Source organism: Pagrus pagrus, assembly GCF_965226575.1.
Source record: "Pagrus pagrus genome assembly, chromosome: 19".
Taxonomy (NCBI): domain Eukaryota; kingdom Metazoa; phylum Chordata; class Actinopteri; order Spariformes; family Sparidae; genus Pagrus; species Pagrus pagrus.
The window spans coordinates 9715859-9787947 of NC_140203.1; the positions used below are offsets into that span (position 1 = coordinate 9715859).

The window sequence follows — 72089 nt, forward strand, 5'->3', positions numbered from 1 at the left end:
ACTTTTAGTCAGAACCACAGAAAATGTCAGGCTCAGCTTTACATTCGTAAAAAAGAGCAGCAGTCCAATGGCAAAATGTAAAGATATATAAGTGGAAATCACAAAGAAGTAACCTTGAAGAAAAGGTGGTACTTAACTGGCTATATAAATGTAGTCTAGAGATCCACATTAGTCTCCAGAATCGGTACATGATGGCCAACTAAAATATCTGAATCCAAATATAGTTGTGATAGAGTCTGTTTTTTGGGTAGTGGAATAAACTCCAGCGCAGTAGCTGCTGCTAAGATGGAAAGGTCAAGAGAGCGAGCTAAAACCACTTCGTAGCCCACAGATATTGATTTCTCCCACAGCAAAGTGTACTGTAGAAACATCTGGGGATGCTTCTGTGTGTTTTAACTTCACTTTGTTTTACACAATATCTGGCCTCTGCACCCCTCGGACCAAACTGAAGAGATTCTGCAGTACTCTCCTCTAGTTTGTTTGTGTGCTGATCAAACGCCACGCAGACGGAAGGGCACGAACAAACACAAAAAAAACCGAAGGTCTGAAAAACCCACTGTGTGAGCCATCAGACAGCTGACGGTACGAGACACGTCCACGAGGAGATACTCGAACACAGGATCTGCTGGCGCTTGAGTTGTCTAAGTATGTGGGAGAGCGTGTTTGAGTGTGTAAGCAGTTATCCTAACGCGAGTGTCCTCCCTCCTCGGCTTTGGTTCGTCATCAAGGCCAGCTGAGATGCAGCCTGCTTTTGTCTGGCTCAAACAATGGATGATACTGGCGTGAGTCACCCTCCACTCACTCACACACACACACACACACACACACACACACAAATCCATTCATCCATTAATGCCAGCAGGGAGAGCCGGCCAAGCTCAAGTCATGATATGTCGCCATGAAGCACGCGTGATTAAATTTACACCTGCGGTCTATAATAGAGTACAACTAACTATTATTTTCATCATTGATTAATCCAGCAGTTATTTTCTCATTGAAGTGATTCATTGTGTAGTCTATAAGATGTTGTAATACTTCACAAAGAAGATAACTGGGTTATAAAATATCTGTATTCAGGGACAATCCTGAATACATTAAGGATTAATGTTAGAAGTTAAAGAAACATCCACTCACTCAGTCTAAAATGATGTGATGTGAAGCTTAAGATGACAGAATTATACAATCTGCATCTTAAAGATAGAAAATGTAACATTCATGCGTAAAGATTTCTGGAGCTTCACAGAAAAACAGTGTTGCGGCATTCTTCTAACCAACTGAAGTGGATGGAGACGTGTTTTAAAATGTAAAAAGCAATTGAAAAAAAACATGAAATGTTTCCAGAGGAAACCCAAATTGATTTAAAAAACTCTCGATGCGCTGTAATGCTCGAGCACCCACTTCAGGCAGGGTAGCATGCTTACGCTGTTAGCTTAGAGTGTAAATAACGTCTTTTCAAATCAATTTCGGATCTTGGAGCTTCCAGAGACTTAGATTATGCCAGACGAGCATACCTTTTAAAAAATGTCCCCGTCTACTTCAGTTATTTAAAATGCTGTCCACAAAACATCGTACGACTTTCCATCAGCATGAGAGTCAGTAGATTCTGACTGAATTTACAATTTTTGAATGAACTCACCCTTTAAGTATATTGTTTAAAGAGGAATTGATATGGGTCTACGTTACTTACTGTTGTATATAATAAAGGAAAGGGAACAAATTGTCACATTTGAGATGCTGGCAGTCAATATGTGGCATTTTTGCTCAAAATGATTAATTGATTGTTAAAATAGTGTAATAATATATGTATATTAGTGTAATATTCTTTTGATTGAGTCCAAATCATTTTGATTTGAAACTTCAACACCAAAAACAGCCTCCTGTCTTTCATCCATCCGCCTAACAGTCTGTTCTCTCAGTCCCTGAGTCGCCTGTTCCCTCATTGTGTCGCTTTGCTCACAGGCGAACAACACCATGTTGTTGTAATGTGATCCGATTGTAAATTGGAGACAGACCTACTGTATCTTTACGTTTTCGGCTCTTGCAGCACAGTCAGCCAGCAAGACATTATCCCTCAGGGCTAACAAGCCTGTTCAACTGTCTGTTTTCACTGCACAGACACAAATTAACCGTGATGCTAATTGTCAGCCAGGGCCGGCTCTGTCTTTCTTCCACCATTTGCATTTAGCCCTCAATAGGCTCCTATATACTGTCCCAAGATTCATCCATCACTATATATATATCTATACGTTTCCTCACTTCATCTCCTCTTGCAAATTCACTTTGTGTCACCATTTCTTCCACTTGTTTTCTCCCTCTCTTCTCCGACTACAGCAGCATGAGTTGGTCTATTACTGTATAATCTCTCCCGTATTGTCCCTGTTTGTATTGTGTTCAAAAGAGGAGCTTACACATATTTTGATTCTAAATGAAACCATCATCATAAATCCATCTCTGTCAAAGACACAAGAGCTTGTCACGGTGTTGATGGCAAGTTTTAAAGTGTGTCTCACAATGTCAAACGCATTTAAATACTCATGACACATGGGATTATGTTGATTGATGTGGACCAGCGCTGAAGGACGTCCTGTAGGTTCTGGAGACGAGGCGAACCCCCGACACCGAGGGCTCCCGTTGGGACGCCCGCAGTTGGGGAGCCCCAGGCATGTGTCAGGGCTCACCAAAGGCAAATCACTGACCAAGGACGTGCTGCAACAGACACACACACACACACACACTGTTGTTCGAATACTGAAGCGTGGTCTTTTTAATGTGTGACGATGTAAAGGCGAAGACATGTAGATGAGGAGTTCCAGTGTGCACATGTATGAATTGTTAGTATAATGACCTACCGCGGTGCCGAGATTAGTTACGGCAGAGGAAACTACGTTTCCTTTTGTGATGTCTTCATGATACCACGCGAAAGAAAAAACACACCACAGTTTGTTCTGTCACATCTTTTTTTTTTTTTCCTGTTACTTTATTTTTCAGTTGCTTAGAAAAACAAACAAGAGCTCACAGATATTGCCAATCTACAGCTTGCCTGTGTGCCGACCCGGAGCTTCTTTTTTCTCTTTTTTCAAAATTCATTAGAGTATGCAAATGAAGGTGCGTCTCATTCAATCGTCGAGTGAGTCATGTGACCCGAGCAGAGGGGTCTAAGGGCACGCAGGGTGGGGGGGGGGCGGAGGCTCCAGTGCCACAGACGAGGAGAGGGGGGGGGGGATCCCCACCTGCCCCCATCTGCTGTGAGAGCGAGTCGCTCTTTGCATAATGGAAACTCACCGATGGGTTATTTTTTTCTCTCTTCTCATGAACTAAAACACAGTAATACCACACTTACACACTTGCCAGCAAGCTAGGTATCACAACAGTTTCAGATGTCTTGAAAACCCACCAGACGGGAAAATATATATATATAAATGAGCAAAATATAATTTAAATAGAAACCTAGACATAAAGACAAAAAAAACAGAACAATAAATCACTTCTTAAGCAGACACACAGTTACAGACGATTAGGCTGCACCTCCACAAACATTTGTGAGCTTTAAAAACCACCCTCCTCATCTAACTAATCTTCTGGGTTGTGTTTCTACCACACAGGATCTTAATTCTTGATGCAAGACAGAGAAAATAATATAAAAACACTTAAAACTGCCCACAAATCCAATGGGAAACTAAGTATGTGTAACTCCCAAACAATGAGCTAGTTCCTGATAAAAATGCATGGGAAGGCCAACTTCTAGCCACACAGCCACAGTTTGTCCTGTGTTGCACTATCCCCCCCGTTCCTATTTGAATGTGTTTAAATACTTGTAAATATACTGTATGCAGACTATATATAGAGCCCATTTACAAATGGTACATGATTGGCTTGGTACGTCAATATCATAGTTCACACGTTAGCTGGAATAAGGGTCACATATGACTAGCTAATGAGGTCATACAATAATCTTTTCATCATTGTCATCTTCAAATACACAGGTTAATAGTCCTCTTTTTTTTTTCTCCTCAAAAACAAAGCAAGATCAAATACAGTCGATATTAAACACTTGCAAAATGTCCACGGCAAAGAATGGCTTGAGTAGGAGAAATTTTGTCTCTCTGTGTGCCATGCTTGTTTTTTTGTTGTCACATCACTTTTTTTTTGTTTGTTTTTTTTTCCTTCAGCAACAGAACGATGTGAATAAGTCCAACTGTTCAGTCCTCTGCTGCCACAGGCCCCCGAAACAAGAGAGCTCCTAGAAAAATGGATAATTGACAAGGCCACCAGTCCATTGAAACATCCTAAAAATTCCTCACTATGCTCAACTCACATCTCTCACTACTGAGATCTTTAATATTAATCCTCAAGCACTGTTTCAATTTAAAACTTTTGCTTTTTTTCTTCTTTTTGAACTCTGAAGCAGATCTCCTCCAAACAGTGCAAAACAAATCAAACCTGTGCAATAAGGCCTACTACTATTACCTCAGACATACATTGTATCATAAAAACGAGACTTCAAAATGAAACGACAACAGTAAAAACACTAAATGATTAAAAAAATAATAATATAATATCATTGATGTGGTTAACAAAGCATGGACATGCACTGCTTAACAGAGGAGAAGAGACATTCCCCTGGAGGACAAAAACAAAAGAATTATCAGACAGCAGTTTTAATGCTTTTCTAATGCTGCCCCCCCACCTACCACCACCACCACCACCCACCCACCACCGCCGCAGTATTCCTACTGCTTCTGTTGGCGACACCGGGCCGAGCTCGGGGTGCCAGAGGGGGTGTGTTAGGAGTGTGTCGTCGTCTCACATGGGCTCAAGCAGCCATCTGCCACCCTACTCTAGCCAGCCTGATCCTTATCCTCAGTCCAGCCCGGCCCAGCAGGCCCGCTGTCTCATCTCCACAAAAAGGCTTCCTGCTGGGGGGTGTGGTGGTGGGGGAGCCGGGGGAAACAAAGGCAGGGAGGAGCTGTGGGAGCTGGGGAGCTCCACAGCTAAGGGCCCTTTGACCTGGTCCCTGGCCCGGCGGGGCAGACGGCCCAGACAGACAGCATCGTGTCTGCTCCCTGCCGCCTCCTCCTCCTCCTCCTCTCTCTTTTATCAGCCACACAGACCCCAGGGGCTGACGGAGAGACAGAAGAGGGGGAGGATGGTGGGCAAATGAACACAATGAAGAGACTGACACGGACTACCCTGACCCCCCTCCCTCCCTCCGTCCTCCATTCATCTTTGGGTACGGATCTCTCTATTCCCCATGGGCAGGCTGCTGCCCTCTCCTCCTCTCCCCTGTGTGACCCCACTCTTGTCTGTTCCCTCCTTTATCCCTCCGCCAGGCGAGCCCCCCACACTCTGTGTGGCCAAGCACGCCCCTACTGGCCATATATACGTTAGTGTTTCTCAATTGTGTGTCAGATTCTCATTGTTTGAATGCCACATGTAGTGTCAGAGCTAACCGTTTCTGGTTTGTTTGTGGCAGTGGAGAAATTATCGAAATGTACAGTTAAATAACCACGTAAAGCATGTTTTTATGTAGAGAGCGGCGTGATTATTAAATGTTTTGGTAAAACTCGAGGAAAATGTTCCTCTGGGTGTCGGGGGGGCTTGTCTCGTCTCCTCTCCTCTCCTCTCCTCTCCTCCTGCGGGGGAGCTGGCACCTAGGCAGTGGTGGTGAGCTTCTGGATGGTACGGTTGTAATATTGGGTGGTGAGAGCCTCCAGGGGGCTCCAGCGGTGAGCGTGCAGCTCGATGACCTCCATGAGGAGAGAGCGGGTCAGCTGGGACTCGGCCGGACAGAGCATCTTGTCCCTGACGGCCGCCAGGAGCTCCGTCATCATCTCGGGGAGCTGTTCTTCCAGGAGACGCCCCATGCTCTGCAACTAAAGGAGAGGAGAGGGAGGGAGGAGGTCAGAGAAGGGGTGTGTGTGTCTCTCACTGAGAGCAAAACACAACGTCTGGCACCTTGTTACTGTGGATACTGTCAGACAGCAGAGGTTCACACACCCTCTGGCCATAGAGCTGTGTGTGTGTGTGAGCCTGCTGGTAAGTAATCAGGACAAGCAAAGGATGTGGTTGTGTTTGTGAGCATCTGGGAACTGTTTGCCAAGCAGAGCTCACCTGTCTCTGCTCTGTCTCTCTCTCTCTTTTTTTTTTTTTTTTTTTTAATACATATTATCTCTGGCTTTCTGCTCCTGCAAAATGACCTGACCAGCTCTGTCTGATTTAATCCATAATTCCACTTAAATTCACCTGCACTGGTTTATTATTCATAACCCTCAGGAGACTGCTTTAGAATATCAAAGATGCGTGTTTTATGTTGTTATAAACAGTACATGCTGGAGAGCTCTGTGCATTTAAATACAACATGGGCTCTGAGGGTTTTATATGAGGGTATGTGTATATGTTTTACTGGATTTAATTTAGTTGACCTGCTCTTAGAGATTTTAAAAACGCAAGCATTGCAGGTATAATATGGAGGATACGGGCAGAATTTGAAAGTGGCTCCAAAAAGATTGGCCGCAGCATCAACTGTTGCTCTTTGCTGACTATCTTTGGCCGTAGCTAGCAACCGTTAGCTATTTAACTCGTGACTTAGTTAGCCGTGGAGCCAGTGAGTTTGTGACACTGAACTGGGACTGAAAGCAGCCTCCAAGACTGACGTAGGTCAGTTTGACAGCAGGGAGATACAGCACGGAGATGATTTACAGTAGCTCTGACCAAGACTATGATCAGGGACAACAAATATTGTTAATATTTCCGATTTGTTGTGCTGTAGATCCTGGTCTTTTATTTTGAAAAAATTAACCAAATGCCGATCTGCTGTCTGACTGCCTGTCTGGCTCGATCTGCTCTGTGCAGCTTGATGCGGCTGCAGCCCGCTTCGGTCAAAAATACAGAGCAGAGCATGACGACGCTCCTAGGAAACGTGCCGTGGCGCAGGCGGTAGAACCATGAGCATTGTCTCGAACAGTTGCCGTCAGCTTTAGCGATAATAATACGGCTGTAATGCGATTAAAACGTGCCATGTGGAATCCGGAGGTTACTCCACGAATTGAGGATTTTATTCAACCAAACCAGAGGTGATGGAGACACAATACACAGACATCTTTGACATCATGGCAACACTTGTTTCTTCGCACTCTGTTGGAAAATGTTCATTTTTTTATGTTTTCAACTAAAATTCTGGCCATATTTTACAATTTGCTCTTTAAGTGTGTGTGTATGTGTGGGGTTCATACCTCCATGGAGCAGCAGAGGACTGCGTCTTCCTTCACATCTGTGGACTCTAACAGCTACAAGACACAAGAACAGACACTGTGAACATACTGCAAAGCAAAAAGCTGCACAAAGTAAAATAAATCCTGAGAAATTCAAATGTAGAGACATAAAGAAGTCCAGCACAGCTAGCCTTGTAGATATATAAATATATGTATATTTGGATAAATGCCACATGGGTTGGGAAGAGATTTAGCAATTGCAAGTGTTTGTGTGTGTTAATCAGTTCACAAGAGAAGGGAGGAAAAAAAAAAAGAAAAAGACCTAATCCTGATTGTAAATATTTTCTACATTAACATTTTAAATCTTGGAAGTCAACACGCCAGGCTTTCATCCTGGCAAGCTAGCTAACCAGCACACATCAAGGCTTGCTGTATATCCCCATATACACACAGACACACACACTGTACACACACAGCGTGGCCAAAAACAAACCATGGAGCTGGTAAACATGCTAGCTGGCTTTTCTACCCGACGCTGGCCCCATGCACAGATGGGCATACAACTGGTACTTTCAAACAAAGCAGGGATGCACGGATGGCGACAAACGGAGTCAGACTGACACCATGTTGGACTATGAGCATGTGGTGTCAGATTTCAGCAGAGAGGAATTTGGTTGAATACTCCTTTTCCAGCTCCAAGGCTGTTTCCAAACTTTAAATGACCTGAAGCAGGTGAAGGAAGTAACAGGGAGTGTTGTTGCTGGAGTTATGTCTAATTAAACCTGCTGCACGATCAGCAAAATGAGTACACTGGGTACAGGCACACAGCTATGGAAAAGTTAGTGAGATCTTGAGGATCTCAGTGTGTTTAAAAGCGTGAATGTCATGTGAACTGAACAGGCAGAGTGACGAACCTACAGAGAATTATAACCCAAGTCTGCATCTCCCCTCGGCGCAACAGATTTGGAGGGTTTTACAGCTCATTGTTTAGCCGTCAATCAGCTGTTTTCAGTGAAAAGAAAATGTAAAAACACAACCTGCGACTAGCTGGTGAGCATTTAGCAGCTAACAAGCCAGATACGTCCATCAAGAGGTGGTAGAGACCAAAAACAGAGCAAAAAGAGGGTCACAGGTCTCTTTTCACAACGTTATGTAAGTTTATGCAGCTCAATCATCTAAAAAACATGTTTGATACTCTCTCAATTGTCACATTTCTACTAATGTAAAGCTGTAGACCTGATTTACCTGTTGGGACACAGACTAAAGAAAATGACAGCTTAAGTTTAACCAAACTTGCAGTTAGTCCGAGATGTCACTGTTGGGTAGACTTGATTTATCAAAGAACTTCTAGGTTGTGTGTTTGTTTCCCTGATTGTTTTTTTTATTTTGCAGTCTACACAGTTTTCAGTAAAATGCAACTTAACTTAATTCTCGGTCGAAGATCTTTTCATGTGACCCAAGACCGTGAAGAACTTTGTAAAGTCTAGCTGTATAGCTTTATTTAATAACGATGACTGAGATATTGTGCGATGATGGTTTACAGGTATATGTGCGGGCTCTATAAATAGCCACAGACACGTGTAACGAGGGTTGTTCCGGTGCTGTTGAAGAACCTCCTGATGAAACACAGTCGGTCAAACTGAATTGTGCTGCTTATTTTCTGTTCATCCTGGTCTAATGAGTGGTGGCGTGGACACATGTATCAGATATGCAAATGCACGTTTAAGGGCATTTCTACATCCATTAATTGATAATTGTGCAAGTGGAAATGAAACTTTTGCATGTGCACCCGTTTCACAACGATTCTGAATCATACAACAGAATCAGGCGTATGCACAACTATATGATTCTGATGAAAATAATACGAGTGCATCTTCTGTCTGTGTGCGTGCACATAGATTTAGCAGTGAATCTACGAAAAGTTTTACGCGTCTGGCCCCAGAAACGTCAGACAGATTGGACCACCGTGTCTTTAAACCTTACAGTTACAGCTGAGCATGTCTACAGATATAAACAAGTTTGTCGATTTCACATATCTCTGCAGTTTTCTACCTAAGTGACAGCGATTAGGTCTATTGGACTTCATCGGTCTGCAAGAAACATAACACCAATTGAATAATTAATACTTCTTACATAACTGATGGACGTGTAAATAAGCACCTTTTTGCTAACAAGCTTGCCAAATCAACATTAAAGGATATCAATGTTGTGTTCACGACTTGTTTCTGCTGCATCCAATTAGCAGAAAACAGTTACTGCCCAATTAAATCAAAAGGATCAAACCAACCTCCTGCATGCATACAAGCCAGATACTAACAGAACCCCATACACACACTAAATCATGTTTAAACACTTGCTTTAAGAAAGAAAAAACAACAGAATCTCGATAACTGAAAAAGAAACCACCATCTGATGCTGCGGTCCACACTCAGTACCAGCTGGCCTGTTATTTCCACACTGTAAGCTTAATGGTATTCCACCTATCACTCAGGCCCAGCAGTTGCGCAGACGTCAGCTCCTCAGTATGCTCAGACGGGTGTGGTGACAGTGTGGCTGTTTGATGTGGGAACTCAAGTCCCGTCATTTCCAGAGTCGGAGAGCGATGTGACAAGCAGGATTAGCTCATAATGAGTTCTCTGGGGAGCCCAGGGACGAGTTTTTGCTCAGCGCATTTAAAACGATCTAATCTATAGTCGTCTATAATCACGTCTCCTATGCACTGCGATCACTGTTTTTTTCCCCTCTGTTCTCCAATGAGACAACTCCTCTGCTGCTCCACAACCTTCAGGAGAAATGGTGTCTGTGAGACTACCAAACGCACACACAGTCTCTCTGCTGGAGCTGAAAACAGCCAGATCTCTGGTTAGTTACATCATCAACAAACAGAGCTGGCTGCACTGGGAAACCTTGATTTGCATTTACAGTGTTTTCATTCAAAAGACATTTGATCAGGAAACATAAAACGCAACACAAAACTGGGACAGCTGTGATCCTCGTGCAGCACTGAATGAAGAAACAACACCTCGAGTGACTCAATGAAGTCGACCAGAAAAACATCCTTAAAAACAAACCATCTGTCTGTCACTTTGACTTGAACTCATGTATATTTGTATATGTTGAGACATGTCATCATACTGCTGGTTTAAAAGAAAAGACAGGGTGTACACGTGTAGAGAGAAAAACATGTTTCATCAGGATACTAATGACACAGAGTGCTCAAAGTTAAAATTATTTCTACTTCAACTTTAACTTGGTTTCCAATAGTTGCATAGCAACAGTGCGTCTGGCGTCAGGACCAGCACTCCCCTTAGTTTCATTACATAATATTACTCTATTTCTATCGCCTCAGTGCTGTACTTTATCGAACGCTTAACAAAACGGCCTATAAATACAACTTAATGTAAAATATAACACACTTACTGAGAGGCTTGATGCTCAGAATATTTAAGGGAAAGATTTTTTTAAGCACACTTACATAATCATTGTCTGAACATACTGTGGGTTGACTGTCTCTGACTGTGAGGGCGAATGCTGATTTTAGATACCAAGGCACTGTTTAAATAGCGTGCAACTGATGAAGGCCTTTCTGGGCGTGCGGGTCATTCACTTCAATAAAAGATGGTTTTATTCAAGGGTGCCCAAACTTTTTTCACTTAGAGGGCCAAAAGCATGGATACGCACACAAATTTAGAAATGATGTCTGGATATAAGTCTGGTTTGGTCCTATCAATTGACATGGTGCCTTCAGTGAAGATACAGTGTAAAAATAAGTGATGAGTGATAATAAGTGATGAACCTACTGTCTGTGTTTGGGCTCTGTGTCCTGTTTATAGGATTTGTTATTTACTTGACTTCAATCAACACAGAGGCCATTTGAAAAAAACATTCATTCAGCTTACACTTAATAATAACGACTGAGATATCACAGGGATGATGGTAAACAGGTAAATGTGTGGGTGCTGTAAATATCATCCAGCTGTGCTTAAGAGTCTGTTGGAGAACTTTTTCTTCTTTGCCGTTCTTCTCATCGACCATTCTGATGAGTAGTGGAACGGGCACAGGTATTGATATGCAAACAGATGTTTAATGGATAATTGTGGGAGTGGAAATCAAGCTTGTACTTGTGTTGTTTCTGCAATGGTTGAGATTTAGAAAACAGAATCAGGCGCACATGCAGCTTTAGAAATCTGGTGAAAAGAAAGTGTATGCATATTTCTGTCTTTGTGCGTAAGGTTTAGCTGTGCCAAATTAAACCTGTCCATCAGATCTGGTTTAATCGGACAATTTGAATGCCCTGGTATCTGCCTTCTCATTTCCAATAATCATTAGGCTGTTTCTCCTTACAAAAGAAATATTTTTCTTCGTTCCCTCTGTGTTTTTTAACGTAAGGCGTTACAAAAGGAATCTAGTGTCTTCATCTTGCACCTGCAGCCTAGTCCAGGATGTGATTTACATAGTTTTATACTCTGGTCTGGGTAAATATTCATTCCTGATTTGCCAGATTTAAACTGTGTAATGCACATGTTCTTTGGCTCAATCACACTCACCACAAAGTTTCTTAACAACCGACAGTATGTAACCACAGTAACGTGCTGAAACAGCAGCAAGACCAACAAACAAAAGGAAGCAGAAGAAAGGAAAAACCTTTGCTTCGCTGATTTCATACATTTTATAGATCAAACAAATGATCGATTAATCAAGAAAATATTCAACAGATTAATCAACCATGAAAATAAGTTATTTAGCAGTAGTTGCTGCCCTAAATACAATCAATATGTTTATGATTACATTCTTGATGAGATCGTCATAGATCTAGCCTCTTAATTTTGCACCAAATTGATGCATTTAACTTTAAAATGTACAAACTTTTCTTTGGGGGGGACCCAAACATCCTGTGGGAAACACCGTCAAACACATAATTATACACATAATTTGACATTGTTCCTAGTTGCCTTGCGTTCATCAAGCACCACGAGGCTTCATGTGACGCTGCTGATGCTGGAGAATGGATGTGTGTTTGTTTATTTCTGCCTGGTTACGCTGGACGTCCACACCCTTGGTCCTGCTGCCGGGCCTTCTGCTGAGATAGTGCCCCGGGCATACACTCAGACAGGGCGTGGATGGCATTAAATTGAGTTGATTGTTGTGTTCTGAGTGCCAGACCGGCAGAGGTGTGGACGTGGGTGGCAAACTACCTGGCCTCAACCCTGCCATTATTTCTTTTCTACTTCTCAAACTACACATTAAAAACAATTTTCACTCCCAGATTCTGTCATCTCCCCCTCCCTCCTCTGCTCTCCTCTACCTGTTCTGCCGCAAGTACACTTCCTCTACACTAACTGTCAACCTGACCGCAGTCTCCTCTGCTTCCTCTCACCTCTTCTCTCTCCCCTCCCCTCGCTCGCTTCCCCTTTCAGTATCCCATCTGTCGTTAACCACTTCTGTTTCGTGGCTTGTCTGCTGTGGCTCCACTGGAGTGTGTGTAACAGAGCATGACCAGCTGATGAGAACTGAACCTGGGGTCACATATTTTCCTGGAACTGACGGTGTCCTGACTGGTTGCACCACTAACCAAGCCCCGCTGTGGTGTCTGGAGTCTAGACTAGGTCTGGCCAAAAACAGGAAATTCTGTCCTGGTGCACGTATCGATCTAAACGGACCAGATAAACAGATGCAACTGAACCTTTCTCTCACTGGAACTCATGGATGGGATTGGATTGATTGGTTATTGATAGAGGTGCGCCGATGCAATATTCTTGGGCAATGCCGATTTCTTTTTTGTTATAAAGCAACATAATGTAACTTTTTACCATAAAATGACAGATTCAAAATCATATTGATGGTACAGTGTCTTGTAATAGGGTGAATGGTGTCTCTGTCTCAGTCACTCCGCCTCCATCACTTGTTTCTGCAGTACGTAACTTCAGTGAGAGGGTAGGATCACAGCGTTACACACATGTTTACTTCAAGATACAAGTTTTCAACACATAACATTGTTATGATGTAATGAGTTTTGTTTGTGGTCAGCACCTACATTACATCTGACAAATTGTTACAGATCTGGGATTTGTATTTAGGACAGATGTGTTGCAATAGAAACTGTGGGGGGTGCTAAAACGCACAAAATGCAAATTTCGACATAATGTTGCTTTAAGTCTAACCTGTTACTGAAATGTCGGAGTGGATTTTAGCTCCCTCTCATAAGAATTTACGCAGTGTATACTGATACAACCGGGACTCTTATTGTGAAAGGTAAACAGATGTGCGTGTGTCAACTTGCTTTCAGAGAGGAGACAAAAACACAGCTAGTACTGGTGTATCAGTACTGCAATAAATTTGTTGTGAAACCATTTTAAAGATTCAGAATCATTATTTATTAATATTTCGATATATTTGACAACACTACTGTGCTGCAATTGACACGTGAGCGGCATAAGAAGTTTGCTGTTTTGGTTCAGACTACAGATTCTTATCATCAAAGTGCAAATGCGACCGATCGTTGCATCTCTAGTTATTCATTTTCTTATTGATTAAAAAGAGAAAAAAAAACAGGTGTAGATGTGGATACAGACCTCTCGTAGGCAGGTGTAGATGGGACACACCAGCACCCTGAAAGGCTCCCCGGAGCTGCTCCTCATGGTACCGAACACCTCGCACAAGAAGGTGATGAAACCTAACCACCTCTCCACGTCTGACTGCTGGAGCTCGTCTCGACGGGCGAAGTCCCTCTGTTGGGAGGAAAAAAACACTTAGAGTTGAGTTTGGAAAACACACTAAAACACTAGAGTCTGTCCAGCCTTTGTAAATGTGTAATACAAGTTCTGAGTAGGCGGTAGGCGAGAGGATATTTAAGTGTTTCATAAATTCATCAGCAGTGGTGATAATCGCCATTAACATCTCTGCTATCTCTCTGATGGGAGTTTTTGTAGGTGGCACACGTATTAACCTCGCAGCTTAGCGTACTTAAAGCCAAAAAGCAGTTGAAAAACACATTAAACAAATTCATGAATTTCTTTTATCTGCCAGGAGTGGAGGAGAATATGTTAATTTGGTTTGAAAGTGAAGGGGTAGTGAACTGTGTCAGTGCTGTGAAAGTGTGGGGGTTAATATGGGTTAATGCTTAATGTGCACTTGTGAAGATGTTATACGACGGGTTAAACTGAAACTTTATCAACAGTCACAGTGCTTCACATTTTTTCTGCCCGTTGCTGTGGACTGAAGTGCGATGGAAACACGAGCAGCTTATATTCTCACAGGCTCGCACACTGAAGGCCTCCTCGTACGCGGACGTACACAGAATATACAACTGTCAAAACAAACATACCACGCACGCTGACAACTACACACGGCTCCTCCACCTCCAAGGACATCGCCACGGTGTTTTGACAGTTAAACAACAAGTCAGTGCAGCAAAATGGCAACATAAATACATATAGCAAAACAGAGTAAGAGAAAGAGAACAGCAAGAGAAAAGACAAGCTTATTTAATAAAAAAGGATGATGAGGAAGGTGCCAACAGCATTAGCGAGGCCACATGCAACAGTCTGGCTAATCAAAGGAACAACAAACCCCGACGCTTCTCTTTTAATAAGCAGCATGGTCACAAACTAATTGCCCCCACATTGAGATCCAGGGGTCTGGAAGCAACAATCTGTAATGACAGCCTTCGGGAGCCCACTTATGACATTTTAAAATGTTTTAAAGCAAAAAGCCAAAATGTCAGAGACAGGGAGGGGGTCCCGAGTTGGCAGGCTGGGAAATGAGAAAATAAAAGAAGAGGAGGGACCACACAGTGGTGAAAAGGGGGGGGGGGATTAATAAAAAATGGAGAAAGGGGGTTAAAGGATTAAAGCGGGATTCACTGCTGCCGAGTCCAGGATAAAATTACAAACATGTAAAGAAAGAGGTGTTTGAATGGAAAAACACAAAAACAAAGGGAGGAGGAAAAAAGTGTAAAGAGCATCTGCAGGAAAAATAAACAGAAGTGAACATGACCAGCAGGCAGCAGGTGGTTTAACATTTCAAACCTTCTTCTAGACCCTCAGGATGGAGCGAGGGGTGAACGGGAGGAGCATGGTTAGAAAAAGAGAGCGAGGGGGAAAGTGTGCAGGGAGAAGTTGCGAGGCACTGGCCCGTGTCGTTCTGGGTGAGGGGAGGCAATAAGACTGGGGGGAGCGCGGTAATAGAGAGCTCATGAGGGACGAGGAGGGGGAGAGAGAGAGAGAGAGAGAGGGGTAGTGAAATATACAACGGCTGAGAGGATGTTTTCATCATGTGTGCAAGACTGGAACTGTGCAGTTAAGTGAAGGGATGGAGGGTGAAGGGAACGAGGGGGGGGGAACGGGTCTCTCTCTCCCCTGGGTGTTTAGATTAGCTGCTCTGCTCGCTGACATTTACTGTACAAAATCACTACGACATCACACACATAGTTGGTTTCCACCTGAAAGTGCTTTCTCGTAAAACTAAGGTGGAATCAAACTGCGGAAATTACAGAGAGGATTTTGTTAAAGCATACAGAGTAGAAACTAACACACAAACAAGCTTTAAAAGGTCGTTTGAGGGCATCTTGTTCACAGTAATTAACGTATTTTTTGGGGATATTTAGGTTGAAGAAAGAAAGAAAAAGAAAGAAAGAAAGAAAGAATTCCTGTTTTTCTTGGTCATCTATGATAGTAAATGAATCTTTGCCAAACCAACAGTCTACATCCAATGATATCTAATTTTCAATTCTATAAAAGACAGAGAAAGGCAGCTGGAACAACAGTGCACTTGACCTTTTTGCATGAGTGTTTGATTTTTGATCGACTTAACATTTCAAGACCAAGGCCCAGATCACACAGACTCATCACTACAGGCGTAGCTGCTTCAAAAACGCCTTGGAAAAAGTGTGTTTTGGCTAGCGTTGTGCACCTGTGGAGCAGGCATGCATGCACAACTGCTGATCAAACTACTTCATTAATGGAAAAAAGCAGGGCGACTCCATGCCCAGTGCTTAAAATATTCCAACTTCTAAAAGCTGCTAGGAAAAGGTGTCACAGGTGCAAGAGGAGAGCCCCTAATTGTGACTTAATTGTAAATCAATTGTTGATGATAGTTTACTTGCAGACTAGTCCGAGTGCTGTGAGATCAAGCTGTAATGGAGCCAACACACACAAGAAAGCACCAGAATATAATAAAATATCTAAGTGCATAAAACAATTTACGGAAGACACTTTTTCCTCTAATTTAAAACTGAAGCTGACAAGATCCGCTCCGCACAGACAGAAGCACAGACAGTCATATCACTGTGGTCATTTTCTTTTAACCATGTTGCGGCTGCTCTGCCAGCTCATTACCACAACAGCAGCCTGTTGCACAATCAGCAGCCAGTCTCCTACAGCAACACAGCAGTTACTTTAGTAAAAGTAGAAATATCACAATATACTTTCCTGTTAGTTTCGTTGAGAGAAAAGTTACAACTTTATCATCCTTTTTGGTGACCTCAGGTAAATCCCACATACCATTTCTGGATTCTGGTTGACAAATACCCTGGTACTGACCCATCTGTGAATAGCTAATAATCAGTCTAACTGCATCTAAACTGTGTCTTTGTAACAGATAAATACTAAGAGTTATTTGAACACTGAAAGAGAAAACAGTGAAGATACCCTCCCCTCCTTTTACCTGCAGCATGTTGAGGAGCAGCGATCTGAACTTGGTCCCCTCCACCATGAACAGCGCCATCTTGTCACAGAGCTTGGCGGCCGTGGCGGCGAAGCTCCTGTCTGACACGGCCTTGGAGTAGATGGCGCTGACCACCTGAGACAGGGTCTCCTCCGACCGCGCTGATAGCTGAGCCTCCTCCATGAAAGACGCCAGCTGCTGCTCCACGCCGCTGCTGTTGCTCCTCATGCTGTTGAGGAGGTCCACCAGCCGGTCCATTCTCTGTGAGCCGGAGCCCGATGCCTCCACACGGGCCTCCTCCTGAGGTGGGAGATGGGATACCATGAATTGTGATGATACAGTATTCACTGTTGACATAGGCCTGCCTACCACTTAGGTGTTTTTTTTTTAAGTGAGAAAGGAAAAATAAATGTTTGAGGTAATTTTTCACACACATAAAGGTGAGACAAGTCAATTAAACTGTATATTTCATAGTTCGTAGGGTAACTTTCTATTTTTAAGGTAGTAGTTCTCTAGTTAGAAAAGCATGCGTGTTTACAGTGGCCAGTAGAGGCCTGAAGTGAGGGGGTGGGTTAGATACTTTCAAAACCAAGCGTGTATTGTTTTAGTTGTTTTGGTTGTGTGCAGTTGTGCTGCTACCAGTTGAAGTAAAAGAAGAAGCCCCTGCAGTTCAAGTACCCTTGGTTGGGAAACACTGTGCTAATGTCTACAGCAACATGGCAAATGGCACTTTGCACATGACATAATCAATATGACATGAAACCCAATCAATGGTTGTTGACTTGTACCCAAGATGCTGAGATCTAGTAAACTTTTAAGTAGCAAAAAAAATATTTAACATATCATTAGCTGGAGTTCAGTACACCCTAATGAAGCGAAAGATGGCTCTTAGACTGGATCCATTGATTCACTGAGGATATGTTTATTAATTCCTGCCTCGCGGCCTGCTGGGGAGTCCCGTGCTGTCAAATCAAACCATCCCTGGTGGTAATGAGTTAGCTGCAGAAAGAGGAAGCTGAGAGCAGCAACACAGTTGGCTGACTCGCCAGTTTAGAGCACACAGTGGAAAACATCAAAAACTGTTAAGCTAATGCCGCTTTAGTTTCTTCACCTCCTCAGTGAGAACATGTGCCCCCCTCCCTGCCGGCCCGGGTGTGTCAATCTGAATGCTAAACAACTAAAGCGAGGCAGTGGAAGAAAAGTGTGTGCCTATATGCCTGTACATTAATGACAGTGTATGTGTGTGTGTTGTAAGACTAAATGGTAGCGTGTGTGTACACATTAGTCCTGATTGCCTTAATACGGACTGACAGGCACTAAGCAGCTTTTCAGTACCTTGTCCTTTAGTCTTCTCCTCAGCCTCTCCTTAGAAGACTGCAGCAAGCTGATTTTGGGCTGGTCCGACTGGCCCTCGCTCGCCTTGCCACTTCCTGGTGGGGTGGGTGCTTCCTTATAAACTGTCAGATCTGGGGAAGCATTTGTAGTGGGTGTTGTCTCATATGGGGGTAATTCATGGGGACTCTTCCTGCCGAAGTCTTGAGGTGGTCTGATCTGCTCGTCACCCGGTCTTACATTCTCAGTCTCTTTGTCTTTGGTTGTTCTGGGGGCTACTCCTTTATCACCAGGAGCGTTTGTCTGTCCATGCCCCTGACCTTTCTGATTGTGGTGCCAACGCCGGTTCTGGCTATATCCGAGGTGTGGCGGTCCTCCTTGGCGCTGCCCATGTCCCCCTTGATACTGGCGAGGCGGCCGACCAGCACTACTGTTTCTGTTATCTCCCAGTTCTGTTGAGTTCAGGTGCTGTTGGTTTGGAGACTGTTGTTGGGTTTGATCCCTCTGGTGCTGCGGTGACTGTTGTTGTATCAGCTGAGGTTGGTTCTTCCCTCCTCCACCACCTCCTCCTCCGCCGCCGCCGCCTCCTCCTCCTCCTCCTCCTCCTCCTCCCTGAGGCCGCTGCTGTCTCCTGGAATGAGAGCAGGTTTCACTTAGTGTCGTTGTGATGAGGCAGCAGCTGGCTTGTACCTTCAGCTCTGTATCACACTGGCACCATGATGGTCTACAGCCTCCTCCCTCAAAACTGAATTTAACTCATTGTTAGTGCTGTAAAAATACACAATTCCTGATTTCTCTTCACCTCCTCATCTACAGTGACTAACCAATGCTCTTCTGTAAATATAACTACGACGATTCACAACCCGACACAAACATTAACCTATCATCTACATCTACAACCAAGAATTCAAAAGCCCAATGGCTGCTTACATGTGGATGCACAGTGCGTCTGTGTTTTCCTGTCCTGCATAGCTCTGTCCTGTTGCTGCACTGGCTCTGGGCTTGACAAGCCGCTGACATATGGTCCAGGGGATTAGTCGCCCTGGCACCTAGGAGGCAACCTATTATCTGCCTGAGCCTGTGAACTCGCAAAAACTCAACTAGCAACAGCTAGCACACCTTTGTTCAATAACAGATTGATAGTGAAGTTCACAAATTGTATTCGCTGGCTTTACCCCGACAGGGAGCGCAGATGGAAAGTAGTAAAAAAGCGTCTCTTCCATTTGCGCGACTTGCTGTTTCTTAACATGGTATGGTACAAAATGAGCCACAACAAATTGCATGAACCATCAACAACTTGTTCAAATCTATAGCCACCGACAGTACTGTCTTGTGTATAATTTTAATTGGTTATATAATAGTAGTACATTAGAGTTGGGTATCATTCACATTTGAACCGACACCAGTCCCAGCAGTACTTCCCTTTGGTAATGTACTCTCTCTGTGATAACAAAAGTGTCATATCAGTTGTAGTGTGGCCAAAGAGAGAATCAGGTCAGAACTTTTCCTTTCGACATGGTTTACTTGGCTTGAAAACAGGAAGTAAGTCCATGAAGACATTAGCACACACAAACCATTTTCCAGTCGTACGCACTGTGCATCACTTTTAAGTCCACAGTTGAGTCAGAAAACAAACTTTGACTACTAAGTGACACACTGAAATGCAAAGTAGGCAATTAATCATCACATTAGCTAGGAATCAACTAATATGCTTTATTCAGGGCTGATATGATATTGATTATTATTAATCAAGAAGACGGAAAACTGATATTTGGAACGTGGAATTTGGATGTACCGTACACTTGCAGTAAAAATGACAATCTTGGTGTCAAAATTACGAATAACCAGTGATGGGATGTAACTAAGCAGTAAACTAATGCAGTGGGGGTCTCTGTATATGAAAACCAAACAAAACGCTCTCTGCAGTCAAGCTTTAGTCCCTCTTCCTTTTAAGGGACGTTTATTTAAAGTAGAAACAAACAACTTCTGCCTTCCTGACATTTCTAAGTGGTATCACTGGTGGCAAAGACAACTGGATCGTTTCAATTTCCCCGAGAACCAGCTGCCAACAACACAGGACAAACATGAGTTTATTGATTCATTTAGTCTATAAAGGAGACGTGAACGCAGAAAGAAATGGCAGCAAAGTAGCAAAGTGAAAGCGAGGTTTATAGAGAACCAGTCCAAACGCTGGTGGTGTCATTATTCAGTAGTCATTACATTGCACAATCAACATTTACTTCATCGTGATTATTGATAAGTTAAAGCAAAAACTTGTCCAGTACCAGTTCAATAGAGATGGCTCATCCATCGCACCGTGGACCTCGTTTCATGATGGATTGACGAGCAAAGCGAGTCAGTAGCTGTACAGACTGAGTTCATCAATGTCAAGACTGAAATGTGGGTTTCATCTTTCCTCACAAAAGCCTTTCCTTGCACATTATAATCTACAAACCTTCAACAGGTTGAATTTCTTTCGACCTGAGGGCTGCGTTACAAAAGAACATAAGCTGTTCTACCTTGAGAAAGAGAACTGTGTTAAAAGTTTAGCTGCCAACCTCCTTTGTACAAACGTTAATTTCAACCCAAATAAATAAATATGAGAACGACCTTCAAAATGTTCTTCAAGCTTCAATGAAATCTAAAAGTCTTACTTGCAGGTCAAACACAACTGAGCAGAAATGTGGGTTTTAGAATTTGGACTGAGGCACCGATACATGCTAGAGATAATGGATTTTATTGTACACATTTCGTATTGAGGCCATGGCATGTGGTATTGTTGTATTGGAATGCTTGAAGGTATGAAAGTTATTGTCCCTAATCTGACAAATAGGGTCCTTTTTCTTGGCATTTCTGGGTCAACTTGGTCACAGTAAACCAATCAAAAGAAGGGAGTGATCTCTTCCAGGATGACAACATGTTTCCATTGTTAGATCTCAACCAAAGAGATCACCAATGGGAGATTTTGGACCAGTAGCCTGCTCCAAGAACTCTGAATCGCTGCTCAGATCTCATATAACATGTGGTGCTGTGCCCATTAACAGCTCTTTCTGCTGGTTGGAGAAGTTGACCGTTGAAAAACACTACATCCTATAATACATGTAAAAGTGCAACTGAATGGTCATCCAAGTTGGATTTGGAAACTTGGTCAAGATTCACCAACCAAATTAATCTGCAACTACTTTGATTATCTTAATCAACCAAGTCATTTCCCAAGCGAAAAGCCAACCATTCAAGGTTCATTAAAGTGAGAATTTGCTTTTTTCCCTCTGAACATCTTTGGGTTTTGAACTGTTTGCAAAAGAAGTCGTTTGAAGATGTTACATTGGGGTCTGAGCATTTATTCCACATTTTATAGACTTAATCATTAATTGAGAAAATAATAATTAGATCAATGGGTAATATAAATAATCAGTAGTTGAATCCCTAGTTGCTTTTCCTTTCAATATCACCTCTCTTGATATTTATGAATGTTTTCATGTTTGTGTAAACTGGAAGAATCACACAGAAAGCAAATGTGTCCAAGTGTATTTATAGTCTTTGTGTGTGTGTTCATTTGGTTTATGTGTCGCCTGGCCCCTCTGCTTCGCTCTCTCTGGGAGGTTGAGAGACAGTTCATCTTCTGACACTCTGCTCTACCCAACAGCCTGCCTCTCACGCAGTGCAAATATCCTCAGCATCTTACTAAGTTAGTTGTTGATATGCCCGACACAAGCCTTTTATCGCATGGCTCGACTCGGGTCTTTCAAAGTTCACAATGATTCGGGAACACCCACTCGTCAGGCAACTCCCGTCAGCATCCTTCAAAGTCTGTTTATTTCTTTTGTGCAGCAAAGGTTTTCATACTTTCACCAATGTTTTACCACGTCGTGATAAAAGTAAAATAGCTTCACGTTGACTGACAGAAACGGTGAGATCTCATTTAATCGCACTGCAGAGGGTGAGATTCGATAATCTTCTGCAAAGCCCCAGACTGCTCAGAGTGTCTCTCTCTCAGACACACACACTCACTCCTCCGATGATTAATTTGATCTCTACACTCGCTGTTAGTTTAGGCTCAGCTCTAATAAGCCCGTCTCCTGATCTGCTGGTGATGCGGAGAGGTGAAAGTGAGACAGTAATAAAATGTTAATCATATTTAATGACTGCGAGCTCTGCAGTAGCTCGAGTGTTGCTTGGATTGACTATCCAGGGAGATGTTTGCATTAAGGATAAATGATGGGGCTGCTGATGAAATTTCATCGTCTGTGGCGCGATCAATCATGTAATCAAGTGATCAAACTGCTATTTATTTTTGGGATTAATCAGATTTAAATTAGTGTTTGATGTTGCCTGGCTTGGTCCCCACTCTCTCTCTCTCTCTCTCTTTAAAAAGTCCCTCCATTTTCATTTAATCTACTTCTTGTTGTCAGCTATTTGAGTATTTAAAGGATAAGTTCACCCAAAAATGAAAAATCAGTCAGAAATGTATTCAGGCGCCATTTTGCGCTCAGGTTGATCTGGCTTATGTTTTCACTAACCTGGCTGAGACTTGTCGCTTTCCCCCCGGGCCAGCAGGCAGAAGTATGGTTAACTGGTCACGGGAGAACTGATCATTCGCTCTACAAGCAGGAGAGGAGGGTATGCCACACGATGCAACAAGGTGATTGAAAGGACGAAGAGATGAAGGATGGATGAAAAGTGGCAGGACAATTTGGGGAAAATGGCGGGTAATTGTTGAAGGAGGAGATTATAGAAGATAAAGGAGGACAAAAAAAAAAAGCAGCGAAGCAAAGAGGGAAACAAACAAAAACACTACAGGTTGATAACTGTCATTCAAACAACATGCAGAGAACTACAGGAAGTGATGACTAAAAAGGTGAAATGAATTGGCAGCTATAATCATGGGAGGAGGTAGGAAGGCGGTGATTGATCATGGCTGTTTGCTGTGGATGCACTCGTGGAACCATTGGACCATTGGTTGACCCAGACTACCAAATCAATGGGCCCGGGGGGGAAGAGAAGCCTGCAGGCTAGACAGTCAATAACACGGCCAGAGCTTCACACGGGCCACAACACACTGGTTTAATGGACTGTGGGGAGACAGGTTTTAAATGCCTGACTGCACAACTGCATCACTCTTCACACTGTTTTTTTCTAAACAAGTTTTAAGATTCACAACTCAGAAAAGTCGTACATAAACTGGAGATAATGTTAATAACTTTGACTCATTGTGGCTAGAGGACACGAGGAGGGGGAGGAAAACAAGCAGACCGGCAGTGTACTTTTCCTCGAGTGCACATACGTACACACACACACAGCAGACGTCATCTTGATCATAAAGCAGATCAGAGTCGTTGCTCCATGTGGTGACATTTAGTCCCACGCAAACGCTTTTAAGAACTTCTCAGCAGCTCAAATGATATTTAAGCACTTGTTTGTTCAACTTATCAGTTTATAACAACAATGTGTGGAAACTGGATGCTCAACCAAGCAGGCAGGCTTCCTGTGTTTGGCTTTAGAATAATGTTTATTCAATTGCAAGACAGACAGAATCAAGTCTAAATGTGTAAAAGCTCCTCGGTAATGAACAGATCATCTAAAAAGGAGCAAAAAAAGGACGACCGAAGAGCATATTAGCACCTTCTTTGGCCCTTTTCTGTTTTGGAGCGCAGAGCGGTAAGCAGCACATTCCAGTAAATCACAACTAATTTCAGCCCTGCTTGACGTGCATACTAAAGTAGAAACACATGCACTGCCTCCCCCTTTCTTTTCCTTCCTGCCACAGCCAGCCTACACTTTTCCTTTACTCAATCTCTCAGTCTCACTCTGTTTCTCTTTCTTGTGCTTTTTTCGATACAACACATCGATCAACATTTATCTACATATTTAATGATTGACTTCCAACCTGAAAACGTTTTCCTGTCTTCACCCAGCTGTGTTGACACATCACGTACAATACAACACAAAATATAACACAAATATCTGTGTGGCGTCTCATGATAATGAATATTTATTGCCACAGGCTATTGGTTGTATTCTGTCAGGAAACTCAAGACGTGAGAGGATTAGAACGTTTGATAGACAAACATATGCAGTTAATGTATTTGACGAGCAAACATGCTAAGCTACATAAAGGACAGCTGTGGAGGCCATTTTCTGTGCCAACTGGCAGCCCTCAACTTTTATACACTGCAGCAGGGTCATTTGACAAGGTTGGATAGTTGCGATGACACCACCTTTATATTTCACCTGGTTCCTAATAAGATTTCTTTGCATTTATTTCTTTCAATTTCAATTGTGCCGTCAGCTTCCACAGTGTAGCCAGCTGACATTGTTTCAAGCTTAAGAGACTGAACGCAGCTGAGTTGTGGAGACGAAGAGACATTTATGTCGGATGCTCGCCTGGCAGAGATGTGAGAGTTGAACTCACTCCCCTCGCTGGTGGCGGGAGACAAGTTTTTCTCGGCATGGTTAGACAACTGGAGGTGGCTGTCAGAGTGACAGTGATGAGCATCTTCTGCCTTAAGGCAAATCTGAGGGACACACTACCTGATGTGCAATAACATATAGTAAATCCACCCCCCAAAAAACTCATGTCATTGTCCATGGCGATGTTTCACTGTGGACATAATCATGTGCAGATTCAGTAGCCTTTGCCCAAACATCAGACACATCATCCCCTTAACAACAATAAAGCTGTTTTCTATTCTACTCTCCTTACGTCTGTTTGTAAAAAAAAAAATCCTGGATCTCTTTAGATGAATGATTCAGCCTGAAGATTCAGAATGAAGTAGCCTGTTATGCCTTGATGCAAGCCATGGCTCTGTCTTTGGTCAATGTGTAGCTGATCCTGTGCAAGTCACAAACTCTGACATAAGTGAAGCATTCAATGTGAGTATTTCCCCCTCCCCATTTGGCTGTTGGTGTTGAGTCAGAATCTCACTTCATATGAAGAGATAAAAACAACGGTTCTGGGTAGTGGCCTCAGACTTTGTGTCCACACTTTTAACTTCTGGTTCTACACACATACAGACATGTATACGGACACCCACACACATGCATGTAAAACTTGCTCTCCAAAGTGTTCCTGCAAGCTACAGGATGGTCTCTTGTTAATATTTCCAGCTTACAAAACCTAAGCAAACTGCTGTTCAAGTTGATATTTTTGTTCTTTTCCTTTTGCCAGGCCTGTGCTGCACCCAATCTCACATAAACACAATAGCTCTGGACAGAACCAATTATTCTCTGTGCTTAAAAACAAGGCTGAAAGTGCTTTTGTCCGTTCGGTACAGCTAAATTTTCCTCTTTTCAACTACAAATACAACCCAAATATTTTCTCTGCGCCTGTCTCTTAGCAACTGAAGAGCAGTTTTCCAGTGACATCAGGGCAGGGAGCGAGAGAACCAAGGAGAGACGTTTTTTCTTTCTCTTAAGGACCTGGTTCCAATGAAGTCAGACTTGGGCGAAATTAGATTTCAGAGTGTGCACAATTGGAGCAGATGTGCCAGTGAAACATTTAGTGCCAGGGTGGCAGAGTTGGGAGTTTTGGGACAGGGCGATGGGTTAAATGTTGGAGTATTGTCGGCAAACACTGGTGACTGAATAACAGACTTAAATTATGTAGAGTGACCTATTATACATGAAGAAACCTTGAATGTCTTTGCTGTGTTTTTTCTTTTTCCTGTCTGCAGTCAAGTGTGGAGCCTGCATTCCTGTCTTGACATTGCTTTGGCTGCGGAGAGATGTTAAGGCTATAGGACTGGCTGTGCACTGACATCTGACATCAACAGAAAAAACATTCCCTCTCACTGAGGTCGGTATGTGTGCAGCGTGTGTGTGTGTGTGTGTGTGTGTGTGTGTGTGTGTGTGTGTGTGTGTGTGTGTGTGTGTGTGTGTTTGTGTGTGTGTAGTGTGCGTGTGCAAGCTCGCATGCGTAATTACCGTCGGTCATTCCTCCTGCGTCGGAAGAGCTTTTTGGTGTGTGCGATCTCAGCCTCATTAGGAAGGGGTGGGAAGACCTGTTGGAGACAAATCATAGAGTTAAGAGACGGCTGCTGTCAAGACTAGCGATATAGATCACTCTGTGGAAAGAATCTCTCAAATTGTTTAACGCTTTAAAAGTAGACTGCTTTCTTTTCTAACAAAAACAGAGAAGTGACAGCCTTTTTCTTCAGGAAGCCGTTTATGGTGAGAATCATCAATGCCAGACAAAATTGTGTGCAGACAAACAAGCTACATATCAAGACGTGAAATCAGGTTTTTTATGAATACTTCATGAATCCTTTCCCCCCCTCGCTGTGCTGCTCCTGAACTGGCAGACTACAGTGATGAGAACCTCCTTTTGAACGTGTGTTTGCATTACAGTCTACAGCTAGAAATGTCCTTTAAGCCCCTGTATGACAGACTGCATGAACACATCTTGATCTCTAACAGATGTCCTGTTTCTTGACAACACTATTACCATGGCCACTGAGAATTCTCGATTCTGATTGGCCTCAGTGGCAAAAGTGCTGGGTGATGAAGTGCAAAATAAATCCGAGGGTGTGGTGATTAATAAATGTACTCACAGGCAGTCACATCTCTGGTCTCACAGCTCTGCCAATCCCAGTGAAGCAAGACAAATAATCACACAGAGCACCACAAACATGCAGCTATAGGCAGATGATGTGGATGTACTTTATCTGTCTGTGTAGCCCAGTCTTTGTTAACAGGCGATGATAATACAGAGATCTGGTTTTAACCCCATTAAATGTTACTTTGTGATGATTTACACGCATCTGGCCACCTTAGTTTGCTGTTCCGTTGCCTTGCTCAGACTTCTTCAGATTCGCTAGACTATACACACAACTTTGTTCCTTGCTATCGAGTGTCTTGCTGTCTTTGTGGTTTGCACACTACGTGACTGATCAGCAACAGGGGGTCGAATAGCCAGATATTTAGTCTGCTAAATATCCAGCGGGCATTGGCAGCGAGTTTGTGAGCTGCTGGTGAGCTCCTGGATCATGTCTTCAAACAGTTCACACATGGTAATCGGCGCACAAAACCCTGTCGTGGGAACTTAAACTAATGGACCAGTGTTAAACTTTCGGTCAAGACAGTGACATGAAGGCTTAGCTGAAGAGTCTCGAGCTTGGGTTATGACTGCCTAGCAAAACTGCACAGAAAGTAAAGAGATTGAAAGAATCTGCATGTAAGAATGTGAGAGGGAAAGAGAGACAGAGATAGACTGCAGGGTTGCAACTAATGATTACTTTCATTATTGTTTAACCTGTAAAATGTCATTTGAAATGCCAGATACGAGTAAAACAATGGCCATTTCCATGTCTTTTACATTCGAGAAGTTTGAACCGGCAGCTGTTGGTCGTTTCTGCTTACATGGTTGGCTCAGTATGTTCAAGACTTTAAGCAATCAGTGAAATTCCTGTCTCTCCTGATTTAAACATTAATGCAAACTCCAGGCAGAGCTGTGTGAAACATAGTCTTCCTGTTTAACTAGATGTTGCCTAGCAACAGGAACCATTATAATGATATTAAAACTAGAAAAGTGAACTCAAAATGAGGTATTCAGGCAAACAGACAACAGATATTTTAAATTTGATTGAATATGGCATTTTGCTGGCATGTGGCTATGGTATACGATGCTATCGTGGAAGACAACGTGTCAGGTATTATCCCTTCACTTCCTGTCAAAAAGAAATAAGACCACCTGCCATCCATTAAACATCAGCCCTGTCAATCAAACAGCACACTCGGCCATCGCGCAGCATCACTATGTGCTGTTGTTACCACAGTTTTAGGTGGACTGGGACCTGTACACATACAGTATGCAGTGATAAATGTTTATGACGTGTGTGTCATGCATAGGATGTCCAAGACATTCCCCATGTTGCAAGCAGATACTGCGCATAGCATCGGTGTCCAGCTGCCCCGTCAACATCCAAACTCAGTTAGCGTCCATGTCACCCAGCGGAAAGACTGTGCAGCAAATAGTTGCAGGCTGATTCAAAACAAAAAGCCCCAAATTTCCCCAAATTCTCAACCGAACGCATTGTGCAAGAAGGTGACCACAGGAGAGGGAGGCAGGGCTCAGTGCATCATTCACTTCTTCCTTTTTGTTTTCTTCGTAAAAGCGTAACAAAAAACAGGGAACTAGAGTTTGATCTCGGTGCATCTTGTCTCATGACGAGTAAATAAATTATCTCCAGATGACATATTTATCTAAATCTCTTTTAATAGGATCTAGACACAGTCACAATGCATATTTGTGACTGCGAGCTTTCCCTGTTTGTTCTTTAATTAGACGGTACTCTTGTTTTTTGCTTGCATTTTTGGTTTCCACTCGTAGAGAAGTAACAAGAGCTTGCGGTTGAATGTGTACAGTCACAAGAAAAAGTCGCGTTTTTTTCACTGAGGCTTGCAGTTAAATATAGAAAAGGCAGCGAAAGAAGAAAACGTAAGCTGGAGTGAATGGTTGTAAACTGTTGTGCAGTGTTGTAATGGCTTCTACAAAGCATTCGCGTGTACATATAGATCATACAGCGTACCGGCACAGCATCGCCACAGTTCTGCATGAACACAAACACACTGGAGTAAAAATTCTCTGTTTGCAAGTGTCTATAGATTTTTCTCTTCAGACTTCCAGAAACACATACTGTAGATATTCAAATGAGTTTGAGAGAGAGAGAGAGCTTGATATTTGACACTGCTGCTCTAACCTACTTCTCTCTAAGAGAGGCTGCTGGGGGATCGTCGGGCTCTGATTGAATCCAGATGTGAAAGGCAGAAAGTGTGTGGCACAGTAATATCGACCAAACGAGAAAAAGGCAGACAACACACTTAAACTGTGCCTTTAAGCTTTAAGGGTTTAAAAAGACTCCACAGATAAACCCAAAAGTATTAATATCGATGAAATTCAGCTTTTTTTTTGGACTACTTGCCACCAGAACGGTCCGACAGGGAGAAAAAGTAGGTGGAGAGAGAAACGGAGGAACTGTTGCATGTTTAGCTACTGTAGTTTTCCTCTAGGATATCATTAGCTGTAATTCTGCCTTCAAATGGTAACCAGATGACAGTGAGCAAACACACACACACAAACACACACACAAACACTCACACACAGGGTCAAACGATGCACACAACAAAACCCCTTAAGTTTTAGTATTTTTCCATCACTATTTCAGCTTTTATTAAGTATCTCAGATTTGTCAAAAGCATGTTTTGGACAGCGGCAGCGCATCCGAGAAAAGCTCAAGACCAACAACTGTGCACAGTTTATAATGCATCCGACACAAGCGGAGGGGGAGGAAGCGAGAGATGTCTTTGTGGCTGAAAGGGAGAGCGCTGTGTGTGTGTGAATAATGCTATCTGCAGGTAGCAGCCAGTGCCGGGCAGATCAAAGAGAGGCGTGTGCTGTCCTGGTCCCCAGCCAGAGGACCTCTCACCTCGCGGCAGGCAGCGCGAGCCCTGTGGACATGACAGGGATGAGACTGGCGAGGGGGGTTGGCTGAGATTAGACAGCAACAGACTCTTTTCAGAGGTTCTGTTCATATTTGTGTGTTTGCAAGACAAGTGCAAATAATATGAACATTTTCACACCAAGATTAGCTTGTTTATGAGAGTTTTTTTTAAATGCAGGTAAATAGGCGATTCTTCTTCCCTTTCTCCTTTCCCATTGCTAGCAGAAGAGCTTGCCTGTATGTTTTTTTCTCCCCAAGTGGGTCATGTTCGACATCATGATAGTGACGGAACACAGGTAACAGTAGAAAGCAGCATGGAGGCCAGTGATGTTGTTACGGAGGTTACTTTTTTATATCTTTTACTTCAGTGTCTCTTTTCAACCCTTCACGGATTGAACGATGTTCAAGCGTGAGACACATGGAAAAGTATGTATGCGCCAATGTTCACAACCTCAACACATGTTATAGCATTGAGCTGGAAAAGGGGCGAAAATTAGCTTGTCCACACAGGTGTCGTGTTTCCGACACAGCTTAAATACCTATTACTACGAGGGTTGGGCAGAATTAAACATTTCAATTTGATATGAGGCTAAATACCAGATCGGACCTGACTGGTAATACCAAATTTCACCACTAGCTGTCGCAGGTGATACAGCTGCTCTCAAGAGCCCATGAATAACAGTCCATCATGTCAACTGTGACGCGTCATGTTTTCATTCTTTTCTAAAATTTCACATAAAAAATAATACAATAAAACTTAAAATTAGTCAAACTGGAGAAAAGATGTTTGATGGAAATTTTAAGTAGCCCATGTACAAGAATTGTACAAGTCCATAACAGCCTTAAAAAGAAAATGAAGGGTGTCTGTCCACGAGAAGGCTAGAGGGCTTTAAATTTGAAACAGATACAGGAAGTGTTGAGTTTAGTTGTGTGCTGTATCAACAGCGTAATGCAGTAACTTTAAAAGGGCAGACGAGCAGCAGATCATAAATTGGCGTCTTAGTGCAGGCTACAAAAACAGCGTGTAACACTTATGAGCTGCAGCATAACCTTGTTACAGATGAGAGTTTTCTCTTGTGGACATCGGTCTGAGTAGTATACAGGACTGTGTGCACAACTCTACACTCTAGTGCATCATAACAAGACATAAGCACTGCACCACCTTGAGCTGAGATAATCAGCTATCCTGGGGCTCCTGCTAACTAGCCACATGCTGCTAGTTCTCTCCACCTAATGTCACACCTGACAAATGCTGGTTCATTTGGTTGGCACAAAATCTAACTGGTTAAAGCTTGTACACCAGACCAGACTGGCAAAATCAGAAACCTACTGTACGCAATCTTCGTTACTTCTGCAGTCATTTGACCCAAGAATGAATGCCAGTTGGGCACTTTCCCACTGAAGACAAATGCCAGATGTTAGTGGGTGTTAGTGGGGCACTATGTAGTTTTGGAGAATAAATTCAAATTATAGAATTAAAATATTTACAATATTAATGAGAATCAGAAAGATTTTTTCCGTAACTGAATAAACAAGCTGTTTTCAGAGGAAAATAAGGGCCCCAGAACACTGTTTGAAGCTGGAAACGTGGCAGGGTCCGCCAAATATAAACAAAGTAAAACAGTATGAAATTGTGTTGTCCTTTAAGGTCAGTTTGTTTAATCAGTTTATTCAGTCATGAAAACAAAGATAGTCAATGAAGATGGTAAATGATGGCAGGAAAATGCCTCTTCACCGTTTAGTCTTAAGTAATACTGAAAATGTGTGAATGTGTTGCTACAGATACGCATTAGGATCTACATGTTGTCCAGTTTGAGTGATAGATCCACAAGCATCTGTCAGGCAGCAAGACACTTCACAGCAAATAATTATACAGACAGGATTTTTATAAAAATGGAAGATTTCCACAGCTACAGTACAATCACTTTATCCACCATCTTTACAATCACAAGCAAAACAACAGAATTACCCCATTAACAGTACAAAGTAATCTACCATCAACATGTCTTCGCACGTATTTTATTGGCCATTGCCAAGCAGGTATCTGGAGATCGGAAACTAAGACCACAGAGGAGATTAATGAGTAGATGAAAGTTATGAGAGCAGAAAAGGGATGAATGTAGATGTTTTCTTAATTAAAAAAAAAGAGACAGTTTTACAATGAGATTCATGTGACGTTTGAAGAACAGAATCAAAATGGAGGATGAAAATGACTGAAACTGTCAACGCAGAGGGAGAAGCTCTGCATTAGACCAATGAGGATAACTTCAGAAAATTGAACGTCAGAAAATGTTTTCATTAACGTTTTTATATCCTTGAGACGGTTGGGAATGATAGAGTGGGTTACTTTAGATTAGTTTGTTGACTCTTGCTAATTTACTAAAGCATCCATTTTAACCAAAGCTTATCCTGGAAGTTTGCAATTTTAGTTTAAAGAGATCATTGTGACATCGAAGTTGCAGCCATAGCTCACCTGACAATCCCCCCCCCTCAAAAAAACTGATTTGCTGTGAAGTTGAAATTGCACAACGCTGACGGAGGTGTGTGTGTGTGTGTGTGTTTGTGTGCATTGTATTATGTGCTTGGGTGTGCACGTCGGCCTTGAGAGGAAGTTGACATACCCCGTAGCATTCCAGGGAAAATCACAGGTCACTGGGAGAGGCTACCTGTGATGTTAACTGAGAGGATGTAACCTTTTTACAACCACTCCACTCCGCCACGTAGCTCCCAGGCAGCAGCAACATTTCTTCTCTGAGCACGATACATGATTTTAGTTTTCAAAAGTTTGACTCATACTGCAAATTTTACGACTTATCTCCGGTATCATCTAAAAAAGTTGTTATTTTTCCAATGGTTTTTGCCAGAGGGGTCATTGCCTTGGGTCAGATACCATTGTTGATCCATTCATAACAATGATGTTGCTTCAGTGTTAAAGGGGTATGAGTAACAAGGAAGGGAAGTAAGGAAATGAGGAAAAGGGAATGGGGATGGAAATGTGAAGAATAGAAACCGAGAATAACGATTATAGAACTTTCTCTGCAATAGCATAGCCAAGTCAAGTGCACGTCTTCCTGTCCCTTCTAGTATATAACAATCCTGGTATGATGCTCATTCAGTCAGTCCATTGTTTCTCTCAGCTTATTTATGTTTCCAGGGCCTTCGGCCAAAAGCAATAAATTTAAAACTGCCCCAGGGGTGGCATTACAGGACAGGTTGTTGAGAGCAGAGGAGAGAGAGAGCAAGTATGACAGCGAGAGGGACTGTAAATACAAGATAGCAAGCACATAAAATACAGAGAGGGACGCAGGAATGTGCAGGCTGAAATAATTTGGATAGTTTGCTCATTTACCAAGTCTGAATGAATGATGTGGCATTCATAATACTTCTGTTTTCTGTGTCCATATAAAAATTAGCTTCAGCTGTTCTGTTAGTTATACTGTGCAACTATTAGTGAGTTGGAGTTTTGTAACTGTATAAAATATGTTTAATTTCATGAAACTATAACATTAAATAAAACTGAAAAGACAATTCAAGTCTGTCAAGTAAAAACGTTAAACTCAAGTTATCAGCTTAATTGTACCACTTTGAAGTAAATTACACAGTATAATGGCTGAAGAATAATTGAGTCTGGATTGTTCCCTACAAAACTCACTTTCACGATGCAGTTTCGCCTGCCACCGGGCACGAAAACCTCCCATGAAAGTGAAGCCTGGCAGGCAACTCAGTCAGGCTGGCAGCCTGGCACCATTCCTACCTGTTTTCACATCTCTATTAGACAATATGAATAAATAAACTCATGTTTTGTACCGTGTTGTTGGTAGTTGCTACTCTGAGGAAAAAGGAAATGATCCAGTTCTTTTTGCGACAGCAGCGCCAACAATAATACCACTTGGAAACACCAGTCGGGCAGAAGTTGTCTGATTCTGATCATCACTAATTGTCTAAATTTGTGAAAGGTACATCTAATAAATTGGCAACTCGGTGTACTACAAAATGTTTTTTGGGTCAAAACTGATTCTTATCATGCTAAAATGCAACAGTGGTAGTTTTTTTATTCATGTCTTCCTAGTTAAATGTTGCTTTATAAAAAAAGAACGAGCACTTACAACTAATTGACTGTCGCTGCTTAGATATATTTACGTATTTGCGACACAACTGCGTTCACGCAATGTTGAATATTATTTTTTTAAAATGTTATTTGTAAACTTGTGACTTTTGATCATGTTTTGTAGTTTGTGAAAAAGTGGCACATATTTCAGTGACATTTAAAATACAATTTGGTTATTGAATAATGTGAGTTTTAATATGGATCAAAAATTTTGCTCAATTCTGACTGACTTCTGAGTTTATTTCCTCTCTTTTAGACTAGTGAACTAAATTTAACCCTCAGGGAAGTAAGTCATTAGAAAAATCCTTCTAAGCTCACTGTGTCGAATTTAAAATCATTAAAAGTGACATATTATGATTCATAATCACCATAGGGAGGCTGTAATAAGACCTGTTTTCCCTTAAGGATTAAGTGACAGGAAGCGCTACACCCTTCAATATTGACTCTGACGTACTGCTGTTGTGATCCTGGATGCGTCGAGCTCTATCATGTCAGATAACAAGTTAACATTTAGGATTTCTCAAATTGTTTTTCTATCAAATCCCTGTAGTGAATGACTTGCTCCGTATTACATGATCCCCAACATTAGGTCTTTCATGTGACTTACTGTGCAGCCAAAAGAAGAGATTTAAAGCTGCCACAGTCAGGTATGGTGGGTGATCAGTGATAAGAGGCAAAGATGTGAGGTCCTGACATCCATGTCTCATTTAATAAGTGATCTGAGGCCGGGGCCACAGCAGAGCACCGACAGATAGACAGGTACATCAAAGAGCTCGGGGGGGTCTAGCTACAGGAGGAGATGGAGCCATTGTGGGATCAAAGTGTCAGAGAAAAAGAGGGAAAAAACCTGTAGTACCCTATAGAAATGTAATCATGCGACAACCACTGCTGCAGCAGCAGGTTTCACATGCCTACAGCTCTGTTCTCGCTATCTCTCTGAATGATGAAAAAAGACTTCAATCATATGTGCTCTCTGTGTTGCATTACATTGACAGTCACCTTATCTTCTTTGCAGGATCAAGCCTGCTGCTTTGTGTGTGCATGTGTGGTCTGGTTTGCATTATATTTGTGAAGGTCGACTATTTAACGAACACTATTCCTCTGAGGACATTTAGCCTGCTCCCTACAGTGAAAAAAACTGATTTAGCACTGTATTGCTGCCTCAATTGAGTAGGGATGCACACTATGGATTTTTTTTGTTTTTCCGGTCGATACTGATAACCTTCTTCTCATGGTCGTTAAGATAACTGATGATTTCACATTTTTATATTTAAAAAGGAGTTTCCAACTTGTAGTTTATGCACACCCGAGGGTAGGAAATGCTAAAATGTAGTGATGAAAGATAGATGATATAATATTCGATAGCTCTAATAAGATTTGTTGTGTTTTTTTTCCCTCCTCTTGGAACACTTGTGCAACAGGTTTAGCCAGTTGTAATCTTGTCTTCTCCTAAAGCTGTACAAAAATGTCTAAATCGATGACGACATGTTTCACTCTCCTCTACACTGCTCCTCTTTTCTGAGCTGCAGCAGTTAGATGTTGTGAGCGCGACGAAGGCGTCCTTTTTCTAATCCCATAAATTAAAATTCTGTAATTTTCTAATCACCCTGTGCTCATGGAAAACCAGGTGAAGTTCGTAGTCAACAAAACATATCTGGAGCTGCACATGTCTGTGCACTCAGACGAGGTGCGCACTTTCAGCTTAGCAGATACAGTGAAGATTTGGGACTTAAAAATGAATGTAAATATTAACTTTACAAAACTATTTTGGATCTTGAGGCTTCTGAAGACCCGACGAGTTGTTTTTTTTACATTTTTTTCCATCTACTTCAGTTGTTTAGGAGAATGCTGCAGCGCTGTTTTGCTGTGAAGCTCCAGAAATGTTTTGTGGACTAAGAAACTTCACTTGACTCTCCATCAGCATGAGGGCGAGTACATAATAACTGAATTTTCCTTCTACTGTGACCTTTTCCTTTAAGTCACAGAAAGCAATTTGGCTTCATATTATAATCTCTTTTTATCGGCTCTTATTTGATTATTTGATTAAAAAGGGGCATAAAATCAAGTTATTGCATCGCATTTCATTATTACGCACTTCTAATAGAAAACATTTGGTTAATCTTGTTTGCCTGCTCACAGTCTGGCTGTAATTCACATGTGATAACTCACTCATGGACTATTATTAAATATCTCTGTGGAATTCGTCACAAATTTCCCCAGGTATCCTGCTTTAACATGTACTCAAGTCTCCAGTGTTTCTCCCATGATTGAAGCCTGAGCACAACAGTGAGCAGTGGTGATTAAGCCAGTATGTGTGCGGTTAATAGAGTGCAGGAGCCAAGCAGCAGTAGGACAATAGCAGGAAGAGACCACAGGGAGGGGGCTGCCGGTCACCATGACCCCCTGGATATTGTTCTGCTGCCCACCAACATTTGAAGGATGGAGGGGAGGAGTGAAGGACGACATGAGGAAAGAAGGACAGAGCGTAACGATGGTGGTCAGAGGAGAAGAGGAAAACGGAAACAGCAAATAGGAAGAACCAGAGGGAGACGAGGTAAAAGATGATAGAAAAGACGTGCAGAAGACAGGCGAGCGCGTTTGATGTGAGCAGAAAAACATACAGGAACAGTGAATGTGTGTGAGTAAATACTGTGAAAGGAATGCAGACACACTGACAGCTGACAGACAGCCTAAGAAGTCTGACCCGCCTCCAGTGTCCCTTCTCAACCGGAGTCCTGCTCTGCGGCACGTACACTTCCAGACAGAGGGGCCAACCAGTCTGTAATATCTGAGCTCCAGACTCCTGCTTTGTTCCCCTGCTGGACGGCTTTGTTCACAGACCACAGACCGGATGTCTCCTAAATGACTGGCCACTCTCTCCCTCTCTACTTGGTCTAACCCTACCCCCCTTCAGTTCCTTCTCTGGTGCCCTCCAGTCTTGGAGATATTTTGTCATTGACGCCGTGGAAGCAAAACCGGTGTTTGCCGTAAATCATTTTGATAATAAAGTGCTCTTAATATGGACACTGACTCATAAATGTGCAGGATATACGTACTTGTATCCAGCCACAAATAAAACTCCATCACTAAGAAAACGGGTTTGTTCTTGTGTCTGTGTCGTAAATATGAAGCTGCAGCCAGGCGCCACTTATATAACATGGCAATGTCGGTCCAGTAGCCCCTACATTTTTGTTGTTAATCTCTTATTTTTTCATTTTCATTCTGAAAAACGTATAACCTACGACAGAAATACATTCATCAGCATTGGAAAAGGAAGCGCAGGTTTTAGATCAAGAGTAGTGGACTTTAAAATAGGATAGAACTACATCAATCCCGAAGGAAATGCTTGTGCCAGTGAATGCTCAAAATGACAGTTACATAAAAAATTTTTTAAAAACACACAATAGAATAATGAGAGAGTGTAAAATGATTAAATGCTGAAGAAAAAGAAGACGAAGGACAAGAAGACAAAGAAGAACAAGAAGAAGAATCTATGCCACATATCATCCAATGTACAACATGGTGAATCTGATACTGCACATCTAAAATAGGAAAAAGGTAGTTTAACCTATATAATGATTGATAAATTGATTGAATGAAAGGACGATTTTAGACGAACCCTGCCCACAGCATCTATCAATCGTCCAACCTGACCAGCCGGGTCGCCCCGGGGAGTCATGTTAATCCAGCTTGGATTTAAGGCTGCTCCTGGCTAATGTCCTGTCGCAGGGAAGTAAAATGGACGAAATGGGACTCGGGGCTGGCCAGGCAACGGGGAAGAGACTGTTGTGCCTGCATCTTTACAGAGACCTGTCTCCATTGCAACATCCTGGATCAAGCACTTGATGTGCTGAGCCAAAAGATAGCACTACGGTGAGTACAAGCAGTGGTGTTGGCATCATTAATGCTTGGTGATCAAACCATTCCAGTAAACACACCAAAACAAATTTTTTTTCTATGTAATAGAGTATTCTATTACATGTTTTCCACAAAATCCTACACACAGATTGTTCAAAGGAGGCCATTTTACTTGTAATGGAGTACTTTCATAATGTGGCATTTTTATAGTTACACATAACCTCATAGGAAAGAACATCAGGTCGCATCAGTCACACCAGTTGTACAGAAACAGAAGCACCCACTCTATTTCCCACAGGTGAGACTATTCTGATCAAATACACTGTTTTAGTCAAATGGCTCTAGGAAGATGTGTGTGATTCATTAATGGGAAGATATTCGTCATAAAGATGATTCTGATATAGTTTCATCAAAATAAATGTCATGTCTTTAACACGCACTCACAAAAAGCTGGTGATGTGGGGATGAGTTAACATTTTTTGGCATAATTTGAAATTCAGTAGGCGCAGGAAACACCCACATGTACACACACATACACATGAGGATCATGCCGACATGATCATGTTGATGAGCTGTCCCGCATGTGAGTGAGATCGAATGTCCATGCTACAGTACAGTATGTCTCATGAGAGAGGGAACTGTAAAGAGACATGAAAATCTCCTGCTCCCAGGAGAAAAATTAAGTCACTAAAATTTCTGGATTTTCTGGAAACTTAATATTTGTCTTTGAATGGAGCCTTAATAAATGATAAGTGGATGAACAGAAATTTACTGTAATAGGACATTTTTTGAGTAATTTTACAAGCAAAAACATTTAAAAAAAAACCCTCTGGTTCCAATTTCTCCAAGGTCAATGAATAATGTCAAATTAATAATGAAAATAATTACTGACAACTGTAGTGTATGTTGTTGAATCCAGCTTATATTCTCACCTGGAGTTTTTCTATGGGATCATTTGGCTTCAGGAAATAGATCACTTTACTCGGAAATGTGATTTTATACAGTTTGACTTTTTAGCAGGACAGCAGCTAATGAATCAGAAATCACTGTATTATTGTGCTAAATTAATGTTTTGTTGTTTTCATTTAATATCTGTAACAATTTAATTGTTGGTGTGTGCTTTAATGAAACTTCAACTGGCCATTACTAAAGGTGGACACAGATAAACCTGTAAATTGTGAGGGTTATTTTATGGACACACAATCAGCTAAATAATATCTGTAAACACTGACATTAAGTTTCTGACATTTAAAAACTGTAAAAACTGTTCAAATTGTTATTGCCTTTGCTCTGGAATGACATATCTGAGGAACTTTTTTTAAATTGCTTCTTTTAACTTTATCATCTTATAAATGTTTTCCTTTTGTAGAAAAGTGCAATATGCAAGAATTGGTGTCTTGTCGAATTCATAGTCGAAGCAAATAGGGGGCAGCATATCTGCTGCCAACTGTAGCTGCCATTAGTGTGAGTGTTGGTGTTTTTATATGGCTTATATGATGGCATATGGCTAGCACAGGAGCTTTGGACCATGATGGGCCAACACTAGCTGGTTAGCATGCTAACTAAAACTGTAATTTCTTTACATTCTGTTGATAATTTTAGTTATTTTTTTCCAGGTTTTCAACTAAAATTCTTATACAACGCAACTTTAATATACTTAATAACATTGGTTTTACAAAGCAATATACAAATGAACATTAGTTATTATTATTATTGTTAGTCAATAAAACAATAAATCGTGTGTCTTTGTTTGAAGTTATTCAGACCGGCACTGCTCTCTGACCTCTGAATGCTTCTGTCATTACAACCTGACACTGGACATGAATGCAGGGTTATTGTATGAGCAGGTTGACATTCCAGAGAGGCCGGCAGAGGTGCAGCAGAATCTGAGGGCAGGAGGAGGAAGCCCTTTCTCACCACTCACACACCCACACACATCACACACCCACACACACAAACGAGATGTTTTCCACATCCCAGGGCTATTTGTAAGTCTATTCTGGCTCCTGGAAAGGGGAAGTGAATGTTGGCTGGACGTGTGGAACGTAGACGGGGACTTTGGATGATGTAGCTCTGCCGTACAGTAGCTGGAGGTGATGACTGGGGAAAAGAGACGCTTTATTGTTTTTGCTTTGTTACACCTAACATCCGCAATGCACAAATAATGCTTTGAACTTGAGTCATTGATGGAAAAGCACTCCAATTCTTTTTTTAAACCAAGGGTGCAAACACAAAAATGGAAAAATACTCCATGACAGGTTAAGATCCCGGAATCAAACTCACACTTGAGTATTCACAGCAAAAAGGTACTTGAAAGTATCCAAATTAAAAGCTGTATAATGTCCCCTGTGACTGATCATTTGACATTTCGTTGATGCATCGGTTTGTGAATTACAAAGTTGAGTAGTGGTACCCAAGCTAGAGGTGGGGCCCTTACAACGGGTCACAAAATTTATCAGTTTCATTGAAATGAGAAGTTGAGCGGGAAAATGTCTCTCTGGTAAAACTGTTAACAACTCACACCCGAACAACAAGGGTTGCCGGTCGACACACAGCTTTCTTGTATGTGGTCAGTACTGACAAGTACATGTACTTTATAACAATAGACCCCTGCCATTAGCTGACAAGCAGGACATGGAAGCTGGTCACAAGGAACAAATGAAAATTCCCCTGCCTTATAAGATTGTTCTGGTTCCTTACAGTCAGGAGGATCCACATGTGTGTGTAACAAAACTGAAAGTGTCAGCAGAAAGCCACACATACACAGCATCAATTCAAAGCAGTAAACCACAATACATACAATTTCTAACACAAAACAAACTTGCCCTCTATTCCTCTCCATCTCACACGCTCACAGATATCACAAGTTCCATGATATATTCTGTATCGGTGTGATTTGCATGTGATTCTTGCTCTCATCTGAGTCATTTACCCACACAGAGTATCTCCCCACACAGAGTCCCAATCCAATACTAATATGTTCCTACATAACTCCGCTGCACAGAGCACATGTGATAGAAAAAGCAGCAACAATGAAGAAACTACAGTAGACTCCGATTTAGTTGATGATTTAAAAGGCATTCTTGTTGATACTGGTTAACAATTTGCTTTGAAACTGTCATTTGACATGACACAAAAAATAACTTCTCTTGATTACAAACCACTCTGCTTCAGTTCAGCTGAAGTTTACAGTGATTGTGGTTTGAGTGTTTTTATGTTACAGCGTGGTCTCTCTAAAACTACTGGCCCTGGGAGTGGAAAATGGAAACTTTATTGCCCCTCATCATTTTGGGGGCTTATATCAGACCAAGGAGGATATTGTTAGTGGATGGCCTCATCAACAACTGGGCATCAGAGATTTGGCATCACCAAGTCATGACTCCATCTTACAGGGCTTTGATAGAGACTGAAAGATGCCAGGTTTTTGATACCAAGCATAGACACAAAGTAGAAGAGAGACTGTGTAAGGACAAATTTAGTCAGAAACAGCTAAGAGTGTGACAAAGACAGAAAATATGCCAATCACTCCCCAGCTCTGTGTCTCTGACCTTACGGTGTCCCAGTGCCAACACATATCCGATCCCAAGCTCACCAGACAAACGCAGTTGACCCCATCTCTCTGTTGGCCCTGACTGAATGAACGGAAACGGCAAATCTTGGCTCAGGAACTATACAATGAGGAAGCCATTTTGGTGGCGCAACGAGGCCCATCTTGGCTGAAACGCTACTGGAGGCGAAACGCAGCTCGGCTCAGAAGCCAAGAGGGGAAGGAAAGAGGAAGACACTGTGGCTCAAACACTATGAAAGATGGAAGATGTTTTGGCTCAGAACGCAGGGAAGGAAGAGAGGAGGGTGACATCGGTGACCTAGAGTGAACTCTGCCACCCCATGTGAATCACAAATCACCTTGGAAAACACAATGTGGAGTGCAATGGTATACACAGCTGCAAAATTAATTCTGCAGATTTATTTCCCTTTGCTGACGCCAGAGACGTCACATTCAGAAATACCTTTAGCTTCAGATTTTGAAATATATGAGCAGAGAGGGGAAATGTTGACACTAGAGAATCACTCTGTAATCAATCCTTCAGCATGCCTGTTCAAGTCAGAGTTAATTAAATAAAGTAACATTTTTTCAATGTTATAGTCGATTTAGTGAAGGTGGTCCGACTGATTGGCCACCGATCGCTATCATCTGATATTTGTTCTAAATAGTTTGATCAGTGGTCTCCGTGTTGGGCTGATGAAACCAAGAGGGCACTGCAAATCCATAAAAGATGGACAGCATCTGTTAACTGAGTGCTGTGGTGTGTTTTTAAGGGAGCTAACAGCTACAGTAATTACAGCATGACTGAGATGTTCTATTGAGAGAAACATGAAGTTTTTAACAGCGAACTGCAGTTTAACGCAACAACACAACAAGTTTACAGTAAATAAATATACTGAATACTTCAGCTGAGTACAGTTTGAAGGTAAAAGTACTTGGAGAAAAGACTAACTTTGGAAAATACTTTTGATCACTTACATTGGACTCACCTTATGACAAAATATTACAGAAACTAATAACTCTCTCAGTCTACATATTTATGTAGGCACATATACTGTATATGAAAGTATTATTTTGAGATAGACTTGTAAAAAGTGTGTACCTATCCTTTAAGTTGAGCTCAAACTGTCTGAGAAACAGCCACTGTCTAATATATGAACCTCATCACTTCCCTGGAGGCTTCAGTGCCAGTCTGTGATTGTTGTACATACATTTCACCACCAGGGGTCAGTATAACATTTTTATGCACTTTGAGAGTTGGAGTTACAACTTCAGTATCTGACCACTAGATGACACCAACGGTTCATTTATGACCAGCCAGTCTCACTTATGTATCATAGATGCAATCTATTCAGATTGATCTTATATCTAATAATTGTTCTCTAGCAGAGAAAAAATATATTCTTCTCCTTAAACAGGAGTGCTAATCAGAGTTTTTGCAGTGTTGTTTCATATTCTAGTGATTATCTAGGGATCTGACATTACACCTGTTATTCGCCTAACACGCCAACAGAGGTCACTCTCTAACAACTGATAAAGTATTAGGTTGCTGTTTTGGCAAGCGGCGTTCTGTCAGCAGGTCGTAGTCCACTGGGTCTGATCAATGTTTTTGTTATAATAACTGGTTGAACAAAATACTCAATGCTGCAGTAAATATATGTACATTAAGGCATGTTAACATATCAGAGTAAGAAAACAATCAACACTGAAGTAAAAATCTAAAAAAGGGACTTACAGAGCGCAGATGGGGTAGGAACCTCTCTATGTCATTCATGTCTATGCCGTCATCTTCCTCAAACTTGTTCTTGTTCATCCTGAAGCAAAAGAAGCAGGGTTCAATACGTGAGAAGGGATTATATGGTAAACTGAAAACAATATTAAGACAGAGCTGGGCAGCATTAATAAAACCGCATTCTGTAGATCTTACCCCTCTCTGTCGATGTGTGGCAGGTGCTTTGGCGTTCCTCGTATGTGTTTCCTGTGGAAATGGCTGAAGTCTAGTTTCTCTGGCTGCACGTCCCAACCAGCACCTCTGAAACCAAACAGACAAAAACACAGATTAGACGTTACAGACAGCATCCACATTTTTTAAAAAATAGCTCAACCTCTGGAGAAAACTCTTGGTTTCAATCCAAATATTTTTCTAACTGCGCACTTATCAAATTTAAAGAGGAAAAAAAACATCAAACAAGAATTCCACACTTAAAAACTCATGTAATCTGAGTGTGGTTCAATCAGATTTGATTAACAGTGGCTTTGTAACATAAGCAAACAGCTAATGCCATCACATTTTGTTCCAAATATTACCAAATCCCGATTGGTTCATGGGAGTGCATGTTGCTTTAACTGGTTGTTACTGGGCAGGTCTCTCTTCAAACCAGTGAGGAGAGCACAAACCAAAATCTGAATAGGGAAATCTCTCCATGATGCACAATAACCAAAAATGCTGGAAGAAAATGATGTGTTCCTAACATCGACCTTTGAGCCTTCGTTCCTGTTGAGCCCCATCGTTCACAGTAAGATGCTGATTGACAAAAGAGGCCACCGGCCACCCTCCGGTCACCCACACACTGAGTCACTACCACCCCAGAAAGGCTTTTAGGGCCTTTAATTTTCTGACCGACATAGCTTCATGTGAACACTGATTAGGGAAAACGTGAGTACGAAAAATTATTTCTAGCTAATGTCTGAAAATGTATGTTAGTTGCTAACAGTCTGAGCAGGGCAAGATAACCATCTATCATTAAATTGTTCTTGTTGCTCACCAGCTTTAAATTAAGTGAAATGCATTCCAGGTCAGGTCTGTGGTGAGCTGTGTTGAGGGGGCAGCTACATTCAGTAAAAGGCTCCATCACTCACTGACCACATGATGCTACAATAGACCTCAGTCACCACGAGAAGAGGCATCCTGACGAGACTTCACTTCATTCACTACAATTAACAAATGCATAAATGTCAATAAAAACAAGATAATAAAAGAGGCTCAGGAGTTCAGCAAACTTACAAGTCTTATTTTAGCAATATGCAATATTTTTATTCTCATGGTATGAATTTATTGTGTAAAAGGGATAACATTACATCCATTTGGCTGACACCTTTGTCCAAAGACACTTACTATTTTACCTGTATGTACCCATGAGGAGCAGTTTTGCTCAAGGACACTTCCTCACATGGACTGAAAGAGCTGGGCTTCAAACCACCAACCCTTCAAAGACTGAACTACCAACTCAGTAAAAACTGAGCCTACTAACAACATTTTTCTGTTTTGAGCCTCTAAACCACAGCTAAGCCTCTCACTGTAAGGGCCACACAGCTTTAACTAGACTCCTCATTAAAGTCAATCAATAACTGTTATAATCATTCAACATTCAATCCATACTACACTTCACCTCTGTCTGTGTGCACGCAGGGAGACTTGCTTGCATCATCCTACTGTGCCAGCTCCTTCACTGTGCGCTCAGATGTGCCAACGTGGCCGGAACTGAGGCTGCCGTGCAGCTGTTACCATGGCAACCTGTCCTCCCTCCAGCGTAATTGATTTATGTCTCACTCATTTCCTTTGGTTTCTTTTTTTTTTTCCTTCTGCGCCAAGTTGAAAAATCATTTAGTCACACAGAAGTTGAAAAAGGTTTTTCACAGGATTTACACACAAACCTCACTTGTTAAGGCTAAGAAGATTTCAAGCATGGAGGCTTAATGTTTTCACAAGAAGCAGTTGAGCTTCCAGTGGTTGGATGTAATATAAGATGTGGCTGTTGGCAGAAAATACATGGCTCATCGTCAACGCAAACTCCACTCAGCAGTGTAGCTTCTAATCTTGACTTTAAGTTAGTGTGGGATGAGGAGACTGAGCTGGCTGTGATGCGATCTCCCTAATTGAGTCCATGTTTCCATCTAATCCTGTGGACACCTGCAATAATTGCCAGGGTTTGAAGTTAAAGCTGGGAAATAAAAAAGGAAGTCAAAGACAGAGAGAACAGCAAGTGAAGGATACAAAAGAGTTTGTTACAAACTACGAGAGCGAGGGGTGAAAGCTAAGAGACTCACTGTGTCTAAATCAGTCATATGACCCTCCAGAAACTATGGCTGGAATTCAGACCCAGTAGACAGTACAACATATGAGGTTTATGTAACAGCCACACGTACCCGTGTGAGTCCATCGTGTTTGCAGCCCATATGTCAGTGCCCAGGATGTCAAAGGAGCCTTCTCTGTTCCCGTTCTACACAGCACATGAAGAAAAGGAACATAGTAAGTTTCAATATGTCTACAAAACACATCACAGCTAGCTCACTGAGCCTGTATTTGACATTTACAAATGAGGTGCAACACTGGGAATACTCTGGACAAAATGTTTCTTTTCTTTTAAATCCTAGATAAGTCAGTAAGCTGGAAAGAAATTAGTATTAGTATTTCACCTACTTAGTACTGCACTTCCAGAAAGTTGTGAGAGACAAATTTAAAAGAACTGTCCAAAGAGAAGCAGCAGAGATACCCTGACTTTTAGTTCCTGGTAGTCAAGCTCCAAAAACGGCAGATCCTACACGTCCCATAATGCAATTCAATAGCATTCGTCAATGCCTTGCCTGGTGAATTTCTTGTCAGAAATGTTAAGTTTAAAAAAGGGCCAATCCTGAGAAAATTTGATAATTGATACTGATAATTCATTCATTCACAATAACTGTTAAATAAATGTTATTTTTTCAGACTTCCAAGCCACTTGAAAGCTTCAGAAGATATACTGCTTACTGTTTTCACAGGCTGCATAGTGCTACTCAATTGGTGGACTTCCCCTTTAGCATTTAATGGTGGTGAAGATTTGATTAGACACGTTTATGTGCTTCTGGTTAAAGATGGCTAAAGACTCCCGAGGGAACAACATAGTGAGAACGTGGCAAGAGAAACTAAACAGAAGCAGCCAGATTGTCAGTCCCTCAAAGTCTTCCCAAGACGTTCCCTTTAATTTCTTTCAGAGGTGATCATTGAAGGAAAGCTGTGAGAAACAGACAGACAACAGACAAACACACACACACACACACACACACACACACACACACACACACACGTATCTGTACCTTGGCAGGGCCTTTGAACTGGTTGTTTCTGCCTCTGCTGCCTGAGCGTGAGCCAGATCCTGGTCTAGAACCTGAACTAGGCCTTGAGCCTGTGCTGCCGTTACTGCTGTGCTCCCACTCGTCCTGCAGAGAGAAAGGTGAAAGAAATAGACTGAGTATTTTGTTTTAATCAAAGTTCAATGTATTTAATTTTCTGTACAGGTCACTGTTAACACTTGGCTCTCTGTTGGAGTGTTTGACATCTTCTACACTGTTATTTTTTACCATCACTTTTAAGAACATCTTGGTAAATGACTGCAGTTTAAAATTGGTGTAAACGTTGTTTAATTTTCCCTATTAATGAATTCACTAAATGAATTGAGCTGGTTTGGTTTCCTGTTTGTCACTGGAGGCTAGTTTTTCTTCTGTCTTTGTTGTTTTGTGTGCATATTAACGACATAACAACTACCCGTATTGATCAGAATCTGCTGAACAATGTGTATGTTGAGCTGAGATAATAGCACCCATGTTTGTTTTTGTTTTCATTGAATTGTTTCTGGCTGTTATTAGTTCACTCAGTTTCACTTATACCTTGAGGGAAGACAATCCATGAGGGCTGTTTTGTTTCACTGCCAAGTCTTGGATTCTTTATTCTTTCAGAAGCTGAATGTTACAAACAAGCTCCCTAATTTTGCTGCACTGAAAATGAATTTGATGTATTGATATAAACACTGATATTTCAATTCTAGCCTTCCTTTTTACTTCCATCATATTTATCACTCTGTTCTCACAGAACCTCTCGCCCATGTTGTTTCCGCCTCATCACTCACTTCCTGTTGAATCACACCAATAAATCTCAGAAGAGCAATAACACTCTAGGTCTCTGCCGAGTGTGTAGTCAGAACAGAGCACTGAGCACACACATACACTAATGTTTAGCACGGTGATAATTCATTTAGGATTATTCAGTTACTGACCAACTCCTCACAGTATCCCATGCGAGTCGTTAGGAACATACTTTGTCCGCAGCAACCACAAGCAAGCTGACGAGCTGTGATGGCTTAAGGCTGGTGTTGCAGTCTCTTCTAATCATTCACTTGAGCAGCTGACAGAGAAGAGAAGACTTAACCTGAACATACAGAACTGAGAGCGGCGCAAACCTACGCTTTAATGAAAGTGACGCTCCAGTGACCAGAGATGAGTGCAGAAGAAGACAGTGCAGCTGTAGATCTGTTTACTCACCTCTTGAATTCTTCAAAATAGCATGTATGTATACTTAGCACGTGTTTATGGGGTAAAAGTAGGCCTACCCACATAGTTTCTGCAGAACACCACCAGTTTATATGCTCATTAAACCCTCCACACAGAAGCTAGCAGGCACACTGGAGCCGCTTTCATGGGTCAGATGAATGAATCAGACCTCAGACATAAGACATTGTCAGCTAGACTTTATCCAGGGGGGTATTTGCAGGTTAGGGTTAGGCAAACTCAAGTATGATTTAAATGAGGTAAAGATTCCTGAGTTCAACAAAAAAAAAAACACCCTTCAGGGATTTAACAATTGACAGAAATTCAGTTCAGCTCTTCCCTGCGAGTAAACTTCTTCCAAAATAAATCAAATATGTGGTTCATTGAAATGTGAAACTTGTTCACTCATGAATGTGATGATACAGCTTTGATTTAAACAAATGTATTCCCCATTTCCCCCTTTTGTTACTGCCCAAACACTGATCTATAATAAAGGCTGTAAAGACTGTATTTGATTCAAGTTTATGTTCTGAGAGCCACTGATCCATCAATCTATTCATGACGGCCCTGTGATGGATGGCAGGGTACACTCTACCCAACATTTTTTAGCCTTGAGTAGAATCATAACTGTGCCATGCCTAACTAGATGTGAATGATTATTCAGTTCATTAATTAAGGTCAACCCTAAAGCTGTTAAATAAGCAGAACACACACACACACACACTTACTGGCTTAAATGAGCCTCTCCCCCGTGAAGACGTCCAGCTGCCATCTTTCTTGTTGTTACAGTCGTCTGTCCACTGGAGGAGAGAAGTGGGGGTAGAAGGTGCACCCATTTCAACCATTAACCAAGACAAAAGTAAAAGTAACAAACACAGCAAGTTTCTCTGGCGTGTTTCTTTTGTAACTGTTTTAAAAATAGACAGTGGACAAACTTCCTTACAGCATTTCTCCTGCAGGAAACAGGACAGTTTTATATCCAGTTGCTGTGATGGTGGATGTTCCTCCGTGTTTGTCTAAATTTACGCATGCAATACACCAATATGGGCAGATGTTTTGATGCAGGCTGAACCCTGCCAGGATATTTTGGATGACACAACCCAGCGACACCACCAGAACCTGTGCTAAAAATAACCACTGCTGCTAACAGATATGGGACTAATGAAATCACGTTGTCTATTATAAGAATAAGGCTCTGACCTGTGGAACCTTGCCACCATTGTCCAGTTCAAGGTCTCCATCTGCCTTGTCTCCCAGAAGCCCCTGCACCTGGTACTCCAGCACATAGCTGTCGATGAAGCGCTCCAGCTCTTCGATCTCCTGCGAGCGTGTGCTCCCAGCTTCGGATGATGCAGACGCCACTGAAGAGTTCTCCATGGCAACCGGCGCTGTGATGGGTAGAAGGGGAAGGAGGGGAAGGGAGGGAGGGAAAGTGACCTGAGAGAAAGACACAGAGGGAAGAGTGAGATAAAAATTCAAGCAGACAAGGAGCTTCCATGTTAATAGAAGTCTTGTGTATGTTTACAACAAGACCTCCAACATCAAAACAACAGTCCAGTCCAGTGGAGCTGTTGGATTAGGTTTCCATTTGATTTCAGAGTTAAGGCAGCAACAACCTGATGAGGGCAGTACCAGGAGAACTGCAACGATTAGTTAGTTACTGTATTTGTTGATTATGTCTGCAGCTAACAATTATTTTAAGTATCAGTTAAACTGCAGATATCTTCTTTATTAAATAATTTGGTCTATAAAATTTAAGAAAATAGTGAAAAATGTAAATCCTAGTTTTTTTGGAGTCCAAGGTGACGTCTTTTTATGTATTGCTTCTTCAGTCCAAACCCAAAGATATTCAGCTTCGCATCAACTCAATATTTTCATTGGTCACACCAGTGCAGCTGCAATGTTTTTAAACAATTTAAGTTTTCGTGATTTCTTGTTGTGTGTACTGTGATTTAAATGAAGAAAAGCGTGCATTTTCCAGCTTTTATTCTGGTTAACAATCATTGACATAATGAGTTAAATTGACATAAATTAAAATGTATTATAGGGCAAACCTAAATTATGTGCTGGTGCCCCTACATTAAAAAGTTGAGCACACAAGTGCCACCAGTGTAAAAAGTTAGTCTGGAGCGCAGAACATGATATAAAACAGAAAAAAGCAGGACATTTCCATATTTGAAAGGCTGAAAACTGCATTTGCTGCCATTGTTGCACGAAAAATTGCATTGATAATTAATCGATTAGCAAACTAGTGATTACTTTTTTGCAGATGAACTAACCAATTAGTCACCTAATCGTTTTGGCTTTATTGTTGATTGACAAAAACGTACCCTTGACTATTTTGACAAATCCCAAACATTCTCTTGTTTCAGCTGCTCAAATATGATGATTTTATGGGCGAATAAACAAACATCTCCTGAGCCTTTGGGAAAATGTAATAAGAATTTTAAAAAGAGATTCATCCATAATGACAATGAGTTAGCTGCAACCCTAATCGCTAGCAACAACAACAGGTAATTCTCTCACCTTGGTCCCCCCTCAACTTCCCAACATTCACAGAAGGCACATTACAGCTCACTGCGGTCAACAAACGTCCACATATACACTGCCTGTGTCCCAAGTGTCCAACAGCAAGACAACAGGCCCAGGTTGCGTTCCCACTCAGATTACATTGAATCCATCTTTAGAAAAAACCTGACTCATCTCTGCTGGTTTCTCTGTCCAGACTCCCTCCGGTGTCACCATTCATAAACCTCTCCACGTCCATTTCCCTCTTTGTTTTTCCACCTCTCCCCCGCTGTCTCTCTCTCCTGTCAGTGTCGTGTGTGTGTGTTTGTGTGTGTGTGTGTGTGTGTGATCACCTGACCCCTGGCCAACAGCGAAGCAGCTTCCTGCCTGTCTGTCTATTGCTACTAAGCTCCTTTACATCATGGCTTGATCACCAGCCATGCAAAGAGGATTTATGGCCCTGGAGCACACAGAATGGTATCTGCTGAGCCCTGGGGACTCGCTGGGGAGCCCGGTGCATTTGCAGCCAACAAGTCAGCCACACAAACTTTAAACCCTTTGTTTTGGTTTGGGCCACGGGGTTATCTAATGTTGTGGTAATGAAGAGTGTTATATCCAAACAACTCCATTTACTTTTTACATCCAAACCCTCTAACTGCTGCACCATGTAGTATCTTTTCAAACAACAACACAACAAAGTAAAGACAATAACTATTTCAGAAATGTATTAAATCTAAAACAGATCTTTATACTCCATATACTACTATATACTATATACCTTTTGACCACCAGTTACACTAAAAACAATGTCTACAATGACTGAGAACAAGAGGAAAATGCTCTACTGGAAGATCTGACCTCAGGGTCAGATACAGGTCAGCACCCCTGCTGAGCAATAGACCAGAACCTGAACCTGTCTCTGGCTCAAGGACATTTCAGCACATCAGAATCTCCCTGCTCATCACAACCCTGCTGTTTTTCTTTATGCACATTTATGACTCATGCTTTAATCTCTGCATACTACGTTGCAGGGTCAACATGTCCTAATCTGACCTACTGTAGTGTCAGTAGTATAATCCATACATGTCAATAGTATAATTCATGCATACACTGGTGTATCGATGGATTATACTAGACAAATCACCAGGCTTGATTAGCCTGGTGATTTGCAGCTAGCAGGCTACAGAAGACACTTTTACTAGCACTGCATGACATAAGGGAAAATCTGCAATGTGCGATAACATTGTTCAATAATGATGACATGACCTGCGATAAATAACAAATATTGAAGTGTGCAAATTAGCTTTACAGTTCAGTATGCTGCTAAAATACATCCCAAACCTTGTTGCACCGCGACAAAACTATTACAGAGGAAACATTGTGATGCGCCCGGTCTTCAGCTACAGCACAACAATGCAGCTAACAGTGTGGCAGGCAGTTCTTTGTTGAAACAGCTGGTTGAATTGAAGGAGGGGCAGCGAATGGGTGGAGACAGGAAGGAGCATGGGAGGAGTCGGCGTATGTGGGAAGGGGGACTGAAAGATGGTGGGAGAGAGTGGGACAGACAGACAAAGGCCAGTGCTACAACCCACACAGTGGGATGACCACTGCAACAAGTTTCGAGGTTCATCAGACATGACTAGTGTCAGTCTGAGGACTTTCTTTCTCAGTCTGCTCTCTATACAGTTTGTTTTAAGCTCTGGTTCTCACTCACTCTACACCTGCAAAAAATGAATAGTTGGTTGCCAGAAAATTTACCGACAGTCCAAAAGATGCGACCTTGCGCTCGTTCTTGAGTGCCTCGTCTCAGTGCCTCTCTCCGCGCCGCTTACAGAGAACAACAGTAGCCACGGTAGTTTAGAAATTAAGTCAGCGAACAACCAGCTTCCAACACAGCACAGAAGTTCCACAATGCCCATTTAATTGCAAAAATAGTGTTGAGATTAATTGGCTATGTAAATAATCGTTACTTGAAGCCTCGACTCATTCTGTCTTCTTGCTTGAGTTTGGAGGAGAAGGCTCAGAGATAGTTTCTAAAATGCAAACAATTTTAGAAATGCTAAAGTGTGTGTACTGGCAAGACAACAGTTGTGTTTGGTAAATGTGAGATGCCTTGCAATGCTATTTGTGCTCCTGACCTTGCAGAGTCAGTTTCTCTGTTTAGTCAGAGGGGCCAACAGCCTGCTGTCCTTATTCTCTGTGTTTGTTTTTCTCATGTACGCCTAATACAGTAGTCTTTCTATGTCTGGGTCTGGTAATATCCTTGGTTTAGTCCCAACCCCAACCTCCAATTCTCTCTCACACCCTGCAGGGATAACGGCGGTTTGGGTTGTTGACTCTCACATGCCTGGAACATCAGACTCGTATAATTTTAGGAAGGCAAACTTGTTTCTTCTTCACCAGAAGAACACTGATATTATTGTTACTAAGCTGAAAGATGAAGCCACTGTGAAATAAAATCACCATGCAACCCATTTGAGAGAGCACTCAGGTTTGGAGCAATGCATTTCAAAATCAGCTGGAGATAAAGGACTTTGAGTCCGGTCTATGATAAAGATACAGAACCACAGTTTACTTAAGATATTAATGATTAGGTTATTTGGAGAGGCTGCAATGCACACACTGGCCTCAGATTTGTTTGTCATGCACATGAATTACTATGAAAGTGTCATACAGAGGCTAAAATAAAAGAGATCATTATACTAAGACAAAAAGACGGAGATGAGAGGTGCATTAACGGATGGGTCAATAGCTATTGGCAGCAGTTTCCCCTCAGGCAGTAATTCTATACTACATGTCAAGGACAAGAGGAGGACATCTGACTGAGCTGCAACCCCGACCAGTATGCATCAATGTGTTGCAAACATCCAGACTGCCATCATCAAGTGATTCCCCATTCATTTACTAAATTGTGTCTTAATTAATGAACCTCCGTTTCATTCACACCAGAACAGAACCGTTTATATTATGAAGTGAGATGAGAATTCGAGGACACACAGTCGTACTTAATACTCCTACAATGAACACCTCACTGACACCGACACAAAATACCTGAATAATATTAGTTTTGTTAAGGTAACAGTTAGGGCTCTTGCACTGAAGTGCATAACACTGTACAGGGCCACTGTACTCCATGAACTGGTAACAAAAAAAACATGACACCCCTAATGTATACACTATGATTAAATACAGCCCCAGCACTACAGTGCATGGTAAAACTTTCACCATGTTAGTGTTTGTGGATATTTGTTCTGTCGGGAGGCTGTTGCAGTGCAGGTTAAACTGAACGACTGAGGGACTGTAGCCTGGTTCTAGATCTGTAGTCTCTGCTCTGATTTGTTCAGGGACTCAAATAAATTAAGTGAAATGAAATTAACTTGCCTATCAATCTGGCTGGATGAACTGGCATGTGTGTGTGGCATGACTGGAATAACTGGGGTTATTTTTTTGAGCTGAGCTGTGCCAGACGTTGGTGTTGCAACATGAATGGTCTGATTTTTGGGGCAGCACATGATCTAGGAGGAATAGGACACAATAACTAGGCCAGTAGTTCAATGTTGTCTTATGCTCTTTTCAGTATCCAAAACCTGTGGACATCGAACAGCCGTCTCTTTAAATTCTATCCTTTCTAAAAGATCTTGTTATGGTGAAGGTAGAATTTACTGCAGGACTCTTGCATTAGACTGCATTAGTTTTAGATTTATACCTAATAAACTGGCGACTGAGCCTATTTGAGCTGCTAAACAGTTCTCGAGATGCGGGCAGTGATTCAGAGGTCTGGAAACCTGTCTGAGAACACACAGAGTAGGTTACTAAGTTGACTGAATGGTGCACTACAACTAAGTGCTGTGATGCAGTGCATGTGACAGCCACTGACACTACAGGCCAGCGGAGATAGACCAAGACTGTAAAATGCAAACCAGCATGTAATACAGTACAACCAGGCTGAAGACTGTGGCTGAAGCCCAGCATCATCCAGGCGGATGCTAAAACTGGCCAGACAGACACAGCATGGTACTGGACAGCACACAGATTCTTTGTTTGAGAGGCTGAGACAAATGCTACACCATCCATACTTCATGATAAGATACACCAGACAGCAGAGAGTAGATAGATCCCTTGCAAAATCATAATATATTAAATCTCCCTGCTCGACTATTCAAACTTGTTTGACACAGTCTGATGAATGCATGCAAAGGGGACAAAAATAGCTTTCAAATAATGTGATAATCTTTCATTTTTCTTTTGATTCACTGAAACAAGCTCAACCTCATGTGTCAATCAATAATATGGATTTAAGCAAGATCAGAAATTAGTATGCTGTATGTCTGAGAAATGACATGAACTGTTTTCAGGTTTAATGCCAAATAAATAAATAATTTCTGCATGAAATTGCAACATAAAAAATCATGTCAACTACCATCGCCTGGGGTTAAACGACACAATAAGACTACTGTGGACACTTAAAGTCTCCTAACAAATAATACTGGCTGGAACCATGATTTGAAGCCTTTGATATAGTTACATAACAAACAGTAAAAACCATAATCCACACAACCCAAACAGAGCAGAAAATGAGACCCAGTCTCCCCAGTTGGAGTCCAAGTCGATGTTCTCACCCCATGCCGTGAGAGCTGCTAATACGTCTAATCTGGTCTACTACTGACTGGCTGGCTTAACCAACTCACACTTGGGTTTAAATATAATTTGGAGTAATCTGTTTTTGAGAGCAGGATAGCAGCATGGTGTCTGTAAGGCTAATCATTCAGTTGACATATTTGCCAGGAGATGATGTGTGTTTAAGCAAATAGCTTAGATGGAGCATCAAACAGATTTTTGCAAGATGACTGCAATCACTTGGAAAAAGCAAAGCGTCAGAAAGTTGAGATTTTGTTTGTACAATATTATATACTCTATGTAGAGAAAATGAAATAAAGACAATCTGTGTACAGTACGTCGACAATACCAGGCAGGCGTGTAGCTCTGCTTCTGAAACACTCCCAGTGGGATATGAAGCCTTGTGGACCGACGGAACAAAACAGCGTCACACCTGCCAGGTAACAGAGACAAGCAGAATCAAGGGGAAAACTCTACTTTTCGAAGCATATTCAACCTCAGGCAGAGATACTAAACCCTCCTCTGCGGGAAGAACTAGGAAAAAACCAGGTTAATTGTGTTTTTAGAGCTAAAATTACAAGCCAACTTTGGAAGAGTCTGTTGTTGTTCCTGCCTCCCATTCACTGAAACAAGCTTCTTGAGTGAGTAAATGTGTTTACTCATACAGTGTGAGCTGAATGACCTGATTCGAGATGAACGGACCAGTAGAAGATCGGCTTCGCATGCCTGCACAGAGGGGGGTCCAAGGGTATGTGTGTATGTGTGTGTACAGTTAAAACAATAGCCCCGTTGTCCCCCTATGCCCCTGTAGTGACCTAATGGGAGAGGACTGGGCATGTGCGGCACTGATGGGACAATAGTCCAACAATGCTATTCTGTCCAGATCCACACACAAATACAGATTCCTGACAAACAAGTGAGGGTGTGTGCTTCAGCTCACGGGCTTCACAGCATGTATGGAGAACAGGTAGAAGTTCTGAGGCCTCAAAAGCTGAACGGCAACAAAAGTGAAAAGAGAGGCAACAAAGGTTATTCTGCAACAGAGCGGTGGCCATTATTGGATGGGGCTGAACTCATGAGATGATAACAAAACAAGTAACTGTGGCAACAAAAGGTCGGTTATAGAAAGACCACAATTGTGACAATAATCCTGCTTGTTTCCAAAAAATACAAGCTATGTAATTTGCTGGAGAACTACTCTGCATTCCTGCACAAAGCTAAAGGCCTTACATCCTCAACCATCCCCTGACATGTCCTCTTACAAAAGGTATGTTTTCCTCAATCACCACCCGCGTGATCTCTCCCACATTTTTCTCTTTTCTCACTCACTCATCCATTCACTTGAGGCACCGTAATGAGCAGCAGTTCCCACTGAAACCGGGCTAGATTTCTGCTAAGCCGGCTGACTCAGGGTGTTCCAGTTTTCTGCAGGCTACTCCCACTCTCTCCACAACAAGCAGCTGTGTTCGCTCCTCCTCCACATTCTACCAAACACTGCATGCCAGCGTATAACCAAGGTGTGCGTCAACAAATCCAAAACACTACGCTTATTTTTGAGGCAAAACTTACACATTGCTCCTCAAATCTTTTATTTCCCCTCGCCGATTGACCTGTGAGGGCAGAGTTCACAGCCCCATTCATTCATCAATTCATCACATCAATGCAGCGCCTCATTTGTGCTGGGACTGCAGATCACTGAGGTGATGACACTGCACTGACTCTGCTCAGATGGTCTCAATGAAGCTGTGTTTCAGGACAAGTTTAAACATCAGCAATAGAAACTTTGCATTACAGTGTCAAGGCTATGATAGCTTTTATATTTTAATGCTAAGTAGCTAACTTTCAGGAGTAAATTGGACTCCTGTGCTGCTGCGATGCAATCAGGCAAGATCCTAAAAAAAAGTCTGGCTAAATGAAGGGAGCACCTATTAATCAACCACCAGCCATTTCACAGCCTTTGATCACAGATTAGATCAGTTTAATGGGAGCAGACCAAACACAAAACGCTACTTTAATTTCACGTGTCACCTGTGTTATGAGGTGATTACGCAGTTCAGTCATCACGCTCACACCGACATGTAATTATAGGGTTTAGATAACGCTTTTCATTCATTTCTATGTGAAGTCCAATATATTGTGCAGTTTAGAGAAAAGTCTATACATGTCATGACAAGGTCAGGAATAAAAGCAATATTTTGACTGAGGATCTAAGAATTTTGAATCTGAATGAGACCCAGAACATTTAATAAGGCTTCATCGTGTCATTGTCACAACATGTATATGTTATATAATATAATAAGTATTAACAGGGTCAATTACTAAGAAACATAGCATGCCAGAGCTTTATTCTGATAATGACTACATGTTTGTTGATGGCACAATCTCACAAATGTAAACATATTATCTAGGCTCCTAGATTAGTTAGAGCTGCTACGACTAGCCGATTAATCAATTAGTTGTCAAGTATGTAATTACTCACAAACTGTTGTGATAATCAATTAATCGTTTTTAGTCATATTTTAAGCAAAAATTTCCCAAATTTTCTGATTTAAGCTCCTCAAATGTGAATATTTTCTGGTTTCTTTAATCCTCTATGACAGTGAACTGATATCCTGTGGTTGTGAACATACTAAGACATTTGAGGACGTCATCTTGGGCTTTAGAAAGCACTGATTTTTCACTACTAATTGTCATTTTGTGGACCAAACACCAAATGATTCATCAAGAAAATGATCGACAAATTATCCCATAATGACAACAATCATTACAGAGAGCCCTTGTCAGTTAATAGCTGTTTAGTTGTGTTACCAGATGGATAAATTGGTTACAGACACCTACGTCCCCTCACATACCCTCAAATACTGTAGGCCCACATTCAAACACTTGCTTGCTTACATTCATATGCTCCACACATTAAACATAACTTTGGCTAAGTATATATATTAAAACAGGGAGATTATTATGAGCCATCTACTGACATTTAATTCATAAATAATATATTATAATTGAATCTACACACGTTTGACTGTACCGTGTAAAAGGTATAAAAGTAAACAAGTGATTTATCAGTCTGGGCAGACTTTAGAGGCCAGGACCTGAGCCAAGTTGAATGATAAACAATGAAAACAGGGTTCAGGATGAGGCGCCAGCTGAGACGCTGGCTGAACCTGACTTGCAACTTCACAGACTGATGAAATTAGCATGTGCCTCGAGTTGAGGCAGGCAAAGAACATGGGAAAGGATCATATACTGTGGCGATTTCCTTTAATCAACAGAGCACAGTTTCCACTCAGCGAGACTGGATTAAATCGGATTAACAATTCATTCATCCATTCTCCACTGAAAGGGCTGTCTGTCTTCAATAAATCACGCAAATTTGGTCTTGAGATTCTGCATTAAAGTGCGTCACATCTTGTCTCATTCACGTCAGGATGGTCGCAGATGTGTGACATGTGGTGGCATGCAAACATTCCTCTAAAGTCCCTGTGATCCAATCAAGTCTCTGAATGGCAGGAATTTGAGGAATGTTACAAGCAAACTGGATTGAAGTAAAGAGAGGTGAAGTCATGCCCCTTCCAGTGGACCAGTGGATAATTTTTCAACTGGAGAAAGTCGCAGGTTGTCATTAAACCAATCAAGCATACGACTGTGAAAGTAGGTAATTAGAAAGACTACACACCCAGCAGTCGCGTGAGTGACATTGTCTTGTTTACCACTTACACAAACACATGACTGAATTCTTGCCAAGTCGGTCCCGTACATAAGCTAGCTCACAGCACTGACTAACTCTCCTTACACACAACTGACCCTGTCAATATGTCCAGATTTAATGTTTTCAGCTCTTTCCATACTCATGCTGTGCTGATGTGACTGCCATGTTTCTTGTTGGTGACGTATATTGAGTGAGACGATGCAGTTCACACAAACTGTGTTTTCTATTTCAGTGCACTGGTGTCATTTTAGACTATTACGTTTATTGTTAAACTGAAAAATATCCTGCACAATAATAATAACTTGATTGTCAAACACGTGTGTATATTGGCCGAACTCCTACAGGATAGTTTTGAAAGTTTGTCAACACACAACTCATGAGTAATTATGTATAATTGTACTCATTTTTAAGGGACAAGGACAAGTTTATTCCTGCACACATTCAACACGATTTAAGTTTGTCCCATCATCTACAATCTTACAAACCTTAAGCACACCAACCACGTAAACAACTGCTTGTATGTGCTTCAGTTTTCATAAGATAGATCCTTTTGTTACATATGAGCTCAAGGTATATCATGTCCCTCTGTTGTGCCACAGGCTACCAGCAGCTGTGATCCACTCTTTGTTGTGGGGGTCAACAGCTGAGACAGGCTGCTGAACTGCAGCAAGCTCAGCTCCTGATATCTCACATTTTGCACGGCTAATCCCGCCATTCATGCTCTGCTAGTGCATCATTACGTTACTGAAACCAGACTGAAAGCAAAGGTGATCATAACAATCCCATCGTGTCCATTCAGTTTTTGTTTTGCATATTTCACATCTCTATAGCCACGCCCATGCTTGTCTGAGAAGCTAGCACTTGTGTGTATCCGTTAGCCAAGTGCTGAATCTTGACAGGAACTTTACGCCAACGTTGTCCAGAAAGAACTGCACCATCACGTCCCTGTCAAAGCGACACAGCCACATCTGGAGGCTCCTCCACACCCCGCTCGCCCGCGGCTCACCCGGTAACAATGGTGACGCAAGATTTGCGGCTAGCCAACCGGCTAACGTTAGCTAGCTCTCAAGTAAGTTACATTAGTAAACAACAGGCCATTCATTACCAATTCAAGCCTCCCACCGTCCACTGAGCTACATCAACAGGTCTGCTAATTGTGCTCAAAAGTATAACCAGGTCAACTCGCAGCGAAGACAGCTAGCAGCAAACCCACAGCGCATCTTATTAAACTGTTATCTGGTAACCACGGTTATAGCTCTCCACCCGACAGACACCTCCACCGGCTTAAAATGAGATAAATCCTCACCCGAAGTGAGATTCTGACTCCTGGGGAACCCGGGATCACCTCCTGGGATCAAATCCGCCGTGTCATGGGTGCGTTTCTCAAAAAGAGAAGCGGGGAAGAGGATTAGCTCTCTAACTGGAAGCTAACTCCGCCGTCCCACACTGAGGAAAAAGGGAATGCAGGAATGTGACGTTCAGTCCGGTCCGCTGGCAGCGGTGACACGTGCACTCAGGACTGAGGCATTGTGGGAAATGTGGTTATTAAGTATTAAAGGAGAAGACAAGCTACCTGGCTGATTAATAACTGGTTTGACGTGCCACAATATTCATTGTTGTCGCCTCCCTTCGGCCTGTAGGGGGGACGGTTTGATTTGAATTAAATAAAATGAAATATAATTAAAACTCACTTCCCCCCCCCTTTTTTAAATAAATAAAAACAGACTTAACCAGCATCTATCACAGCTAGGAAGGGGAAAAAAATGTTTTAATCTAGATTGTGATGTTAAATAATACAAATAAAAATCACAGATTGACTGGAGTCCAGTGACACACACGTCTAAATTTGAAGTTGATCCAAACATCTAACCACTGTAGAGATAATAAAAAAAAAAAAATGAAATAGTATCGCCACAAATGCAATAGTTTTCAGGTTTTTATCTGCAAAACATACATTTTTTAAACACTTCTTTATAAATGAATGTACAAGCCAAAACTATTTAAAAAAAAAGATAAGATGAAAATACAATTAATTGAATAAACAGAAATTAAATAAATAGAAATGAGATATATAATATATATATATCAATATAAATATAAACATGTTTCTCCTACAGCTATCATGTCCAACTTCCAAAACAAACATTAAAGCATTTTTTTGTGTCAAACCATTGACCAGTTGAAAAAAAAAGTAGAGTACTATACTTAACCACTAATTTTGAGGTACTGGTAATAAATCTTAATCAGAAGAGAACTGATTTATTTATTTTTCACGCCTAAACAAACAAAATAAACTGTTTATAATTTATAATTATATATATCAATACATAAAAGTACACAAAACAATAAAACAGATGGGATACAATAAAATTAAAACACAATTAATTGAATAAATAGAAAAAAAATTCAAATATGAATATAAAATATTTTTCACTGATGTCTAAGTTCCAAAACAGACCTTTCAGCAAACGTTTGGCTGCAACATAAAATCTGAAAACTGAGAAGTTGAAAAAAAATATTTTAAATAAAAAATAATTATGTTTTTTTTCAGCACTATACTTAACTACTGCTAATGTTGAGGTACTGGCACTTTATTTGAGTATCTACTTTTATACTTCCACTCTGCTGCATTTTGTAGAAAGAAAAACATTGATTACAATAATCAGAAAAACACTAAATATCAAATCAGATTATCGGACAGGCTGATAATCAGTTTATCCAAAGTGTACAGTATACACACACGTGTGTAAATATATGTATGACTAACTTGAGTTTTTACATTTGATACCTAAGTACATTAAATATCAGACACTTTAAGACTTTTACTCAAATACTATTCCCATGGTTGACTTTAATTTTACCAAAGTAATATTTTAACACAATATCTAATAATATATGTATACAACATGAGGAGAATATGCAAGGTGACGGTCCCTGACGCATGCTCGCTGATTCGGTTGAAGTTCTGTTCCTTACACTTTTTTGTCCTCATGGCTGAAGCCACAAGTAGCAGTTATTCTTTTTTTAAATTTTGATCGCTAACTTGTGTTTATACGTTCCTACGTTTGTCACATCTTTGTAGTGCTTGTGACAGGTTTAAATCCAGGGTAAATAGTATCCCCTCTTCTTTCTCTAAAATAAAAGGTAAACCTTGGCAGAGGGTTGTTTGTTGGTTTGTTGTTGTAGATGGATAGGGTTATATGGTAGATATGAGGTGTAAATACAGAGTGAATATGAATTTTGACACTATACAGAATATACTATACATTCATAACTCTCAACCTAAAATCCTGCCCTAATGCCTGTCACAGAATAACAAGTGAACTTCATCTATGTGGCACATTTCAAAACACATACATTTTTAAAAACATTAAACATTAAATGGGAAAAACTGATTAAAAATTAAAGGTTTTACCCATTAACCATGCACTTAACATCTAACTGAGAACTTGCAGAAAAATACATGTTTTTAGTCTGCTTTTAAAGGACATGTACGCATATATATCTAAACCAGGAGTCCATCACACCTCTGCAGAACACAGTAAAGACCTCTCTCACTCTTCTCAGTGTAATCACGGCCCCTTGTGGACGATGAGAAAAGTGCAGCTGTCTTTTTTTTCCTTTTTTTTATTTCTTAAGCGTTAGTGTGTGACTGTGGTTGTGTGGATGTGTACATATTATAAATATACCACTGGGATTCATCAGGGTCTTTAGTCAACATGGCAGACAGCTGGAAGACAGAGCTCAGACAGATTGACTGACAGATAGACCTGCGAGTAAACACGACACAGAGCCTCCAGACACACAAAACAGACAAAATGACACACAGCACAGACAGATGAACTAAACTCTGCATTAAAAGACAGACAGATACGTCTGAAAGTGGACCGGCAGACAAACAGCTGAGTTGAAAATCATCCCCCTTCTGTCCAGATGGCTACAGACTATGTTCACCAGCAGAGTCAGAGGCTAATTAACTATCATGGTGTGATGGAGACTCCAGCAGGTTACTACACCCCCACACCCACACCCACACCCACCCCCCTCTTCTGCTTCTTGTGTTTCTTCCAGTCAGTCTCTGTTTCCTCCCCACACCCTCGCCCAGTTCTGTTACTATCCTTAGTCGTCCCATAATTACTTTGTTGTCTTCTTCACATCACCCGCAGCGCCTCCCTTCCCATGCTGCTGTGCGTTTTCTCCGTTTCCCATCATCTGCTCTCACATGAACTCACCTTTAACTTTCTTCTTTTGATATGTGTCTGGAAAAAGCAAAACCTTTCATGTGCAATCAAAGCAAAAGTGTCAGAAAACTAGAACTTATGCAGTAAAAAAAAAAAAAAAGGTCCCTCTCTGTCTTTTAAATCTTACATCTTGTGAATCAACGAGTCTTCGGAGCTGCTCAGGTGTAAAAGTTGATGAGATTCAATGTAATTTGCACTGTTGCCAAGGTAACCATAATGTTGAGCTGCTATATAATTTTCAATTTCTATAAATGTCTGCACTAATTGCAGTGCACACAACACTTTGAGCGTATCACATTTCCCCTGTTCTTAGTGTTTAGAATAATATTAAAGGTGCAGTATGTAGTTTGGGGAAGAAATCATAATCAGAAGAGAAAGATCTTCATTGACTTTTTATTTTACGCTTAAACTTTTAGCTCTTTGTTCTCATGACATAACAAACTGACCTTAAAGGACAAAACAGTTTCATACTGTTTTGCTTTGTTTATATGTGGCGGACCCTGCCACCTTTCTAGCTTCAAACAGTGTTCTGGGGACCTTATTCTCCTCTGAGAACAGCTTGTTTATTCAGTTATGGGTTTGTCTAATTACCTCATTTATACTGTAAATATTAAAATTCAGGGATTGAATTTATTCTCCAAAACTACATAGTGCCTCTTTAACATTATTTTTCACTTCATGTGTTTTTCCTTGTTTATAGTCATTATAATATTAAAGACACCCACAGAGGAGATGTGATTTAAACATTTTGGAAATTCTTGTTTGTTTTATGGACTATAGTCATAAATGTAGAGAATGTGAGCAAGCAAGGTCAAAAAAATCTGAAAGTGTAATGATCTCAGCAGTTTATGAACTTACATTTAAACATAAATCAAGTTTATCCTGTCTGTCCTCTGTTTGTTAAAGTTAACTTCATAGCCATTTTGACGCTGGTTTTGACAGCATATTCTGTGGAGCAAGGGAAAGAGAAGCGAAGGCTGAAATTGGCCTTGCTCCTCAGGTCGCCCTGCACAAAGCTGAATCCCCACCAGAGGGATGGTACCAAGGCACCAATTAGCAGTGGAGAGGGCGCATGATGATATTTCCGTGTGCTTGTGGCCTGGGCAGCTCCGTCTGTGTGTTATAAAAGGCAAAACCATAAACATGGAATTAGACAGTACAGGCCCCACAGCTCTTAAGGTCACAGACTCTCCCCTCCTGCGGCTTCTGAGAGCAACGGTGTGATATAAACAACACTGGCCAGAAAACTGTTATTACTGTACGTGCGGGTTTTGTAACAGGGCGGCTGATTATTTGTTCTTGTCAGTATGTGAAGTTCATTAGGCCAGCGGGCCTGATGCAGCTGTCCGCTGCAGTTCTGCTCTTTTATTGTTGGGTCGAACGGGTGCAGGAGATAGGTGTGGGAGAAAGATCACTGTGAACTAGATAGAGAGAAACTAAGTGGGTGGAAGTGACTGAACATCTCTTTGTGTAAAACACACACACACACAAACACACACACACAGTAACGCTCAGACGAATAAACACACTGAAATTGGCCACGGTTCAATTTGTTGAGTAACAAAAACATGATAGCTTTCTAACCAGCAGGTGGGGGCAGTAGACAGATCATAGGATTGTTGTATACCGAGCAGGGCTATTATAATGTGCTGTAAGTCAGAGATCTACTGTAAGATACAGTACATACAGAGGGTGGAAATAAAACCATATATTACATTTGATTTAATTTAATCTACTGAATTAAGACGGTCAGACATGTATTATTCAATAATGTGGTAGAATAATGAAATAATTAACACGGATATTCATCAAATCAATAATTTCCTTACGAACTTTATCAACAAGCAGCAGCCTTTTTACTTTACTTGGGATGAATCCTCACTCGACTTTGACAATTTATACATTATTTGAAAGCACAATGCCTCTTTATCTTTATCTGTGTTCACCATTTTAAGATCCCCATATAACAGTGACAGCAGCTGCTTATTTTGTAGCAGCAGTCATACCAAACAGAACAGCAAAGGAAAAGGTGAGAGATTTTTGTACGTATCACTTATTCTGGTTGTTGTGTATGCATGTAGCACCTCAATGAACAATTATTTTCAATATTTATGAATATACCAGTTAATTTCTTGATTAAAACCCTAAAGGTCCAAATAATCCCTTAAATTTTCATGAAACGCGACCTTGTGTTGGAAGCTATTAATGCTCAGCCTTTCAATTGTATCTACATTCCTTTTATTTCTTACTAACTCTTATTTCTTATTATCTTTATTTGTACTTTCTTATAATCTCTCTATTGTGTCATATTTTTATGCCAGAAGGAGCAAATGTCATGTCCCCAATTTCCCCCTGTAGAATCAATGAAGTATTTGTGATTCTTGAACTCAAAGATTTATTTATTATTATTATTATTTATTTATTTATTCTGAATTATTGTCCAGATCCCAAGGAGACGAACACATTATGCTTTATATTAGGTACATTTGTATAAGTGGTGCAGAAACACATAAAGTTTTTCATTTAATGTAATAGTGAGGCCATAAACATTCAACAAACTAGAGGGAAAATAGCCTGATACGTCCCTAAATTAAACATTTCATCAATTTAATGTTGTCTTTGTTAATTTTTGTTGAACTATCGCTGTCAGCCCTAAACTTGTGATGAATACATTTCATTTCCTGTAACTGCTTCACAATAAAAGTCAGCCCTTGTTTCACCAGTCAGATGTTTTAATGGGGCTTTATGTAAAAATTTGTAGCAGATATTAATTACTTTCTACTGGCCATATATGAGCCGATTGTAATGTGACATAAGAAATGAGACCTGGTCAGTTTGTTTAATCTGGACTGTGGATTTTTATTGTAAGAGACTCACATATGAAAAGTAAATTAATAGATAATATTTGGTCAATAAAATGTCGTAGAAAAAGCAAAAATATCGTCCAGCAGGTGACATTCGTAAAGGTTATGTCCAACTAACATTCCAAAACCCAATGATATTCATCTTTCTGTAATGTTTATCAAGAAAAGCAGCAAAATCTCACATTTGTTGACACATTTGGCATATTTGCTTAAATAATAACTCAAATAATTAATCTAATATCAAAAAAGTTGCCAATTCATTCTTTTCAATCAACTGACCACTGTTTTGGGTGTAAAATGTAAAGGCTCAAACGAGTGGGTGAAGAGTGAATTCACCCACTGGTGTAGCATAAAAACAGGGGTTCAATTAAAAAAGATAAATCAAACTGAACTTATTTGCTCTTTACTTTGTCCTTGAGCCTCCCTCTCCATGAGCAGAGGGGCCGCCCTGCTCTTCCCCCCACCCTGTCCTGTCCTCGGCAGCATGACACTCCCCCTGCTGTTGAGCCGGGGTAGAGCGCGGACCGTCTGAGGAGTGCGTTGACAGCTCCGGGCCGTGTGTGCGCCCGCCTGCATGTATGGTGAGCACCCGTTGAGTAGGTGGGTCTGCTGGAAGGGAGTGGGAGAGGTGGGAAAGGGGCAGATGGAACACAGAAGGAAGTTCACCAGCGACACATTAGTGTGTCAGAAAGTGGAGAGGGACGGAGAGGGAGGGGTTCAGAGAGAGGTAGAGGACGCAAAAATAAATAAATACTGAGAGAATGAGGGGACAGATATGCAGTGATGGTGAGAGGATGAGGGAGGGCAAGGCCGAGTAAAGGATGGAGAGGGGAGAAGGAGAGGTGAGAGATGTGTCAGGCACCAGAGGGAGAGGTGAGAGAGACGCGAGGAGCAGCAGGGGTAGGAGGGAGGGTGACAGGTAGGGGTGGAGGGTGGAGGAGTTGGGGGGTGATAATGATGTCAGGTGCAGGAGGGGACTTGGATGGGTGGATGGTGGGTGGATGGTGGGTGGATGGTGGACGGATGGGAGGGAGGGAGGGACACACTTCAGTGACCTTCAACAATAGTTTGTTATTTTGATGTGAGCAACTGAAATATTCTCTTTGTAGACCTTCAGCTTATGTTAAAATATAATTATACAACTATGGTGATTCATCTGATTTAAGTTTGGGGACTGCCCCAAACTCCTCCAGTATTGATAAGCGTTCACCCAAAAATGAAATTTCAGTCGTTATCTACTCACACCGATGCTGATGGAGAGTCAGGTGAAGTTTGGTAGTCCACAAAAGATTTCTGTATACAACATGAATATAACTAGTAAATAAGATACCTCTTGAAACTTGTTGAAAAATACTCTCCATTATCATATGCTCCTACTCCCTCATTGAAAAATCAATATCATTAATGATTTTTATTTCAAAAACTGTAACTGAGTGTACAAGATGTCTCCTACTACACTTATTACAACTCTGATAAGAGTTAAAGTAACACTGGATTACATTCTGCAGGTACCCCACCACTAACAATGAAAACTACTTTAAAGAAAGGTAAATTATTGATAACAGTTTGGTCTATTTAATGTCAGAATTGAAGGAAAAGGCAGTAATGTTGTCCAGCACAAGGCGACATTGACAAAAAGACTTTATTTGGTCCACTAAATATTCCAAAAACCCAATGATATTCAATTTTCAGTCCTGTTCATCAGGAAAACAAGTACATTTGCATTTGCATTTACAAACATTAACGCCGGATACATGCTGCGGGGTCATTTGAGTGGGAAGAAAAAAGTGGGAAAGGCAAAAGGCGGCATTGGTAAATGTCTTGTTTTGTTTGGCATACCTGTTGAAAAAATGATCTCCATTAACAAAGTAGAAACATTGCAATTTAGCAAACTTTAAAAATGCCCTCTAGACATATGAAAATGAAAACAAACGTTAGAGCTGTAACAAGTTTGGTGAAAGTAGGAAACATCTTGGACACAGTAGTTAAACTATTGAAATAAAAATCACTATTAATAATCTATAAGTGCACTGGTGGACACTTTTAGATGAGTTTTAGTTTTAGTTTCTCTACACTGACACAAATTAGACCACAGACTTCCATCTGATAGGAACTGTGCTTTGAGAAGTTTTGTTACAGAAAGAGGAAGAAACCTATGACAGAAAACACACAGAAACATCCTGTCATTGTGTAACTTATGAATGGAATTAAAGTGAAAATAAATGCTTCATTCTTCACAGCGAAGCTCAAACATCCAAGTGAATGAGCAAAACACAATTTCTGAGTAGAGGGGGACACGCTCAGTGTCAAGAAGACTTCAAGTATGTACTTCACAATAAAACCCAGCCCGTTCTCTCTTTTCCCATTTGACTCAAAAACAGACACGACCCAACACGATGTCATGTGTTTGTTTAAAATTTATTACACCAACCTCGTCGTCTGAACATTTGTGACAGATGTCCATGGCAAGTTTCCTGTTCGTTTACGCCACCCTTCAGGGATTTTTCATTATCCCCCGTGTCAATGTGTTGGCAGTACGTCTAGCCTCTCTCATTTATGGGTTTGTGTAGGGGCATTATGCTGTCTGGACATGAGTAAGTGCTGGAGACATTTCAGTCATTTGGAGACAAAAAGAAAATAACAAAAAAAAAAAAAAACACAGGAAGACGAAGAAGCATTTACAGACCTCCTAAGTTTTTTGCTTTCTTTGCTTGTTATTTTGGATTTCCGAACATACTCACATTGATTGTAAGGATTTTTATTCATTTCGAGTTTCCTCACATTGTCTGTTGGCTCTTGCATTCTGATATGAACGAGTTCTGGTGTGATATCCTTAGTTCTGATTTGAAAGTATCTCTCTAATAACAGCCTTTTTTTTTGTCTTACTTGCTTTCCCATGCATGAGTATGGCCACATTGTTCCACATTCACTCCCTTTCTCATGTGTATTGGTGTATGTGCATGCAAGGACACTTTTGTGCATGTGTGTGTGTGTGTGTGTGTGTGTGTGTGAGCAGGAGGACTCCAACTAGGGGTGTTAAAAAATGAAATCTCAGCCCACTGCCTGACCTTGTCTGAACTGTACAGTGCGCACACTGATAGCATGGGGTGCCTTCAGGTCAGAATAGGGTGTTAAAATTACCCAACATAACATCTGTGTGTGTGTGTGTGTGTGTGTGTGTGTGTGCTTGTTTGTGTCTTGTCTGGGAGGTGGGGGGGTTGAAAGGAGTGTGTCTGGTTATGCTGCGTTCATGCCCAGCCAAACGACATCCCACACAAGGCTGAGAGACTGTGGACCTTTTTTTAATTAAAAAACTCCCCACTTTCTTCTGTGTGTGTGTGTGTGTGTGTGTGTGTGTGTGTGTGTTTGTGTGTGAGCGTGCGTGTGTGTGTGTGTTGAGCATGGGTATGTGTCATGGCTATAATCATTTTAATTCATTCAGTTCACACGGATGCTTAAATATATTTATTTTCCAGACGTCTCTAATATAGGCATGCGTGTGTCATTTGTAGCTGTTAATGAAGTCAAATAAAAACATAAATGGATAAAAGTTCAGAATCTTCATGGTCGTATTTATTAATTATCGCAATTAATCACAATAAGGTGATATTAAATAAGATTATATGAATTCTTTAATTTATTTTGTATCTTCTATCTTGAGTGGATAAAGTAAAGTTTTGTTTCATTGAGTCCAACTATTCGCTCCATCGCTCTGTTAGCGAGAGCAGACATTAACACAAGATATTTTATTCTGGGCTGAACTTATTAAATTAAAGCAAATAAAAGTTATACATCGAACAGATGGTTCTCTTGCTCAGGTGAGCTCTCTCAGCTGAGAGTTGCTATGGTATTCACTTGCGTTCATCTTTATTTACTGAAGTGTGAGTTATTTTTGAAACCGTCTGCGTCAGTGTAAGATGTAAGCTCATGTACGTGTCTTTGCGGCAATTAAAATATGATTTAATTAGTTTTAAATTAAGTTGGGAAAAAAGTTTTCTTTGTGAACCAGCTATGGCAGTAAAACGAGTAATTTCGCGGGGGTTGTGACGCTAAAAAAAGGAAAAGATCTACTGTTTTACAGCCGCTTCTTTCACAATCTAAACTTATAGGAAAAAGTCTTTTTGGGCCCCCGTGCATCACGTGACGTTGTAACCACACGGTTTGGCCACTAGGAAAGTTGGCTTCAAAGCCTGGCGCCCCTTCTGGGGGCTTGGATAACACATGCAGCCTTGATGAGCTGAGTGGATACAAGGACATGATATGACATGACATGATACAATTGTTGTCACTCCAGCTAGAAAAGATAAGAGCCAACTGGTTTTGTTAAGCCGGCTCTCAAGCTTGCTTAGGCCTACTTATGAGGCAGGGTTAGGGTTAGGGTTGGATGATGCTGAAAGGTGACACTGTGACACAAAGTCACGTTGAGATAAAAATGTCTTATATGAAATAAAACTGAACTAAAAATTATAATAAAAAAGAACATTATAGTATAAATTTATACTAATGAGTTGAGTTGTCATATTTATTTACCTAAATTCAAATAATAATGCTTCAATTATATATTTCAGACAACTTATTTCTACATTTGTGTCATATTTTCTTAATTATTTCTTCATTAAACCTGAATGTGATCAATATTAAACAGACATGGCTGCTATTATTAAGTGTGGACAAAGGCTGAAGTCAGCACCGAAGCACCTGCGGGGCGTCACCCCAAACCCAGACCCCTAATAACAGCCCTGCAGAGACACAAGTGTGCGAGAAGTGTGTGTGTCTGTGGTCGGCTGTGGCGGTCATGGTGAGGGGGAGGTTGGGGGCTCAACGGTGGTGGCTAAAGATGTGATCAAGTTTTGTGTGTTGGTGTGTGTGCACGTGTGGCTTCACTGAACCACCCCCATATACCCCCGGTGTGGGTTTCTTTTCATCATGAACAAATGGTACAAAACAGACACACAAAGTGGAGGGAGACCGCAATATGTGTCCAAGTTTCACATTTCTTTGCACAGGAAGAGGTAAAAACACGCTGACACGACGTGCAAGCAAGCTGATTGGTGTTGATTGCCAATAATCGCTAGTTCCAATAATTTGGACAGTCTGTGTGTGTGTGTGATTGTGACTCATGTTGGAACATGCCTGTGTTTCAGATTTCAGAGTTTTCTAGTCAGTCACGTTCTGTTTGTTGGCAGAAGCAGCAGCTTTATCATCATCACGAATACACACACACACACACACACATACAAACAGTCATCAGATTTAAATGAGACCACATACACTGTAACGTACACAGCATTCAACAAATTATATATTATATTAACACTCACTTGGAAGAAATTTCATTGAAACTGCTTTCTTCTAAAGACCAAATCAACGTGAAGGCTGAGCAAAGTGAAATCTGTTGACTGTCCAGAGGAACCAGGACTCTTTCTCTGCTGTTGAATCTCTTAAATTTAGTTTTTGAATGGTGTGAGCAGCACAAACAAGTTTCTGCAAAACATGGATATGATCAAATGTGTTTGCGCCACACGCATCGTATCAACATTTCAACAACAACAACAGCTAGGTGAGACAGCTACACACCAAGAGAGCTCAGTAATCAAGGCGGTATTTCCACATTTGTGAGCGTGAAACCACTGGATATTTTTGAAAGACGTCTGGACAATTTGAAGCCGACAATCTTGTATTTTAACAAGACATTTTGACAATTTGCAGCCGTGTTTGTGGCGACAGAACGAGGTAATCTGGATCATGATCTTTTCCTCACCCTAACCAAGTGGTTTTTGTGACTAAACCCAACCAGTCCACAGCGTTGCCACAACGTTACATTGAAAGTTTAACCTAAAGAAACGTAAAGTTCAACACACTTTTGCATAAACTTAGACTTATACCTGAGCTACTAACATACCCTACCTTTTACCCTGCTACATATATTTTAAAGCTTGAGCTAATTACTTTGTATATTATCTATAAACATAGTTAATTAACTTCATATCAATTCAAACATGAAATATGGTGAGTCCAAAATGTAGTCGAGTGGAGCCAAAATGTATACGGTAAACTCCAGTACAAGTACCTCAAAATTGCACTGAAGTACAGAAGTTCAGTAAATCTACTTAGTTACATTCAATCACTGTAAAAGACCTTAGTAATTCTTCCACAACCGGACACAAATGTCTCAAAACCTCGACAGGTAACACCAAACGATCTGCATGGATGGATATGACACGAGGTAAGTTTTGGGTGAACTGACCCTAGGCTTACCACAAGAAAATAAGATATACAGTAACCGGTCCGACTTCTGTAGGGAGGGCCGTCTCATAAAATTTGAGAAATGCTTTTAGATTGTGAGTGACGCACTGAAATATTTCTTTCACTCTGGGTTTGCGGAGAGTGTTTTTAATTCGCAGTTAACCGTGCGGCTGCAGGCCGAGTGGCTACTGCGGTGGTGAAGGCAGCAGTCAAGAGTCCCTTTTTTTTCATGACCTGTTTGGGTGAGGAGCTCTGCTGACACACAACCAACATTTATGTGCATACAAATACACTCATCCGACACGCCCATGCTGCATGTGCACGGATACAAAAACACGCACACAGCATGACGCACACGCACTGGCACACCACTTCACACTGACAAAACACGTGTGTGGATGTGCACGAAGATATACAGTAGATTCAACGTATGCATAGATGTAC

The 72089-nt window shown here is 41.3% G+C and overlaps 1 protein-coding gene across 2 annotated transcripts; it reads right to left on the minus strand.

The window, feature by feature from the left end:
* Positions 1-5502: 5502 nt before the first annotated feature.
* ctif (CBP80/20-dependent translation initiation factor) lies at positions 5503-59778 on the minus strand. Of its 2 annotated transcripts, XM_084383424.1 has the most exons (14): positions 59601-59778; positions 48658-48894; positions 48186-48257; positions 46231-46353; positions 45304-45377; positions 43085-43189; positions 42893-42971; positions 26130-26206; positions 22727-22807; positions 18210-18837; positions 16875-17174; positions 13784-13939; positions 7233-7286; positions 5503-5873 (listed from the first exon to the last, which is right to left on the minus strand). In XM_084383424.1, exons 2-14 carry the CDS (start codon positions 48832-48834, stop codon positions 5652-5654), a joined length of 2148 nt encoding a protein of 715 aa, XP_084239550.1. In that variant the 5' UTR covers positions 48835-48894; positions 59601-59778; the 3' UTR covers positions 5503-5651. The 2 variants fall into 2 exon arrangements, with proteins under 2 accessions (XP_084239550.1, XP_084239551.1); XM_084383425.1 differs by lacking the exon at positions 22727-22807.
* Between the last annotated feature and the right edge of the window lie 12311 nt (positions 59779-72089).

Coding starts and splice junctions, on each gene's coding strand:
- ctif (XM_084383424.1), bottom strand. CDS start 48,834: ATGGAGAACTCTTCAGTGGCGTCTGCATCATCCGAAGCTGGGAGCACA. Junction 46,354..48,185: donor GGAGAGGCTCATTTAAGCCA/GTAAGTGTGTGT, acceptor TTCTCTCTGCAG/GACGAGTGGGAGCACAGCAG. Junction 22,808..26,129: donor CGCAGGAGGAATGACCGACG/GTAATTACGCAT, acceptor TCCTGCTTGTAG/AGCGAATGATCAGTTCTCCC.